The following is a 72,089-nucleotide window of genomic DNA, read 5'->3' as shown; positions in this document are numbered from 1 at the left end:
ATGTAAAAGTTATTTAGCACAACAGACAGGGCAGAATACAGAGAAAATGGCTTGAGTGGACCCATGAGCAAGGATTTATACCCTGGCAAAGCTTTTAACAGTCAGGGTTTATAATCCAGGCTTCTGGTGATCACTTTCCATGCCATGAATAAAACTTGAACTAAACCACTTTAAGGTGGAGTAGCTTCATAGTTCACTTTTTCTTCAAAGGTTCACCAAGCTCTACTTTTTGCTCATTTTCCCTGTACTCCAGAGTTTTTCTGGATCTGTTTGGTTCCCTATGAGGATGTCCTACTTCACCATTCTCCCTCTCCCACCTCTTTCTCTTTGGTTGTCTAAGGTCAAAAGAGCAGAAAAAATGAGACTTATCAAAGAATTTAAGCCAAATTTCTTGATTAAATCTTGGGCTTAAAGAGTCTTCTTTTAGAGAAAGTTAAAGAACTTTAATTCAGGTTTTGAAAATCAAACTCAAGAAAGTCATTCACTGCACTGAAAATAAATAAAAGTAATATATTCTCTGTTTGCCTTTCCTATTATATTGTGCAATATTACATAAGGATATGAGGAATATCTTATTTAATAATTATGTCCCCAACACCTCACCAAGGTCATGGTTAAATACTGGCTCAATTAACTAAAAAAAGGGCAGAAGGGAGGCAACGATTCTTTAATTCAGTGATAAATTAAGCAACTTGGACTTTAAATTTGCTTCAGTATGAATTCTAGGGCAAAAACCTTATATATTTCAATTCAAACTGTTTCATGACTTTTTTTTAAAGCCTATCACTCATCCTCTCACAAACCCTCTCAGATCTTGTTGAATCCCTCGTTGCTTTGACTTGACTCATATGTGAATTATTTTGTGCTCTTTAGGTACAAATCTTCAGACTGAATATTGACTGTCATTTTTGTATGCCATTGTCTCTAGAAATTCTCTCCTTAAATGCTGCCAGTCATTGCTTCCCCACATATGCCCTCCTCTTAGGAAATCCATGTTTATCCATAGACCTTCCCAGAGGAGTGGTCCTACTTATCCATGTTTATTCTAGGAAGTAGAAACCCCATTCAAATGGGTTAAATGATAGCAGAAATGTCTAAAACTAGAGTAGGCTTTAAAGTTAGTTAGAATTCTCAGTCGTGTCACTAGAGACCTGGTTTCCTGTTAACTTTCTGCTCTGATTTAATGTAGAATCAGTTTCACCTGTGATTTCAAGATGGTAGTCAACAACTCTAGGAGAAAGATACTTCCTCTTCTACAATGAGAAAGAGAGAGAGAAACCTAGATTTGAGTTGATTCAAAACTGAGAGAGGTTAGGAAGTGGAAACAGTGAGTATGGAAAAATGTTTTGTATTTTTTTGCCATAAAGGAAGCAGAGAAATGGAGTGATAATTGGAGGGAGATGTGGAGTCAAGGGAGAATACAAGAATGAGTTGGATATTATAATTATGATGATGACAATAACAATGTTTCCAGAGACTGGGCCAATAATAACTTGTTTGAGCATGTTTTCTTATGTTTATTCACCATTTGTATCTCTTTTTCTATGAACTATCTTTTCTTTGCCTATTTTATTGGGTTAATTGTCATCATATATTCTTGATATTGTCTTTTTCTTTTATACATTTTCCAAATATTTCCCCCAAATTGTCACTTATTTTTAAATTGGAATCATACTGTAGAAGAGGTTGAAGGATGAAATCAAATGGTAATTCTCTGAGAAGATTCCAACCTGGTCTAGAATCAATAATCATTTTGAAACATTATGATACTAAAACTTAGTGCAACATGTAATGCAGGACACCATTGTAATAATGTCTTATGTCTTTGCACACTAAAATAAGAGCTACTATTTGTTAAGGATGTAGCTAGAGCTAGGCATTGCACTTAAAAGCTGCATACGTTATCTTACTTAATCCTCACAATCCTATGAATTAAATATTATGACCTCAATTTCACAGAAGAAGAAAATGAGCCTCAGAGAGTTTAAGTACATTACCCAAGGTTGCATATTAGTAACAGGCAAGAATCCACATTTGAACTCTGTTCTCACTCCACACCACTATTCTCAACTCCTGAAGTGTAACTTCCAAAATCAATGATCATTAGAATTCAAACTGACTTTGAAGGTTTGTTATCACAATTACCTTAAGAGGTGGTAAAGGATGGTTGTTAAGTGTAGAGCTGAATTCTGATGATGCCATTTATTAACAATTTTCTGGGCTTCATTTTTCTTATCTGTATGATAGGAAGAATATCATCAATCTCATAGAATATTTGTTGGGATACATATGCTGATATATATAAAGCAGTGCCTGGCATGCAGTAAGTATTAAATAACTATCACCTGTTACTATCATTAATATTACTATTATTATTATTATTACTTTTTCTCCCCTCATACCCAGATCTCTTTGTCAATGGATCCAACAAGGGATTACCTAGTATTGAGATGAATATCTCCTGCTAAAGTGAACTCATTACCTCCTACAGAGGTCCATTCTATCTTTGCAAGTTCTAATTATTAGAATGTTCTTCCTTACAGTAAGCTGAAAGTTGCCCTTCTCAAAATTATTATTATTATTATTATTATTTTTTGTGAGGAAGACCAGCTCTGAGCTAACATCTGCCCATCCTCCTCTTTTTGCTGAGGAAGACTGGCCCTGGGCTAACATCCATGCCCATCTTCCTCTACTTTATATGGAACACTGCCACAGCATGGCCTGACAAGTGGTGCATCAGTGCGCGCCCAGGATCCGAACCGGCAAACGCAGGACCGCCGCAGCAGAGCACGCGCATTTAACCACTTGCGTCACCGGGCCGGCCCCTCAAAATTATTTTTAACAAGACTTTCTAGGATGGCATACAACAGACAACCAACATTTGGAAGATTATTACTATGTCACTGTAAGTTGTTTTCTAGCCAAGAAAAAACATCATGATAGTTATCTTCTCTGTGCTCAAGTTTATCAGCGTCCCTCTTAAATTTCTGAACAGAACTCTCATCTATAGGTGTGACTAGAATGAACCACAAGTACACAGGATTATACTCCTCCCTGCTCTAGGTCATCCCTTATGCAGCCACATCCACTTTGCTTATTTATGCAGCCATCGTATACAACTGACACATATGCTACTTATAAGTCAAATCAGGCTGCCCTTGTGCAACTGAGGTTTTGGACCCAAATGTAGAGTTTATATTTGACTGAAAAACTCAAGTACCTGGAGTAAGTGGCTATTTCCAAGATATTATGGTTTCCTGATTCTTACAGTATAATTAATTTCTCAAATATAATCAAAATCAAATGTTTAAATTGGCATTTAATAATAAAAACTATGGAACTATTTCTTAATAGTTTTTTTAAAGGGTTTTAATTAATTCCATTTAATTCTTTAGGATCATCAACTGTTCACATACTACGTGTGAAACGGCAACATCCTTTGCTTATGTCTGCACATGCCATGTTTCAGGAAACAGCTTGATTTCATTTCTTATTTCTTCCCATTAGCCCAATAAATAATCACCAACTGTCCTTCCTCCTCCAGCCCTTCCTTCTATGCCTTATGCTTGCCATTAATTCATTCCATTTGTTCTTGCTACATAAGGAGTTGCTCAATTTCTTCTTCTGATTTCCTTCCTTCTTTCCTTCCTACCTGTCTTCTTTCCTTCATTTTTCTACAAGTCTTGGTTTAAATACGAGGCCAGAAGCTTTTTTTGTTATATGAGGCAATAAGTATCTGAGAGAGGAAAATGCAGAGGAGGGTGTTGGAGCATGACACTGTAGATGATCCAACCCAAGCCATCATCCAGTGTATGAATAGTAAAAACTCACCTTCTTAGCATCAGTTAATAAATTGTATCTTCTATGTATTAACAAGTGAGTAGTCAGTAATGCATCTCTACATTTTATCATCATTATTTTTTAGTATTCACATCCCACTCCTCTCTTATCAAAAATACTTTCAGATGCTTACAATAAAAGAATAACGTAATCAGATTGAAACATTGTCATCGAATAAATATCAAATCAAGTAATGGAGAAGGAATTTATTCAAAGATACATGAACAATTGCATTAATAACATCAATGGCTGTGTTTCCTTCTTTTTCGTATACTTCCACTTATCCTACTGGAATTCCCACTCTGTGATAACACATTTCCCTCTGTCTTCTACTCTTTGGAAAATTTTCTTTTTTCCTTGACTTGACTCGTGGTTCTCACCTGAGAGTTCACATTATATTTACAGGAGACCTTGGAGAAAAGCTGCTGTCCTGTAGTCCACATCAATCCAATTAAATCAGAATTTTTAGAAAGGGAGTGGACCTGGAGGACACTGCTCCCTCTGCAGCCCCCAAAGTTAGAGGATGATTTTTACTAATCTCCAAATTCTTCAGGGTCAGAATTGTGGTCACTATTCTTGATCCCCAAAACCTCTTTGACCATAATTTCCCCATGGTCTTATAAAAACTCCTTCATTGACTCTCCACTCTCTCCTCTTTTATCCACAGATGTCCTCATCTTGCCCTCTAATTCACTAAAGATTTGGGAACCTGGCTCATATGTTCACTTTCCATTCCTACTCTTATTATCATTCTCAAAAATATGGTGTGGTGAATACAAGAACAGGTTCTGGAACCTGGGTTTGAGTCCAAACTCTACCATTTCTAACCTTGCTGCTATGGGAAGATTATTTAAACCCTCTTTGCCATAAAATGGAGATGGTAATAGGAGTGGTGGCTCTCAGTGTTAGCATTAAATGAGTCCCCATGTTTGCTTGTATCGGTTATTTGCCCCATATTTTGCTTTGCTTGGCCTATCGCCATAAACCTCTCATTGATATCCTATGTGAATTCTCACTCCTCCTTTAAGCAATTACCTTTCAGTTATCTTTCACAAATATAAATCTAATCATATGACTTCTCTGCTAAAAACCTCCCTTTCTTTCCTATTGCCTATAAGATACAATATAGTTTCGTATGAGCAGCCTATAAACCATTCACTGAGCTGGTTTCCAACAAATCTTCCAATTGTGTCTTCCTTCATTTAACACCTTCCTCCTTCCCTTCTTTCTCACGCTGGTCATGGCTATCATGGATCCCATAGATAATAGTTGCATGTTCTTATTCACTATACCATGATCAAACTTTATAAATACATGGGCATGTCTCATTGGATAAGTTGGCAAGCTCTCTAAGTTTTGATATCCTCAGTTATAAAATTGGAATAATAATAAGTCTTACCTTGAGGGATTCTGTGAGCATTAGACATATGTACAGATCCATACATATTTACATATCTACATATTTATAGATCCATACATATCCAGACATGTTTACAGAAGACACATGCTCATAATAGGGGCTTAAAAAAATAGCAGTGGCGGGGCCGGCCCTGTGGCTTAGTGGTTAAGTGTGCGCGCTCCGCTACTGGCGGCCCAGGTTCGGATCCCGGGTGCGCACCGACGCACCTCTTATCCGGCCATGCTGAGGCCACGTCCCATATGCAGCAACTAGATGGATGTGCAACTATGACATACAACTATCTACTGGGGCTTTGGGGGAAAAAAGGAAGGGGATTGGCAGTAGATGTTAGTTCAGAGCCGGTCTTCCTCAGCAAAAAGAGGAGGATTGGCATGGATGTTAGCTCAGGGCTGATCTTCCTCACACACACACAAAAAAAATAGCAGTGGCTGTTATTAATTTTGTCATTAAAATTGTTGCTTTTCTTATTATTATTACTGTCATCATTGCTGTATCCCTTCTGTGAAGCTTGTCCTGTGACCCCTTCTACTTACTCTCTGGGAGCCCCCAGCCCTTCATATCTATGGCTGTGATGACAGTTTTTCCTTTCATTGTGATTGCTGGTTGATAGAACTAGCTGTCCCACTAACATATGATTGTTTTGAGGGCACACCCAATCTAAGATCTGCTCCCCGGAAAGAAAATGTTCCCTTTATCAGATTCAGTGAGTGCTCACTTTAAAGAATTTTATATACCTCAGAGGCATCAGGAAGAGTGTGAATTACCTGACACTGGAGAACCTGAGACTGACGGGCTCTCTCCTGTAAAAACAGGAAAATGACGTTCTGAAAAGGTCCATGCCTCCTCTCCGTGCAGCCTTCCTTCTGCATGCACCCTCCCTCAGTTTTGCCATGTCCTGAGCTGTCTTTTTTCTGAGCTCCTCCAAGTTGTGTTTATTTCTCATTAAAAACTTCTCTCCCCCCTCCTCTTTCTCTCTCTCGCTTTTGTTTTTTTCTCTTTTCCTCCTATACTGTTCCCACCCTTCAGTCCTTCTGTGTCTTGACCTTCTCTGTAGTGTCATTTCAACACTCAGGTGGTCCCCCTCTCCTCTCGATCCCACACTGGTGGTCTGGCCATGTCCCCCTTCTCTCTCACAGTCAATTGGTAATAATGGTCCAGCAGTGAAGATCTGATTTAGAATCCATACGTTAGAAAAAGGAGTGATAAAAATGTATGGACTTTTTTCCCGGCACATCATAATTACAGCAAGTTATTTCTGTTAATGAGCGTGTAGAAGAAAGACAAGCGATGTTAGTTCAGGAAAGCCAGTGTCCCTTCAGCCTTGAGAGGTGAGGGTTCCCAAGGTGTCTAGTAAAGGCTTTATCATGTGGCTCCGTCGGACTCACGAAAGGGCAATTTTTCTTTCTTAGCATTAACCCTCAACTGGGAGTTAGTGCAGGGAAGGCCTCGCTCTTCACAAACACTCCAGGATAAGGTGATAAGAAGATTACAAGTAAAGCCTCTCTTTAGCTATTCCACATCTCCTGTCAGACAGAGTAAGTTAAATTACAGCACAGGCCACACATGCATTGATCATCCACTCAGCTTGTACTACCCAGGGTTTTAAAGATCCATGCCAAGGATAAGTGAAGTCATCTCAGCAAAGTTTATTTTAGCAAGGAGGGTTAACTAAGTTCAAAGAGGTGAGGTTCTGAGAGACAGCCCTAACTCTCCCATGCCGAGCCAGATTTATGCGCAATCTTCATCAGTGAATATTTCCTTACAGCCCCGAGAGGTGTTGAGAGAACATGCAGATGATGGCATAGCCCCTGCTCTTAAATGACTTACATGTCTCTATCAGCCCCTGGTCCCTCCCCATCTTGTAAAGCAGGCTCAAAACACAGAGAACATTGCTGAAATGGCATTTATCCTATTTAGAGTTATTACGTGAGTGTTCAAGATGAAGCATCAGTTAAGTCATATTACACTTTAGGTGCCCTATTCTGATTTCTGCATAAGATATAGAGGTTTTTGTTGTTGTTGTTTGGACAAGATGCTCTCTTGTAATAAGCTTCAGTTACCCTTGATCGGCCTATAAAACATACCATGCAGTTTGACAAAGATATACATTCTTTGAATGGTTTTGATAGTCCAGTCTTCACAAGCATAAGATAGGCCATTTTGAGGCTACAACAGAAAAAAAGATAAATCATTAGAAACACTTAAAAATTCTGTGCATGACACTCTTCTTTATTAAAAAGACCCATTGTAAATTGGAAAGTTCCGAAGTCTTTGTGGTGAGGGAGAATGAATTATAATGACATCACTGGGTCGTGAACTAGGCCCACTGGCTACTTTCCAGAATGAAATTGACTAGGAGAGATCAGATGAGCCCATTCGTAGCACAAGACATCTGGGAGGCAGCCAGGGAATCGAGGTTCAAGCCCCCTATTTAGGACACACTTCCTCTTCCTCTTCATCATCAAGCACAATCGCAATTTCCGAGGCAAGGCATCTAGCCTAACAATGCAGTTCAATTCTTATTCTAAAGAACACCCAAAAAGTTCTTTGTACTCATTCCTCAGTGAAAGACCTCGTGAAAAATATTAACATGTCAACATCTGGCTGACACCTTTGGTACATTTTCATCACGTTGCTGATGGGAAGCATTTTGCCTTCAAATAAGCATAATTTGCCAGTTTTTTCCATCTCCCTTTTTGTCTCTTTCCCAGCGTAATAAATGGTGTCTGAAGCCCAAGAGAAACTCATTTCTGTTAACAGATCATTTGTAAACCTTTAAGGGCAGCTGGTGAGAAAGGGGCATTTTTTTCTTCTGTCTTAACTTTCCTGGTTGTCTCGCTAAATGCAAAATGACACCTCATTCAAAGCTTTCTGGTGTCATCTTAATCTCCCTTATTTTACACTTTCTACCTTTTTGATATTGCTATAGCCTGCATGGAGGCTTTTTACCTAATACTGTAATACCTATTATCTGAGGCATTTAGGTATATAGGCTCTTACTGGCCAAGAATAATGTAGATCAATTGGATGTCAGCAGCCCGATAAAGTTAGATAGTATATAATTTTTTCAGGGTAGAAAAAAGATGTCTACCCATCTGACCTTAAAGCCAGCACATTTCAATATTAATATATTTTATGCATGCATGCGATAACGTTTTGCCTTTCTTATGGATCTGTAGGGAAGTCTCACTTTTCTCTCTGTGGAGGATTATTACCTGTTCTTAGGGGGCTATGATTATAGATTCTTACTAAGACAAGAATAATTGACCATAAAAAACCTTTTATATTCCCACAATTATTTTTGCATTGACTAAAAGTGTCAAGAAAATCTGATTTTATTAGCCAGCCCCTAATTTTGACTCCATTTAATTTTTTATCTGGCTTTTTCCCCCAATATGTTTTTAGTCTGAGATAGTTGGCAATTGTACAAAAGAACAATTTGTTACAGAACCTTTACAGAATGGAAGTTCTATAGTCCAAGCATAACATCAAGTATCAAATAAAATAAAAATGTATGAGATCAGCAAAGGGGACATACTCCAAGGTAAGGAACTGATCTAGGGCCTAGAAAAAAAGAAGTTTAAATCAAAATTTGACTGCTCAGCTATGAAGTAAGTCTGTAGAACAAAGGGTCACATGCAGCTTTGACCCCACATTCCCCTCCACCCACCAAGAGGTCAGATCCTGTCAGCACTGAGCCTCCTTCCAGTAAGGCACAAGGAGCAGAGTTGTGGGTATTAAGAAGCAGTGTGGACAACTCTAAAGGATGCTTGAGGAGAAGAAGGAGGAAATACAGTGGCTCGTCAGGAAGTAGGGGATGCAGTGGACAGGAGAAGCTGCAGTGATGTGGTACCATTTGACCCTTACAAACAAAGTCCACCCTGGTTACCACATGTACTTCTTTCCATGCCTTTGCTCCGCAAAATATTAGAAGCAAGGATGAATCAAGGTGAGGAGGAGGGTAAGTGTTCCGGTTTCACTGCTAATTGGTGCAGGATAGTTGGCAACTCCGTTCTAGTACTAGCATTCAGATTTTGGAGATTCTAAATGCATTGGCTTTTCAGGTAGTGGAGGATACAGTAGAAACGAGAAGTGGAACTCACATGGTACCCATTTGACCCTGGGAAATAAAACTCATCCCGGTTCTCTCATGTATATATATAGTAGGACTTTTTTATAATGGGACTAAAATAAAAATCAGGGCCTACAACTGCAAATGTGAATCATAGATACCTCACACTCTCAAGTCACAAATGATCCAACTACAGCTGAGGCCAGACACTTTCCCCAGGTAATGTGAATGGAGTCTGCTACCACTGACCATACATCGTTCAACTCAACCTCACACCTCATTCCCAGTCTACCTACAAGGGGCATCATGGAGAAGAAAATCTCTTAGCTCTTTGAGAGGTGCAGGTTCATGGGAAGAGGCTATTTCCTGTAGAGAGGATTCACGAGAGTAACTTGTAGACCCAGGAGGTAACTTTGAGAATGGGGACCTGACTTCTTACTCTCCAGCTGGGTGTTTGCAGGAACCAAGAAACTGTAGCATATGCCAGTGCTGCAATGAAAGAAAAGAGGAATGTGATGAGGGAAATTTTGTGTGGATTCGACACGTGTCTACTTGGGTTTTGGGGCAAAATTCTCGTAGAAACTGGGCCCAGTGTTAGTCAAGAGGTGCTCAGAGGTAGGAAGCCTACTAGAAAGTAGGTTAGAGTAGCCTATGAGAGTGGGGCCTGCTGGGACTATGATGTAACGTACCCGGGAAGAAGATGGAGCCACCCCTCCCACGAGTGTTGTCCCTGGCCCTCAGAGTGTGCAAAGAGGATTCAGGGGTTCTGTCTCCAAATGAGGAAGCACTGAGATTAAAGAGGGGTCAGGAGACTTGGGCTGCCCAGGAGGCTGCTAGGCCAATGGGGAGGGGAACAAGAACTTCTGGAGACCTCAAAGGGCACGCAGGATCTTCAGAAAGATGTCCAAGGGTTAAGCTACACTACCTCTGGAAGAAAGAGTTCATCATGAGTGATGGTTCCCTGCTGCAAAGAGAATCAATGAAGCCAAGGACCCTGCTCGAAACTGGCTTTTCTAGCAGTTTGGATAAATCCTTCCTCTTTTACCTTCTTCCCTCACATCCTCCTTCCAACACCAGAAGGACAGGGGAAGCCAAACGTGTCTTCAAGTCTTCCTAGTCAGAGCTACATCAGGAAGGCCAGAAGACCTTGACCCAGGAGAGGGAGAGCGATAGGAGTGTAAAGGAAAACTCTTGCCTCCAATCCACGCAGCCAGGATCGAGTCTGTTCTAGGGACAGGTGGGGGAAAGGAAGAGACAAAATTTGAATCCAATATGAGATTTTAGTTTTAAAATAGTCTAAACTGAGTTGTAATACCTGAGAAGGACTGGAAAATTATAGGACCTTGCCAAGCTATTTTTAAAGAATAGGAAAGGGGGATTTTGACATAGCATAGTTGAAGATAGGATCAGAAAACAGAGTAAAACAACATTAAAAAGAAACCATTTTGTTTCTAACCCAATTTGTTAAGGTTCCTTAATAGACCAGTTACACTGCTAAGTTAATTATACTATGTGCCAATCTGACCAAAATAATTGTCTTCTGATCTGTTTAATAGTTTAATATAAGCAACAGAAAGACCTAAATAGATTGTTGAGAGATTATTTGTCATATAACTAGTTGTTGATGGTTTACTGCTTTGTCAAATTTTGTTACGTGAGTGGGAAGAAAGTCCCTTGCTTCCATACGACCATATTTATTTTAGAGCACTCACTATCATTTCTTGTAGCCACTTAGAATTGTCAGATTTCATTTAAGAAGGACAATTGTAGGCACCATCCATAAGTAAACACACATCACTGATTTCACCCTCAAAATAGATAAGAAATCATACCTCGCACTATGTATTCTGCTAAATCTCTTTTGGTATCTTAGAGAATAAAATGACAACTTGGCAATTTTATCATATATTTGCTTGAATAAAAGAGACACATAAAATAGATACTTCAGAATTAGCAGAAGTTTGCTGTGGTGATCAAATTCATTAAATCATTTTCAAGACTCCATGGATTTGGTGGAGTATTAATACAACCACCATGATCTGAGAACAGGAAGTGTCCATGTAAGATTCCATAAACAATAAATTACACTGGTATCAATCAGTCAACCACTTTTATTTATCATATACTTTCTACTGTACTCAGCGCTGAGCTCAAAATCTGGAGCAGCTTTCGTCTCCAGTTCTCTGCCAAACCCACTCGAGGAGTCTACTTTGCTTGGCCTGTGGGCTCAGGCACCCAGGCCAGCCTTTATTCTGGGCATGAAGGCATATTTGGCTTCCCTAGTCTTTGGCTTGTATAATTCAGTATTTCAAAAGATGACCATGATCTTGATGTACTGTGCCCTCTATCTTTACCCCTTTGAAATATTTCCTTCTCACTCTGTGACATGGATTCTTGACTCCTTTTGTCCTAAACCTTAGCCTTAAGTCTGGACCATAAGAAAATGTAGTGAAATGACTACAGTTCTGACTGCAGAGCATAATGAGGTCAGTCATCCTCAACAGATCCTATAGGAAACATTCTTAATATCTCAAATATCCTGAAATTAATTCACTCATAGAGTCATCAAATCTTATTTCAGTTGACCTCAATGACTACTATACTAATATCAGGAAGCCATCTTATTCATTTCTCTCTCATCCTGGAAAATCATCACCTGCTAGAGCCCATAGATAAGGAGAAGATACCATGTAGTTATAAGCAGAAGTGTTATAAACCTTGACCAGGAGTGGGAAGCCTAGAGTCCCAGACTCAGGCTTTAGAATTGAACAGACTGGGCTCTAAATCCTGGCTCTACCATTTTCTAATGTGTGAACTTAGACTATTACTTAAAGTCTCTGCACCTTATTTGTAAAATGGGGACAATAATACTTCCTCAGTCATGTGGATTAATGAGATGGCGTAGAGGATAAAATCTCAGGCTCAGTTGCTCTTGGTTCAAATCCGGAGTCACCAGTTACCAGGTGAGATCTATAGGCAAGTTACAAACCCTTAAGTTCTCTGCACCTCAGTCTCGTCATCTATTAAATGAGGATGTTAATAGTAACCAAGTCATTCAATCACTTTAGGTATTAATTTAGTTAGTATTGACAAAGTGTTTAGAAAGTGCCTGGCCATGGTTAATGCTCAATAGATGTAAGCCATTATGAATGATATTATTCTAATATATTATTACTTCTATTAATGCCCATAATAATCAAGATAATGAGGTGAATGTTAACAGTCTTCTTGGCAGGTTTGACTTGGAGCCAATTGTAGCCCATTAGTTGATTGAAGGGGGTCTAAACCCAAAAGATTGAGAGACAAAATTTCTCTGAATTGGCCACACAACCACGAGGATTCCAGCCATTCTCCATCTCTGCTGGGAACTTACCAAATCATCATCTTTTGGGCGTCCCTTATCAGGCTCCAACCTCTGCCTGAGGAGCTCTAAGTTGAGTGGGTGATAGAGAAGAGATAGCTGTATTTGTCTATTCTAGAAGAATCAAGAGTTTTAGAAAAAATTCATTTATTTGATAACAGGAGCAAAACCTGCTCAGCCAGTTTTCATGGATGAAGGGGAAGGTATTGCATGTCTATCAAAGCTTAATATGCAACAAGCTGTATAACAAAAAGACAAGCTCTTTTCACCAATCTGAAGTCCATAAATAAAAGGACCAAGAACCCCATTATGATGAGGAGAGTGAATGTGAAATATATTGGCTCTCTTTCTTTAAAATATATATACGTATTTATTTATTTATTATTATTTTTTTAATTTTTTGTTTATATACGTATTTATATGTATGTATATACTTACACCTGTATATGTATGTATATACTCAATATGTATAACTTTAAGTTGAAGGCACTGTGGGGAATACAAGGATAAAACAGTCTCTGGTTTCTCCATTGTATAATGAAGGTAAAATAAGTACACAAATATCTCTAATGCAAAGCAGGAAGTAGTAAATGTCAAAGAAATCCACAGATGTGGCGCAATTAAAGTGCTAGGCGGTAGAGAGAGTTTCCTGTATAAGAGACCAGACAGGGCTCTGCTGAGGAAGTGGCATTTGAAGATCTTTTAGCTTCTGTTAAGGACTCTGGTGCCAACCTCCAACCCACTCCTCACCACCACAGGACCAAGCTATAACCCAAGCCAGGGATGCCCCCTTTCCTTCTCCCGCCTGGCAAGCATGTACACATCTTGTAAGACTCATGTCAAAAATTACTTCTCTGGGGCCAGCCTGGTGGCGTAGTGGTTAAGTTTGCGGGCTCCACCTTGGCAGCCTGGGGTTCGCAGGTTCGGATCCTGGGCACAGACCAACACACCGCTTGACAAGCCATGCTGTGGCGGCGTCCCATATAAAGTAGAGGAAGATGGGCACGGATGTTAGCCCAGGGCCAATCTTCCTCAGCAAAAATGAGGAGGATTGGCAATGGATGTTAGCTCAGGGCTAGTCTTCCTCACACACACACACAAAAATTATTTCTCTGATTGCCCCCTCTCCAAATAGATTTGTCCCTCCCTCATTTAGGAATATACATGACTTTGTGCCAACTTCTCTCCCTTTGGCCTTTTAGCTCATTACTATGTTACTCTCCCTGTCTTTTTCACTGGACTGTGATCTCCATAAGGACGTGGGTAATGCCTTTGAATCCTCGGTGCCCAGGGATTCAAAACTTTGTGGAATGAATGAACTCTGCTTGTTAAAATGAAGAAAGCTCCTGAAGAAGATGAAGTTTCCTGCCCCTTGTGAAAAGGAAAATTGTGGAACAAAGGGAAAAAGAAGCTAGTTATATGTGATTGCCTGATGATACGTTATCTAATTTAATCATCATGATCCAAACATTCCCAGTTATTATTTCTTTTTGCTCCTGTGGAAATTGAGGTTCAGAGAAAGTAAAAGACTTGTCTAAAGTCACAGATCTGTTAAACTAAGTAGCCAGGATTCAGACCCACATGTTTTCCTTCACTGTGTGATGTTCCAGAATGAAAAGATTTTGGGTCAGCAAAGTAATGTAGATGCGCCACCTCTGAATGTTGCTGGGCATTAAAAAGCCAATAACTACTTTGACCTAACCTAAACTGGTTAGGTTTTAGGTTAAAACCTAAACCTAAACCTAAACCACCCCCAAGACCACCAGGAAGTTTGCTCCTTAAAAAAATTGCTTACCTGGAGAAAATACATCTGTCTTCTGAAGAAGGGGAGTCAGCGTTCTTTTTCTTTCTCTTTCTTCCTATGTGCCCTTTTCCTCAATCTCTTCTTCAATCTTTCTCTCTCTCTTCCTGATACAGAGGATGATGACCTTCTTAGAGTAATGATGATGATGATGATGATGATGATGCTGCTGCTGCTGATGATGATGATGATTGGGTCAAGGTTCTGCTAGGATGTTGGTCTGTTCCCTCAAGGGTCTGCCCTGGGCTTCCATTTCTAGGATGATATAAGATTTAAACTTAGATTTCAATTTTCTATATCACAGGAAATAAGACAAGCTGAATTTTTTAAATTGTTTTTTAAGGAAAAATCGGAAATGAACGAAATGATTTAGATAAAAAATCGGACATCATTTATAATTTAAAAAGCATGAAAAACTAGAAATGACTTCAATGTCCAATGATAGAAGTTTAATAAAGTATGGTAATCTATACATATGGAATATTCTATATCTATTAAAAATATGTTTTCAAAGAGAACATGAGATTAAATATGGTTGCAATGTTATTAATTCAGACATCAGATTACAAAAAATATGAAAAGCAGAATTTTAGTTTTATAAAAAGTATATATATATACATAAATATGTTTATATTTGAAGAAAAGAGATAAAGAGATTGGAAGACAATATACTAAAACATTAACAGTAGCTAGCTCTGGTTGATTCTATAGCTGGTGATTCTTTCTATAGTTTCCTAATTTTCTACTACTAACATGGAATACTTTTGCAATCAAGAAATAAATTCAGGTTTGACAAATGCTTGTCAAGAAGGTGGAATCCCATTTTGTGACTCTTCCTGGAAAACATTTTTTTTTCTTATTTGTTGCTTCATCCCAACCACTGTTTCCAGGAAGGAAGCTCTGTCATCCCAAAGCTGGTGTTTATTCATACCTCCTCACTCTTGCTCCCATCAGTCAGGCTTCCAAAAAACATCCTTGATACAGTTCAGTGCATTGAAAAGAATATAAGCTTCAGAATGAGGCAGATCTGAGCTCGAATCCATTTTCCCGTATTTCTCATCTGTGCAATCTTCAGAAAAATCTACTTTCTCTGAGCTTCAGCTTTCTGATCTGATGAGGATTGAATGGGATAGCATACGTAGAGCAACCCACACAGGCCCTGGGACACAATACATTCGTCATTAACATAGTCATTACTTTCTCTTGCCTCTTCTCTCTGCACGCATCCAAACTTGCTGATCCTTCAAGGTCCACCTCCCATTCCAATTCCTCTACAAAGTCTTTCATAACTCTCTCTGGGCAGCCATGATGTCAATCTCTAAATATACTTTCTGTACAACTCAGTTAGCCCTTATATATAGCTTCATGCACTTAGTAAGTACACGGCAGGTCCCCAATAAGAATAGGAGCAGCATCCAGCACCCGTAACATCCATGACTCTCATTTATTCTAAGTTTTAAATGAGCAGTTTGTGATGGAAATGTCCATCTTTTGAAATGAGTCTTGAACATTAAAGTAAACTTATGAGTCATAATATAGAGCGGTAGAAAGTGAAGTCTATGCTCATGTATCCTCTAAGTTCAACTAGAACACGCTGCAAAGCTATTAGTGGCCCGTGGGTGGTACCTGGAGGCTGGATCTGAGTTGTCAAGATAGAAAGTCACCATCCCAAGAGACAGGAGGGCTCCAAAAGCCCCAGAATAGTCCTAATTCTTATCAGACTGTGGAAAAGTGCTAAGAACATAAATTGGTGAGTGCATTTGATAAGGTGAAGTAAAGCAGTTGGATCCTACAGCTCTAATTTCTTCTGCCTTACAAGTCCATCAGTCAAGTAGATGACTTGGGAACTAGGTCTCTATGGGATGGAAGCAGAAAAAGAGGGAGAAGAGCAGAGGCACTCCATAATGTCTCTCTCAGGTATATTTCTATTAGTATTTTCCGTCTAAAATTATTGACATACCAAATCCAATGATTAAATCCCAAGCTTTTAGGCCAAAATGTATCAAATGCCTGGAATGCTTTTATTTTACTTCTGAGAAGTCACTTGTTCGCTTAGTCTCCTGCACTTGCTTGTCTTCCAAACAGTGAACAACATAAATAAAACTATTTTGATACTTGATAATTTAAAGCAGTCACTTAATAATATATCTTTAATATAACATTCTTCTCAGACATCCTTTCAAGATCTCACTTTTTTTTCAATTAAGGAGAAAATAAGCTACATTTACCTCATCCCGGTGGTGTCTAGAATGCAGAGTAAATATATAGGTAGGAATCATATGTTGGGCTGTGGGTTGAGATCTGCTTTCTTTAAAAAGTTGAAATAATAAGGAACTAAACGATGCACGGCTGAATCCCTTTTACAACATTGTCCCCATGAATGAAAGTTTAATTGTTTGGCCTCAGCCAATATTTTAGGAAACTTACAAATGAAGAGGAAGGCAAGCTTTTAAGAAAACTTTGGTCATAAATATAAATAAGATTTCGTTGCCAGAGTGTAATTAGTGCTTTGTGTCTCTTTTGAATAGCAAATGAGGGAGGTTTGTTGGCTCTCTCTCGTTCAATTCTATTGACCTGCCAGACTTTTACAGAACTTCATAAGATCCATTATTTCTTTTTACATATAGTTATTGCCATCCCTTTTATGAGATCTTATTTGTGTTATCTCCTGTTTCTTCCTTCCTTTTCTTTATTTGCATGTCATAAAAATGCTGAATTTGTACAACTTTAAGGTAATTATTTTTATGAGCTCACTGGAGGTTATCATGAATGTTATCAAAAAGCCTTCCAATGGTCAATGAATCATGCAGAATATTTCATGATTCCTCATTCAGGATTGCTACAGAGGCATAGATCTGTCCACAGAAATACTTTTAATAGTTGGGAGCAAAGGGTATTCATATAACATCAGTTCTTTTTTTCTAATTACAAAAGCAGTACGCACATTGTGAAATATTTGGAAAGTAAAAAAAAAAAACACAAAGAAATAATTAACCCCATAGTCCCCAGAAATATGGTTGACATTTTAATTTATAACTTTCTGTTATATTAAATGCATACATATATATATATGAACAAATGTAGAGTTTTGCACTTGGATTTATTTCCACTTACATTTTCCTTTGTCACCAAAGAGTTTTCAAAATTATTTAATAATTATTTATATAGTCATTGCCTGATTGATATTGGCTTTTAGATTATTTTGGATTTTTACCTGAAAAAAAATCTATTTTTAATATAGAAAGACATGATTTTATGCAGTTTAATTTGGTCTGGTTGGGCATATTCCCCTCACCCAATGCCTGAGTCACACATCATTAAGATTGTCTCCTAAATTCAATGAATTTAAAAAGTTTAATGAGCCTTTTTTGAAATAAAAGATTCAAGTTAAAGAAAAATACCTTTATTCATATGAAATCATAGTTAAATATCACTAAACTGAGACAGCCAAGAAGGGCTTGTCATTCCATAAGACCTGATTCACAATCTTGGACTAGAACTTCTGAACTCCAGAGCAGAGGTAGGCAAACTATGACCCAAGGGCCAAATTCAGCCCAATGGCTGCTTTTGTATCACCCATGAGCCAAGAATGGTTATTACGTTTGTAAATGGTTGAAAAAAAATCTAAAGAAGAATGATATTTTGTGACACATGAAAATTTTATGAAATTCATATTTCAGTGTCCATAATAAAGTTTTATTGGAACATGGTCAATATTCATTTGTTTACATATTTCCATGGCTGTTTCACACTGCAACAGCAGAGTTGAGTAGCTGCTGAAGAGATGGCAGAGCGCACAAAGCATAAACTATTTACTATCTGGTCTTTTACAGAAAAAGTTTGCTGACTCCTATTCTAGATGATTAGGTTCTGAATAGGGTAACGTTAGAAAAAGTCTATGCTCATTTTCTTTCAGTCCTCAATCCGAATCCCCTCCCTGTTTTTAGCAGTATTATTTTTGCCCATCAGAAAAACGAAAAGGATTGTCAGTATTCATTTGCTATCAGAGCTGTCTTTGAACTTCAGGAAAGCCACCATCTTGTTTTTGTTCACTTCTTTAAAGTTTAGTGTCTCCAACATGAAACACTAGTAAATTCTTTAAACTTCTTGTTATCTTGAGACAGGGCAAGACCTTTACCCAATTTATTTAGTTATGGAGGAGGAGGATGAAAGATTGGGTCCTAAGTGTTATTCAATGGCATGACATGGTTTTCCCTGGAAGGCAGCCAGAACTGATGCTTATGAGGTGTTTGTCTGATGAACTGTACCCCTGTGACACTAAGCAGAGCCCGGAGGAGGTGGCAGTCCATCTTTCTAACTCAGGTTTGATTTACAAATCAGAAGAATGTGCAAAGCCCGTGGAGGCCAAACCCACCCCTAAGACAGTCTAACAAGGAAATGATGACCCCTACTTGTGAATAACCATTTGGAAGGTGGGTGATTTGGATTATTGTTGAAGTATATTATAGTATTTTCACGAAAGCAAAATAGACTCTAGGCAACTCCTGACTGTGATGTTTGCTTTAGTAACTGGAAGCCATGTATTTTTCGAATGTTTGGAAACTTCCAACACAGCTCACATAAAACAGAAAAAAATAACAAAAAGTTGGGGTAGGAGGAGGGGAATACTGTGCTAAAATGCTTCCAGGATTAAATCCTACATTCAGAAAAAATAAGATGAACTCAAATATTTGACAATGAAATTCTCTTATAACAGGATTTCATTATTTCAGAAATCTAGATTTTCCAGGAGCTACTTCCTGCTATCCCACTGCCCTCAATTTCAATCTTACAGTCAGATTAGAATTTTACATGTTCTGTACAATTTCATGAGGCTCTAAGAACTGATTTTAGTTCCAGCCATGAAACAAATTCTCTAAGAGTGTTTGACAGTATTTACAAAAAGTAAAATTCTGGTTATCTGAGGTCAGTATGAAATATAGTGACTTTGCAAAGACATGATTGCCTTGTTTGCGTGACTGCATTAAATTTAAGTAATATTTTAGTTTTTCCAATTAAAAAAGTAGTATGTTTATTACAGAAAAGTTTGAAAATACAGAAATGTCAAATGACACAAAAATAACCTCCATAATCCCTCCACCCAAAGACATTATTTAAAGATTGCTTCCTTTCAGTGTTTTGCTGTGATGTTTTTTTCACAGTGGTGATTATACTCCAAGTTCAGTGTAGTCTCTTGCTTTTTCACTTAACTGTATAACATAATTTCCAGATCAGATGTTCACAATTATCTTGAAAAAGCCTTGGAGATGGATAGGCAACCTGTTAGAATGTTTGGATATTAAGAATAAAATTAAGTTCAAAACCAAAAAACACGTTTTCTCAAGTTACAGAACAAGCAAAACTTTTGTAAATTTCTTTTCTATCTCATGACTTCTTTTTGGCCATGATCTTATGGTCTGGGTGAAGACTAAAATATAAAAGGGGGGCAGAGGGGAGAGAAGTCAAGAAAAAATGAGAAGGAAGAGCCAGAGAATTGAAAAGAAAATACCACATTCCCCAAATACATCTGGTCCTGCTGAGAGTAACAGCATTTGTGTAAACGTGTAGACAAGCCCCTGAGCTGAGTTTTTGAAAAAGCCTACCTCTTTGATACTTACTGCATTAATCCCAGAGTACACACATTTGAAACTCAGTAAAGAAAAATAGAACCAGAACGGAATTCATTTTTTAAAATACTGAAGTCTTTTAAGTTAATTTTGCATTTCACTTTTTCATTTCTTATTTGAATATAGGCAAACTAGGTGTGGAGACAAGGCAAATGCCAAGAGCAGTGTGGCCGATGTTGAGCTGGGAGGGAGCTGTCTCCACGAACGGGTCATACAGCATGGCTGTGGCCGGTCTCAGGAACAGTCTAGCCCAGCACAAAAGTTGTAGACTCTGATGCCAAAGGGGACATTTGCTCCTGATGTTTGACTCTCTCCAATTTGTTACACTTTCCATACCTGCAACAAGTTTTTCCTTGAGGTCTTCTTTTCTGAGAAATCTACGTACTAAGGCTGTGTTCGTCCATGATACAAAGACCCAGAAAGCCACTTGCTGTCTTCACGGGAACCAGGCGAGAATGTAATCTGAGCTCTTTTTGGTCTATCTCTACACTGCGACATCATAACACTGAAGCGTAGATTTATAGCATGCTTCATGTATATTTTCTTAGTCCCAAGGCCTCCCTTTTCACAGATACATACACAACATGTCATGTAGAAAATATAAATTGTTGATCGTCCAGGCACTTTCTTCCTTTTTAAACCTTTCCAAAGGTCTTTTTGTTAAATACACCCAGATGCCATTTGACAGATGAGGGGCTAATTGCTCTGTGAATTACCTCTATCGATTGCTGTTTCATGTTGAGCCAAACAAACAAAAGATATTAATGCTTTGAAAAAAATGAATGATGACCTTTCTCTGCAAACACAGCTTGCGGTCTCTGATTATTGGTGATTCGAGAGAGCAGCGGTCAATCGCAATAGCTGTAACGCTATGATCACTATAATAAGCTTGCCTGACCTTCTCTGCCATGTTAAGTGGTTTAAATTTATTTGCCCAACAACAGAAGAGCTTTCATTTAAAGTCACAGAACATTCAATTCAATTTAAAGATGTAGCGTCTTCTTTCCTCCTCTTCCTTTCTTGTCCGTTTCCCCACTTCATACACCCAGGGCTCAAGTTTAGTAACAGTTTTACCATTGTCAAATATTCAGCACACCTGTCAAACACGTGCCTTCAGTTCTGTTTAAAATCTTGGATACCATTTTCTCTTTTGACTTGTTCTTTGTTGTTTTAAGATACTAGAAACATTGTGTTTCTCTCTTTATAAGTTTTGTCTACCGATCAGGTTTACTGTTCTAGACAACAAGAGCAGTATAAAAAGTCAAGAATGCAATGGGGTGTGATGCTAAGCACCCTAGCCTGGGAACCGAGGGGTGCAGTTCCATTTTCGTCCTTAATTAATGAGAACTTGAACCAGTTGCTTTTTTTAGGTCCCTAAGTTTGGTTCCAACTTGGTAAATGGGGAGGACTGGGTCCTATGACCTCAGACCTCCAATCTTTCCAATTGGAACATACTAATGTTCCAGATCTCTCTACTTAAATGTCTGTTTCATATAAATGACAGAGTTAAAACTTGGAAGCTAAGAAAACATGGTTGTGGTGCCTTTAAGGACTTCCTGACTTCTTCTCAACAAGACTTCATGATAGTGAACATGTGCAAACCACAAATGGCTAAAGCCTTGAATGGTTAGGAAGGGGATGCAACCCCCCTTGGTTTAAGTGGAAATCTCTTAAAAAGGGTACCCCTGACACTTCCACCAGTTTCCTGGTAAGAAACATGCCAAAAATACCAAGGAAGTAGTTCCCCTTAGAATACTTTGGTCCCTGTGCTATAAGATTAAAGCAGGAAGTGAAGAGAAAAACACCACAAATAATCAAAAGGCTTCCTGCCTTAGTCTGACGTTCTCAAGAAGTCAGGTCTCAATTTAGATAGAGAGCTGGGCAATTTTAAGGTGACTTTCCTTAAACATTATGTCTAGTTTCCACTCAAGACAGTGACCAATACTATTGTGATGCCACTCTTGAGCCCATACCTGACTGCACTATGTTAAGTACCATGTGGAGTTTAAGAAAATACGATGCATGTTTCCTGCCTCTGGAAGATTCCTTGCTCTGCCTCAAAGTACCAGGCTCTTTCTCAGCACTGGGATATTTGCTAATGCTGTGTGCTTTTCCTACCTAGAACGCCTTCCCATACCTCTCCCCTTCAAAATCCAACCTGAGTGCCTTCCTAATCCCTACTTATTCTTTAATTTTTTTTTACATTATTCTCCTTTTTCTAGGATGTCTTTTGTAGCACCTTATTGAGGATTCACCATAGCAGCCAAGGCACAGCTTTATCTCAGTACTCTGCACATCTGTTTCATTTACTGCTCCATTCATCTCTTTCCCCTGGAAGTTTGCACTTTGTATCTCAGGTGTCTGCCACAGAAATTGGGGCTTAGGTGTCCAACTGATGTTTGAGGATGAATAAGTGAATGAACAAATGAATCTTACTGTACCAGGTTACTATTGCTGTGCAACAAACCACTACAAAATGCAATGGCTTTTGGACCGGCCCCGTGGCTTAGCGGTTAAGTGCGCGCACTCTGCTGCTGGCGGCCCGGGTTTGGATCCTGGGCGTGCACTGACGCACCGCTTCTCTGGCCATGCTGTGGTGGCATCCCACATAAAGTGGAGGAAGATGGCACAGATGTTAGCTCATGGCCAGTCTTCCTCGGCAAAAAGAGGAGGATTGGCATGGATGTTAGCTCAGGGCTGATCTTCCTCGCCAAAAAAAAATGCAATGGCTTTAGACAGCTATGGCTTATTATCCCTCGTGCATCTGTAGGTCAGCTGGGGCTTAGTTGATCAAAGCTGAGCTTAGCTGGGATGGCTCAGCTGGAGTGACTCTATTCTCCTCTTGGGACCAGCAGTGCTGTCTAGGCATGTGGTCCTCAAGGCCACGGCAGAAGCACAAGAAAGAAAACGGGAACTTGCAAAGCCTCTTGGGGCCTGCTATCATTTCCACCTAATTCTATTGGCCACAGCAAGTCTTGTGAGTAACCCTAAGTCCAAGACAAGTAAATATACTCTTCTCCTTTAGTCACATGACCAAGTCAGATATCAAAGGGTGTGGATACAAAGAGAGATAAAAATGAGTCACAGTAATAAAACCAAACCTATCAAGAAGAAAATGCTGATAAAAACATATTAAGAGAATAGAAAATTGGTTACTAACCATTAGAACCATTTGACCAAACTCTAATATTATTTTCTTTATCCTCATATCACCAACACATAGCCCAGTCACTTAAATGGCCTATGTGGTCCATAAATATTTACTAAATTAGATTGGATCATAGGCAGCAAATAAAGAAACCAAAGCTGGAAGCATCCTGATACTTTTATTTCTAATGCTTCTTTTTTTAAAGAAAATATGCATGGTGGGCAGATACGTTATGAACACAAAATGAAAAGCTTTAAACACAAAATGTTTGTCCCTTATGAATGAAGACACTCTTACTTGCGTTCACATATTCCCCTGTGGAAGTTGGTTTAAAATTTTCCAAGCCCTAATAGGAGCTCACAAAATAACCCCCTGTGCCCCTAGACGACTCCTCATTTCGCTTTTAAGCAAGCTTAGAGAAATGTCACGTAGGCATTGCTGGGGTTTCTTCTTGACAGAGTTTTGCTCAATCACTGAGTTGGTGTTAAACCTCCAATGTCCAGGCGTTGATTTACCAGGAAGAGCAAACTTAATTTCAAAGCAGAAAAAGCCCTGGCAGTAATCAAGCCTTGTGAATTCCTGGCCCACTTCCTTGGAGGCCCAGGGGGGCCCACTCAACTGAGCCAACCCCACACCATGCACACTGGATTGGTGGTCCTCTTATCATAGAAAATTCCACCAGTGCGGCCAAAACATACAGAAGGAAGCACACGAGAAAAATGTGAATGTAATATGCAGGCCTGTGGATTGAGTTTTATGAAAAGAAAAAAAAAATGGAGGGGAGTTTTTCTTAGCTCTTTTTCATACTTCATAGCAGAAGAAATAATGGCACACATGCTTATCAAATGTGAATAGTTTTACTATTTTTAATGGCAAATTAAGCACTACAAGGGCAGATTTAAAATCTCACTCTCAATTTTGCCCTATAATCAGATAATTTAAATTTGACTATATGATAAATGGAAACATACATATTCCCATGATTTGCCTTTCGTTACACATGCTTAAGAGTTTATATTTATTAAAGATATACAGATCCAAATATTCCCAAAACTTCTTTCTTGCTTGACTTTAGTTTGTAATATTGTATCAAATCCTTGCCGTGTAGCTAAAAAACACAAAGTTCCTTGATATAGAATGCTTGCTGCTGCTGTTGTTTTAATCTACCAGCATTTGAGAATCTAGTCCTTCCAGTTTCAGAACATTTAAGTAAAAGATGAGAATGTCCTTCCCTCTTTTGCCCAGTCCAGTCTCTCAATTTGTCTCTGGGTTTCAGCACATAGAGCCTTCTTTACGTGGGGCCGCCCCAGCATTTTCCTTTCTCCACATTTCTCTGTGTTTACAGTTCCTCTCCATTTTCTGCTAGGAGAGAACTTTTAAGTAATCAGCTGAAAGAGTGTGCAAATGTTAAATGCTTGTCCTGATACTATTTGAGCAACAAAACTGTGACAGTTCTCAGGACCATCAGTAAAATTCCTTCTAATATGAGCCTGGAACTAGGAAATGCAAAAATTCTTGATAAATGTCATGCAGTGGTCAACTTCTTATCTATTGCCTATAAAACATTAGAAAATAAATGAGTTTGTTACTAGGAATTGATAGGATCCAAAAGTCCTCCCTCACTCTTTCCTGTTCTATCATTTACTCTAAAACTCGGTAAGACACTACTTGGGGGTCGGGCGGGGGAGAGGGAATTGCCAGAGATGGGAAACCAAGCTGCCTTACAGATATCCACAGCTGCAGTTTTCTGTAACCGTGCTCCATTTTCCAGTGGACTCTAAAAAGGCAAATTCATAAGAGTTATTTTGCCATAAAAGGGAATCAGCTCTTGAGTCCGGCTTCCTGAAGGCCTCAGACCCTGAGTTACCACAGCACTCCCTAAGGTCCAGAGCACAGACTTCTGCTCCCCTCCCACCTCCCTATCCCCAACAAAAGAGTTTTCCCACCAGATAAAATAATTAAAAACATTCTCAGCATAGAAAACAAAATGTTTATGGCTTGCATATGAGTCTATTTTCAGGAATAATCAATTTACTGTATATTTACAGTTTAATACTCCAACAGCTGTGAAACTATCCTGTTTGAGATTTAATTGCTTATAAGAAAACATAAAGTGTGCCAGAGTAGTTGTGTGGTTTTTCGGTTCTACGTACCTCCTTGATTTGTTAACTAACTTCAGAGAGAATCCTTAAAAGGCACAATACACCAGCCCATATGAAGTCATTGGTTATCTCTGAACTGGAAGCTGGCTTCTTAAATCCTATCTAGGTAAATTACCTTTCCAGCGCGGGGTATTTCCTTTTAGGAGATTCCTTGGGAAGGGCCTCCAGGGAACTGACTAACTTTTTAATGGTTCACTCAGATTAAGAGGAAGGAAATGTGAACTCCTCCGGGGGGAGGCACCACTCGAGGCCGTCTGCATCCGGTAATTCTTCCCAAGTCCGTGAATCATACTTTTAAGACTTCTTTTCAAGGGCATTTTTCTTCCTTTAAGAGAAGGCCAAAGTAGAAAAGACTAGGTTTAAAATAGGTCTCAATCAAGCTTTAGCCATAAAAACAATTGCATGATTCTCTCCCTGTCTGCCCAGAGAAGGTCGCTCTGGGTCCTTTACCTACACGCCTCCCCTCACCTTGCTCAATATTTGACTGGATTACTTTCTTACTTTCTTTGCTTTCAGAATTAAGAGGATTTCTCATATCATCTAAGTATCTTTGAGCTACAATTCTGGACCACATTTCCCATTACAACCAGCCTCTGAGACTGCTTTTACTCATACCATAAGAATTTGAAGAACTGAGCTACCATAACAAGATTTTCCCAAATCTTTTTAGATAGAAATCTTGCTTTTAAAACCATGTCTTTATTTAATAAAATATCTTGTCCGTAGGCAATTATAGACTATGTTTGCACCTTTTCCAGTAAGGCACAAACACTTGTGAAAATAGTTTTGGCAGTGGGTAGAGTTAACAGGAGTTGGAGAACTAGATCATTCAGAACTTCTGTAGAAGATTGAAGTAACAAGAGCATATTTCTAAAGAGTCTATGATATTGCAATATCAATTACTCAATGAATAAGTATATTTTATTCAGCATCTACTAAATGGGGACTTCTATTTTTTTAAAGCTACTATCAAGAATGGAAAAGCTCCCTAAAAATATACAAAAGGACAAACGTATAATAACAAGGAACACTCATGTGAACCCTAACATAAACTATGGACTTTGGGTGATAATGATGTGTCAATGTAGTTTCATCGATTGTGACAAATGTAGCACTCTGGTGGGGATTTTAATAATAAGGGAGGCTGTGCATGTGTGAGGCCTAGAGGGCAGATGGAAAATCTCTGTACCTTCCACTCAATTTTGCTATGAACCTAAAACTGCTCTAAAGAAATAAAATCTTAAAAAAAATGTGCAAAAGTGAGTTAAGATTGTATTTAAATTAACAAAATGCTCAGAGACGCTTTGTATAGATCCACAATCCCTTGTTTGCAATTCTTTAATCTAAGAGTCACTAGGATCAACATTTATTTATTTTGGGGTGGGGGGTAAGATCTTTATGGCAGCCAACCTGAACTGACTTGAACTCGTATGTAACAAAACGTGACCCAAACTGATGTAGGGTATGTATAGTCTTTATTCATCCCACTTAGCTTTAGTGTTCATATGTGTTGTTGCAAGACATATTAATGTATGTCACTCCAGATCCCACTGGTGATGGTGGATAATAAATGGGTATATGTGTCACGTCACCTTCCAAAATACTAACAGTTCTGAATTATAAAATGCATCTTACCCCAAGAGTTTTGGACACAGGACTGTGGACCGAATACGTTGCAAGACAGAAAGCAAGAAAGGAAGAAAAAACTAGAAAAATAAACAGTTGAGTTCTATTTTATCCCTTCCTTAATTTCTTAGGAGAGTCTAGTCCTAGATATCCATGCAGATCCTCAGTATTATAATGGTAACTTTTTATTGAAATTTACTGTCCTCAGTAAAGTGCAAAAGCTTAGTAACATAATTGTGCTTTCTACTCAGATATATCTTAAAGGTTTTTATATAAATGCCTATAGCCCATGTTTTGTTTCGTCTAAGTCTATTCCAAGAGAGTATCCAGAAACAGGCCTCTTTCCTCTAAACCACTGAGGACTATGGTAGTATGATTCAGTGCTTTAGACAATAGGACAACAAATATGTTTGAAAACCAAGTGTACGTTCAATTTTAGCAAAGTTAAGTCCAAGAAAATAGTCTGACTAATTATATCTTCTGGGTTCAAATTTTAAACATTACATTTATGCTCTATGCATTTACCTCAACATGTTAAGATCTCATGAAAATAAAGAAGCAAGGCATTTTGTTTCTGTTGAAGGTTTCTGAGCAATACTGCCAGCCAGCAGATGGAGGTCCAAGTAACTTATTTACACCTTTAACTCGGAAATAATGTCCTACATATATAGTCATTCAAACATAAAGTGCAATGAGTTATATTCATTTAATTTTTAGGAATATTTTCTTTTCTTTCCTTTTGGTTCCTTAGTCCAAATCTTCAATTTAAATATCTCCTGCACTCTATTTGCTGAACTATTGGATTCTTCTACATATATAAACACTTCATAGACAGTGAATAAAGCTTGAGAGGTGAGGCAGATGTCTTAATTATCCAATGCTTGTCCAATGCAAGTCGAAGGGTATTTACATTTAAAAACATACTGGAAAAGCACATAATATATTTTAAGGTATTATATTATTTACTAGATAATCTAGATTTTTAAAGAAACTCTTTTTTTGTTTACTTAATCATACTGAATATCATGGTTAATAATTTCTTTTTTGAATGTAAAAATCAGACCAATATGAGCAAACATATTGAAAGATGCAGTGGTAGGTTTTATTTCTATGGAGAAACATTTGTTCGAGGTGGCAAAACAGAGCTAGCCCTGTTCTTCAGTGATTACTTCTGTGTGTCATGGTTTTGATATAAACCCAAAGTGTGTGTGGTGGGAACATCAAGCGGAAATGGAGTTTAGGCAAGTTCTGGACCATCCTAAACTTCAGTTTCCTTCTCTGTAAGGTGGCAGTCGCAATAGCTACCTCACAGCGCTGATGAGAAAACTGTAGGAACTTAGGCAAAGTTCCTGGAGATCTCCATCTATGTTAGCCTCTGCACAATAGAAATTGCAAGATTATCAGAGGCCAACATTTTCAACAACCAGTTAATCTCATCAAACGTTGCTGTGTTCATTTCCTTTACAAATATCATGACCTACATGTCAATTCTTTCAGAAGGCCTAAACCAGGTGTGAGTGAGACAGTTTTGAATAAAGTATTGCTGGAGGCTTTGAGACATTTTGGTGTAAGAAAACTGCTTTCATTATAAAATGTCTAACTGTTAAATTCTGTGTAAAAAAGTAAGAAATATGAGGTGAAGGATAAATTAGGAGTTTGTTGATGAAAAGAAAGGAGAGAAACAAGGAAGAAGGGAAGGAAGGAAGACCAGGGAAAGACATTTCAGTCTGTAGGATCCCCATCAAAATGTTTAATGCTTGAGAATTGAAAGAAAAGACATCAGAGGCAGATTCTAAGGTTCTAAAATCACAATCACATTGCATAAAAGCATAAATTTAAATCTAAATCATTTGGGAGAAAATATTTAAACATCCTATATTTTTATTTAGAGCTTATATCTATAAAAATCTGTTGTTACATAGATCCATATTATAGAGATTATATATACAAATATTTTATTACTTATGCATAAAACATGATTTGTTGGGGAATATAAACTATGGCTTTCTCAGGTATCACTGCTACTTGATTGTTCTGAGTATTGGCTTTCTGACAGGGTTTGGAATGAAGCCATTTTTATTAATTTAGTTATTTTTGCTGATATAAAAGGCCGTCTATCATGTTAATGATGTATCGGTCTGCGGTCCCACCGAACAATAATTACAGAATGTTCCTAATAGTAAATCATTTGTCACAATCACAGCTCAGTACAACAACCTTTTGTTGAGCAGTGGAAGACATTATCTGAATAGCAATACACCTTTATGGGAACCGATTAGAGGGGTTTACACGGAGCAAAAACTGGCAAGTTTCAAGTCTAAAATATCCTTCCCCAAATCTCACTCGGGGATGTTCTCTGTGCCTTGCTGAATTTTCTGTGTTGTTAGCCTATCAGATTAGATGGAACCAAAACATTCTGCAGAGAGAATAGACTAGGTTTCACAAGAACCTGAAAACAAAAACCTCCTCAGAAAAGGTAGCAAAACAAAATGATCAGAAAAAGAAAAATGTTAAAGGTTTTACTAAATCCTCTTTACTTTTAGTAAGAACTAGACAAGAAAGCATACAATACCCAAAAAGAAAAACTGGTATTAACAAAAAGGCATCAATATCTAAATTAAGTGAAAATCTCATCATCAGAGCAATGATCAGGCTCTCCTTTGTAAAGATTCACACTTGATTCAGTTTTCTTGAGCAATATTTGTAAGTAATAAAGGCAAACATTCTTAAATGTTTCTATGTGCAGGACATCTTGTTTTTTGTTGTTGTTCTTTCTTTCTCTCTTTTAAGAGACTTTATTTTTTTAGAGCTGTTTTAGGTTCACAGCAAAATTGAGGGGAAGGTACAGAGATGTCCCATATACCTCCTGCTCCCACACATGCGCAATCTTGCCCATTATCAACATCCCCCACCAGAGTGGCACATTTTTTACAATTGATGAACCTACACTGACACATCATTATCACCCAAAGTGCACAGTTTACCTCAGGAACTCTTTTAAGCACTTAATATGTATTAATTCCTTTCATAGTTTCAAAAACTTTGATATTAGCTCCATTTTAGAAATGAGGAAACTGAGGCACAAAAGAGTTAAGTCAGACAGCTGTAAACTGTGGAGAAAAAAGGATGAATTCTGGAATTGGGCCAATTTCAAACCCTAACCCGATTGATTAACCACTATTCATTATTGAGGTTCCTCAGTGAAATAAATCACATCATTTGCTGAGCACCCCTACATTTATTGATTTTTGCCAAGGTGCTGTCAACCGTGCTTGTTGGGCAATAGTATACCCACTTCAGAGACAAAGTGACCAAACCTCAGAGGAGGGAAAGCCAAGATTTCAATAACGGTCCTTTGACAAGGAGCCTGCACTATGTCATTCTGCTTCTGTCCCCATATTCTGAAGGAAAAGCTGGAGCTGTTGATGAGTAATTGAGTCCTATGTAGCTTTGCTGGAGTGACTGTGCTTTATATAACATTGATACCCAAACTCGAGACCCGCCGACTTTGTAAAAAAAAAAAACGCTTCACTTGAACGGAAGATTTCTATTTTCCCCTTTTCTAAATATGTGGATTCTTAGAAATTTTATTGAGAATGGAATGGAATGAGTGTATATACAGCAGGAAATTTTTGAAAATACTTGCTCACTAAGCCCAGTAATTTGAAAATAGCCTCAAGATCAATGAACATGAGGAGGGTGGAGGGAGCCATAAGCTGTGAAATGCTTCTAGAAGACCAGGAAGCAGATTAAAGAGGTTTTCTTAAGCATCAACAATGGAAATTGTTCTAGAGGTTTATGCAGAGGAAAATGGTGAGAGGTGCAAAGCCCATGCTTTCCAATTTTCTTTGGGTTTTAAAAAGCCATAAATGAAGCTGTATGACAGCCCAAAAGTGAATTTGTAAGCCTCAAATTAGCATTAAATGGAATAACGTGTGTGTGCCCTCTCCCCTCAGATGTTTACCACTTCTTGTAATATCTAGAATTCTATTACAGGTGTATGAAGACTCCACCAGGCATGTCATGCTTGCGTTTCTAGTTTCAAATCCAAAATAGTGATTAAATAGTATAGTAAAGTGCATATTCCTGTAGGTTTTTGACAGCCACTGCTAACAATGAGGAAGTTCTTAGCCAAACTTGAAATCAGGTATCAGGACACGGGAGGACCAGAAAGTTGGGTTTTGCCAAGACTTTGCATCCTCCTTTCCTCACGTTCACCAGGTAGCCTGCATGTAGCACTTACAGCTGCTTCTCGAAGGAACCCGGTTCAAACACACAGGCATCCTTGACATGACACTGCGTTTCCAAAGGGGAGAAAGTCCCGTGGAAATAAAAAAAAAAAAAATCAAATGGCTTCCTCTTGCCCCAACCCCACTGTTCCCTACCCCTATGTTCTGTCCAGAAGAAAAATCCCTTAGCCGCAATGGTTGTTTTTATTAAATTCTCCTCAATAAAAAGCTCAGGCAGGATTTATTAGGTACTCAGGGCGGACGTTTAGTATTTCGCCAGTTATTAAGTGAAAATCAATAGAAAGCAAAGAAAATGGAAGTCACTGCACTGTTAGCGCACCGTTGTCGCCCAGATATTATGTCGGCTGTCTCGTAGATTCATGACAGACGAAAGGGGCCGGGAGAGAACTTTCTGCTTACATTGCACGAGCCAAAGTGGGGTTATTCATTAGAGCAGGCAGCCGGCCAGATGGATTTCCAGTTCAGTTTTACCATTTATCTTTAAAACGCCTGTATCGAGTGAGAAAGAACACTGATATTATGTGATATCAATGGCAGGTTTATGTATCTAAATCAGGATTTATTGTTATTTTGTTCCAAAGACCTTTTTTTCTCAAGAAATACCATTTCACTGGAAGAAAATAATAGCTAAAACCTTGTCAAAGATAACCTTTCAGGCTGTCCGTGCACCACTAGCTGTAAAACAAATAGAACCCGGTATATAAATAGTTTTAACCACATCCTTACAAATCATTTCTTCTGAATCTGTTTCCCCCATTTCAATATGTTGTTTTTTCTTTTTAACGTCACAAACATGACTTTTGGTCATTTAGTATTTTCTTTGCCAGCAGTTTAACTCTAAATAACGTCAGCAATGGTTTTAATTGCGTTTAAAATGTGTAGCTGTTTTATGTCCTTCGGGGAATGCTACTTTTTTCAAAAAGCATTCTTTCGAAAAGCAAAGTGGTCGGCTGTTGTTCCTTTCTTCCCCCAGCTTAGAATGAGCTTTAAGGTCAAAAACACCCATCACCATTTTTTCAACAACCCCAGGGTCTTCAAAAGCAGGGACCTATTTTCCTTTCACTTGAATTGACTTTTTCCACAGCTTCGGGTTTTTCGATACCTTCTCGTCTAAGGACAGATTACAGCAGACCTGATCATATCAGATCTTCAGTCAGTCCTGCTAAGTAACTAAGATGGCCAAACGCCAGGGTGAACCACTGTACGCTCCTTATAAATCACTCTTGAGAAAGAACACAACCCATATATTTGTAAAACGTCATTAGCGACATTTTATGATTGGGAGAAAAAATTATGTCTGAGTTCGGATAGAAGCTATTGCTAATAGGAGATTGTGAACATATTTTTAAGCTGCCTTATTTTTACCCTTTTGTTTTCCTTTTTGTTTAGGAAAAGAGGCTGTAAATTCAGCTTTATGTGGACCAATATTAGCCAGATACACATGGTTATTTAAAGATCAAAATTCACTAAGTGACACCAACTTAGAAAAATTCTCTAAACAGCAACTGAGGCTTTTTGGTCCAATTAAACAAAGTGATATATTGCAGAGTAAGAAAATAGAAGTATAAAATGGATTACAGAATATTTGTTCCCTGATATCCTTCTTTATTGAACCAGGTAAATTTGTCAAATTGAAGATCTCAATTTCACTAGAAATCTCTTCTTGTATCTTCCTGTTTAGACGTGGACACCAGTTTTTCTATTTATAAATGTGTTGACAATCCAAATTGCATTTGGCATGTAGATCCTATCCTCAAAAACATGGGAGGATATTTCTGCTTTGCTTGTTTCTTTAGAAAAGTGATTCTAAACTCTTCCCCTATGTACAAACTTCTGTATGTACGTATTTGTGTGTGTGCCCGGGCCTGTTGATGGGGAAGTGATAAATGGTAGCAGTTAAGAAACGGGCTCCGAAACTAGATTGCATAAGTTCAAATCCCAGCTCGGTCATTCACTGGCTATATGATTTGGACAAGTAATTACAGTCCTGTGTCTCAATTTTCTTACCTGCATAATAAGGATAATAATCTTAGAGATTTCTTGCGAGGAATAAATGAGTCAAAATATGTAAAGTTCATAGAATATTGCTTGCCTGATGTTAAATCCTCTTAATGTACAAAATCCAGAACATAAAGTTTCCCATTTTGATATGTTAGATTTTTAAAAAAATGGAATCTCATTGGGGATTCAATTAATCCTCTATTTTTGTATTTGCCCATGTATTTGGACACTGTAGAAAGACATCGTCTTTAAGTTTCAATTATAATGAGAATCTCACAACCAAAATGCTGTATTAAATACATTTACTTTAAAAAAAAATCTCTTTTTTGTGATATCAACATTCAATCTGAAATATAGTTATAATTATTATAACTATAATAATAGTCCATGAGGATAACCACAGTATTGATTTATTAACAGCTGTAGTGATACAGTAGTCGTGAGACTTAATATCTGAGTGGGGACCTATTTATAGACACCATATTAATTTGTTGAAAACAATGTCTAGTTCTTTCATTATCTAACAATTAACATCAGTAACACATGTAGCTATGAGAAAGAAACAATACCGCTAATTAATATGACTTGGGCGTTCAGAAAACTTAAACATTAAAGCCAAGAAAAATCAAAGTCGATGACTCAGATTCCTTGCCCGTATGCCTCATATCACTTGAAAACTTGCCAAGACTGCTGTACTCAGACTACAGTGTGAGCCCGCTAGCCTTTCATCTTGCTTCCCCTCTCTGAACTTCAGGTGTCTTAATCATAGAGCACGTATATTATGCCTTCTTTATTCCTACTCCACTTGAGAGCTGAAGGGAGAGAGCAGAAAGCACTTAGAAAACAACACTATATAGTCAGGCTGGTGGGAAAATTGTTACAACTTGAAAACACAGTGACGTTATGAAAGAGTAACTATTGTCTACTTTAACGCCTGATCCTCCACATTCTTTCAACAAAATTGTGTGAGTGCTAACGAGAAGGAGGTTCGGGGCCTGAGCACTGGAGTCAGGATGCCTGGCCTTGCACACACTCTTCCTCTTTCCTCCACAAGACCTGAGCTAGTGATTTACCTCTCTGTGCCTCAGGCTCCTCATTTGTAGTACTGAGATAACAGATAGTACCCACTTGTGTACTAAGTGAGATAAACTGTACTTACTTATGTATTAAGTGAGATCATACATATAAAGTGCATAGAATGGGGCCCAGGAAATGCTCAGTGAATGTTTTTGCTATGATCTGCTCCTTCTGGGCCCAGTATGACCCCAATGGACACTGAAGATGAATTTCTGACCTCACGGAGCTCATGGTTGATCAAGAAATTCAGATAAGCACAAAGGCAACTTCCATATGATGAGATATTGAAGAGGATGATCTAGCTCTTCTTTAAAGCATGTGGTGGGGGTAGGAAAGACTTCCTGTGGAAGTAATATCTATGTAAAAGTGATATCTCTGAAAAGTTAATGAAGTTGGAAGGTGATGATCTCCTGATCACTGTACACCTATGGTGTCCAAGAGCACTTTCTTGCAATGATGGAACTGTCTATGGCTGCACCGTCCAATGTGGTGGCCACTAACCACATACAACAATTAAGTGCTTGAAATGTGGCTAGTGCACAGAAGAAACTAAATTTTTAGTGTTATTTAATTTTATTTTTTATTTAAATTTAAATAGCCACGTGAGCCCAGTGGCTAATGTATTGGGTAGCACAGCTCTAGATAGAGAGAAAAACATGTGTGAGGATCCAGAGGTGAGGGAGTTCTTATATATTGAAGACCTGATAATTTGAAGAGCAGATTTGTGAAAGATGAGACTTTTGGAAATTAGCAGCAGCAATGCATGGCTTACTAAAAAGTCCTGGCTTTTACTGAGCGCCATGGAAAGCTATTGATGATAGTAAGAAACAAAGTGAAATGATCAGATTTGCATGTTACTAAAATCACTCAGCTGTAGTTATAATAGTAACTAAAATTATCAGCACTTCGTTATTTACAAACTTTTCTGATAACCTGACCTCATTTAATCTTCCAAACAACTATGAGATATATCTTTATTTCCTTTTATATATCTTTATTTACTTGATCTTCACCTTAGCAACCTATGTTCCTGCCAGTACACCCTCACAGAAGACAAACCTGCTAAAAGGAAAACATTCATGTGATATTTGTGCACAGATTCACACATAAGAATCTTTCATAAATCATTTTGGAAAACGGAAGCAGGTTACTTCCAAAGAAATGTTTAAGAATCTTTTTTCCCAAATGTGACCTGCCTTTGGAGGTCCAAATCCATCCGGCCGTGGTCCCACGGGCCGCCCACCACTCCCGGCACATTAGTTATCTCCTCTTGCCATGGGTGGTGATGGCTCGGAGCTGCTTTGTGCACACAGGGGAAGCGATGAGGGATGAGCCTGCTCAGACTGCTTCACGAGTACTTCCTTTCACTCACACGTCCGTGTCCATCCTCTTCTTCTAGACAAACTGAAACGAGAAGCCGGGCTAGACAACCAAGGATATCCACAGCAATATGCTGACAGTCCGCGCTTGCTGACCTGACTCTCCAGGTCAGGTCTGAGAAGATAAAAGATGGCATCTTTCCAAGTGGAAATGAGAAGGAGCACAGCCACTCCACGCTGGAACCAGCCCTTCTTTCCGTGACACACACACAACTTTCACTCAGCAATTCTTTCAGTAAGAACATTTCAAAAAACACTAACATCTAATTTGATTAGATCAAGTGATTTTCTCTTTCTTTTTTAAAGAAGGATTATTAATAAAATCACACTTCCTTAAAAAAAAAAGACAGGGAATGTAAATGCTGCACTAATTTAATTACACACTGGCTCTGTAAGACACTAATGTAAATATTCTGGTGAGTAGGCCTAAGACACTTGAAGTAATTACTTAAGGACTCCCTTTCAAAGAATCTCTCCCTTTTTTATTAAATGCCTTTTAACATTAGCACTTTCTTCCTGACAAATTAAATGAAATTTCATTACTCTCCCTGACTTAATGGCATGAGGCTCCCGCTGAGGTGTGAGTTAACCCTCCCCGGACAGCTGACAAGGGCTCCTACAGTCAGTCAAAATGCTACCGTCCTGACACACAAGAGAAAGGAGGCCTCAAAGAATCCTTTGTGTGTTTACCGGCGCGTCCAGATTCCTTAATTTCTTTGATGTTGTTTCAGGTGTGATCCTTACAGCAATCGGAGAAACCAATAATATTGTTGTTTGCCAGTGTTCTCAAGTTCATAGCAAAAAAAAAAAAAAAAGAAGTATCATCCACTGAGACCCTAATAATGGCCAAAACAAGGGTAATAACAAAATAACAATAGCAAAATGGTTATCTAGTACTTATTATCGTCTAGGCAATTTACCTCTTTTAACTCATTTAAACCCTCACAAAAGTGCTATATGGTAAATACTATTAATATTCCCACTTGGAGATAAGAAAATTAAAGTACAGAGTAGTTAAGTAATTTACCCAGGGTCACACAGCTAATAAGCAACAGAGCCGGGATTCGACTCACTCTGCCAGTCATTATGACACACTTTTATATGTACAGTTACTGAATCCTCAAGCCTGAATAGACACAGAATTATTTCCATATCGCTTTTTACTTTTGTGCAAACTGAGACTCAGATGTTATGCACAAGTCCAAGGTCATGCAGCTCATCTAGACCCAGGACTCTTCTCAGCCAGGTCTTTGAAAGAATTGAGCTTCAAAACTAAGTTCCCAAAAGATGGTCTTTGAAAAATTGTATCTCCAAATCTCCCTTATTAAACCTATTAAGAAAAACAATAGTGAGGTAATTTAATTTTGAAAGACAAAAAAGGAAACAAATTACTTACAAGATTGAATTTATTTTTAATATCTTAGGAATCAAGTCATAAAATTACAAGAAAATTACGGAATAAATACTCAGGAACTGTGGAGCTGAGGTCTTTGTCCTAAAAGTCTCAATGTGAACTAAGAATAAATTTATGTTCATTTTTGTTAAAACAGTCAAGGAAGCCTTTACAAACCAGAACTTGTAGTTGAGACTGTGCCAGAGAGAGAATACTGAGATGAGCCTAATGCTGATAAGAATGGCTTGGGGATGGGCTCCTTAACCAGTGTCCCTGGCGTTTTTTATTTTGCTCTCTTTTTCAGAAGAAATGGTCATATTTTCTGCCCATCAAGTTTTACCGCTAATCTTTTTGAAGACTACTTGTTTTTTCTTGTTTAGACCTAACTTTTCCTTCTCACCCTTATTTTGGGTTTCAGTGTATTCTATCTTCCATAGTTTCAATACATTCTGAGGTCTGGACTGCACAGATTCATGATGAGAGAACATTCTATTTGGTCAACTTCGAGTTTTAAGAGACAGAGCCAACTTTTAATGAGAATGCGTTATGGGTTTGTTTCCCTTCTCTATTTGACCCACTGATATTTCTCTTTGGCCGAAACTGTTTTCTCTAAGCACAATCTTTTTCCTGTCCGTGTCACCAGTAGCTCGAACTTCCCAATGTCATGTTCCATCTTACCAAAAGGGTGTCCTTTCTAAGACCTCAGGCCATGTGGAAGAAAAATAATCAGCTCAGAGTTCAGAAGACAAATGTTGCAAGGGGGATTTTTTTCCTCTTCTTGGTGGTTCTTAAACATATGTCGTTTTAGGGATCAGTATGTCAGTGTTTTGAAAGAAGCACAGACTTGAATTTATTTTGGTGCAGCTATCAGATTCTGAGGAGCTGGATCATTTGTTTTCCTCTTGTGAGGTCCAGGTAAAAGTTCATTCCCTCCATGGCCGGGTGCTTCTGACAAACAAAAATCAAGGACCCAAAATAAGTATTTTATCTAAAAAATGTGAACTATCCCAAAACAAACATGAAAAGGCACAGCTGCCAAATTCCACAAGTAAAAAGAGTTGGAGGTTGAGACAGCTTAGAAACTCACTGGGGAGTAATGGGTAAAGTTTGGCCAGCTGCCCTTACGGCCTTCAGGGACACTCAATCCAATTGCTGTGTCTTAGCGGATGTGAATTTCAAGGTTACACCTGGGTGTTCAAGGGCAGGGCCAAGTGTAATCGGCACTTAGATCATAGATTAATCTTATTTGCCATCTATTAGGTTTGATTCCTCTTCCCTCTCTCCCTCCCTAAAGCCAGGATTATTGTGATAGTTTAAGATAATGGATTCTAACGGAAGAAAGGTCACGCAGGCATGGAGATTTGGAACCTTAAGATAATATGATTAATCTAAAAGCTTCTTTCTCAAAGGGGAGGGCCGCACTTTTCATATGTCTAATTGAGAGAGGAGAGCTGAAAGACTGAGAAAGAGCTACAGAAAAGGGAGTGCAAAGGAACCGAGTCCTTGTCAACAACTGCAATTAATTATCATTGTCAGGATGATCTTTCATTAGTTTTCACACTAATAAGATAGATTTGCCTCATGCTTGAAGCTGATAAAACCTTATTGGCAATGTTGATAAGACGATGTCAGTACGGAGAGCCATTCACGGACATCTTCATTTTATTTTATTTTTCTAATTTTCCAGAACTAAATGACTTGATGGGTATTGCTAAAAGTAACTACATGTCAGGGTTGGGACCATGATATGCAGGAAAAGTCCTTAGTTCAGTGGTCAGCTAATCTAAGCAATAAGTAAATGTTAACCATTGTTATAAATGCTACAAACACATGAGTACATGTTATTTTAAGGTATTTAATTCTATCCCTTTCAGATATTTCAGGATAACCCTAACCAATCAACATGGAGACATCCACAGAAAGAAGTTAAGAATGATGTTTATTTATTAATCATAATGGATCAAGATTCTAGGCTTCTTGAAAAGAAACTATTAGTCTTGGGCCATCTGCAAGAAGATTGGAACTCAAATATGGGTTCTCTACTACCTTATTTTTTCCCATTCTTCTAGGACAGAAATTGTTTTGTTTTACTCTTTATTTATTGTAACTGCTAAATAATTTTCATCATTGTGGCTCGCTGTTATTTTGGGGTTATTTAAAATGTATAGAAACATTTACATATTCATTTGTTTTATATACATAATTTGCTTGATATTCACATATATATAATTTTTGATATATACATATATATCATAAAACCATTTCCATTAAATTCAACTTACCCTGCTTTCCACACTTCTTTTAACTAAATAAAAAATGTGCTGTTAGATTGTTTAAGGCAAAGAACAGAGGAGAGGGATAGCCCTCTGGTGGGGCTGACTCCCTCCCAAAGGCTCAGATTTGTAGCCTTAGGGAAAGCAATATGAGATTTTAATTTGTAATTTGTAATTTCGTACACATGTTCTTCCTTTTAACAAATAGAGCTTCCTTGATTCATTCACAAGGAAAAAAAGCAGGCAACGTGGTTTTTCCTTAACCAAGATGACAGACAGAATAGGAAAGGCGACCATTCATGGATATAAAGGACCCAATGCAAGGAATAAATGTGCAGTGGCTCTGCAATTAGAATGTGAGACATGGCTGCTTAATATAATCTGTGAGATAATAATATATGTCCATCATCGTTCATTGGGATTCTCAAGACTCTGAACAGTATTAAAGCTGTATGAAGTAATTCGTTCTCAATGCATATCATGTAGCCTAGCATGAAAACCAGATGCAACATGAGTGGAAATGCTTGTGTTCAAATCAGACTAACAGACAATCACTTCAAGATGAAGTAGAGAGAAGCTAGAACAAATTGATGTTGAACATATGGAAAAATAAAACATATCCCTCTGGGTGAAACTTCCTTTTTCTGATATTTTGAAACTTCTCACTAAATAACGCTGTAATTCATTGACTTCCCAACTTAAAAATATGGTAGTCACTAATTCATGCTGTAGCTCGGAGGGAGAAAAAGATATTTGATTTTTTAAAAAAATCTACTTTTAAAATTGTGTAAAACAGAGCATTTGAGAGTATAAAAAGGCAGACTATGTGGATTCAAATGCTGAATCAGAGAACTTAGTCAATTCCTGACCATTTGTTAAAAGTGGATGAGTTTGAAATGTTCTGGATTAATTTGTGATATCAGTTCTTAAACGTTTGTTTAATTTCAAGTTTAATAATTGGAAAGAGAAACAAATAATGTGTGCCCTATCTTATCCCTCTTTTCAGAGTGACCACCACAAAACACATCAAAGCGAAAATGGAAAAAATACCGGCTTTGGGCACTCAGTTTATTCTGAGCTGGAGTGTTCCAGGAAAACTAGCTGGACCCCTGTCCGTAATACTCCTTCCTACCCGAATCTCATTCCCACTTTCGGATCTTCCGTATCTTCAGAAAGAGGTGTTGGCGTTTGGCAACCCCCATACATCAAAGCTTTACCTAATATATGATGTGTTTATTCTTCCCAGGCCACAGGCCAGATCACTCTCAAATGACTGACAACAAGTCTAAAATGAAGTGGTCCCGAGGTGGGCTCTAATAGTTATGGGAAGCCTCTCTAGTCAAACATAAAGCAAATTAATGTGAGCCCCTCCTGCACTTCAGTCTGGAAATGTCATAAAGTAATAAGCAGGGAGACCCTCACAATGTGGGGGGCTGGATTTCAATAGGTTTACATATTAAAGGTACAGGACACATTTCACATGCTCTAATATCAAATGTAAAAGTTTCTAAATTCTAAGTTCTGTATTTTAAAAATTAGTCCTTATTGTAGGCTGAACGCATAGATGAGTAATGACACAAATGCAATTATGCATCCATCTCATTCACTATAATTTAGTTTTAAAGAATGAAATAAAGAGAAGACTTAGGAATAATTTGTATGGTTATGTGTTACCAGTATTTATACAGTGTCAGAAGGTGTGTGTGTGTATGTATGTATGTATTAAGAAAGTGGTATAGAAAAAAAGACTAAAGAAGAGAATATAGAAAGGTACAGTATGAATTGACAATAAATTTTAAAATTTTTATATAATTCCGATTTTACCGCACTCCACCAGTGCTGGGGAAAGTGCTCCCCCCACCAAATGTGATAGACTTAGTGATTGACATGGTTTAGGAGGCTTACAAAAACAAACTGGTAATTTTTATCAATCTTGGAACCTCTAATATCCTAAAATATATGGTCTAAAAATGTATCACAAAGCCCTCTATTGTGTGGTTAGATGGCTGCAGAATGGATAAGACTTCTTAGCAGGATTCTCAGCCTGCTTGGTAAATTACTTTGTTCTCCGGTTATGTTTGATATGACTTTCCTACCATGTCAGTAATCAGACCAACCAAGTAAGTTACCAGTATGCAAAGTGAACCCAAGACACATAGATACGTTCTTTCTCTCTCTTTCATACACACACACATACACACACACACACACATACACACGATTTTGTGTTATTTCTTCTGGAAGCAATAAAAAAATACCCGAGCACTATGCTTAAAATTGGTAATACAAATGAGCACACAACCAAAATTTTTTGTTCTTTTATTTTTTGGTTGCTGCTAAGATGTCCTAGAAGAATTATTTATGTCAAATGTTTCGAGTCAGTTTAAAAATAAAGTGCAATGTAAGCTTTCTTCTGAGTGAAAATAAGGCAATTTCTCTCTCATTGCAGAAACTGAGTAGGGTTTTCAAACCCTTATCATTTTAAGGAAGAAAAAAAAGAGCTATGAAATATATTCTTTTAAAAATTTTTAAACACTTAGTACCCTATTCCCAGAAGGTTTCATTATTTGGGATTTTTTTTTTCCTTTTTCTTTCTTTATTTCTACTTTTTTTTTTTCCCAGTTCACTCAGAGCCAAAGGCCAAATACTAAGCAAATGGAAGTCAAATGCAGTTTCTAAGAAAACATTTCAAAACCCAGAGCCAAACAGTTGCATCGAAATATGAAAACAAAACAAAGCTACACCTGACATAGAATATATTTTATTAAAGGATTAATCCTATTTTGTTAATTTTTCTTCTTTTTTTAGATTATGAGCTTTATAGGTAAACTTAAAAGCTTATGAGATTATTGTTTGTGAAATTCAAAGCAAACCTCTCTCTCCTTTCTGACATTTTTAGAAACTAAAAGATTTTACTATTATTTGTGTGTGTTCATTGTGTGTGTGTGTGCGTGTGTGTGTTTGGTCAAGCGATCATTTCGATCCCTGGAACCCAGTACATTCTTTCTTGTGTAGGAAGATACTTCAACATCCTGCTAATTATAGAGCCTAGACCGAAAATACACATTTAAAATAGTGTATTCTATAAAACAACTTCTCATTTTCTTTATAAAAAATAAAATAAAAATAGAAAATAGTTACTTCCATATGCCATAATAAGTAAACTCTGCTGTTGTGACTTGGGTTACAATTTTTGTGTTTTCATTAACTTTATTAATTTTGTATTTCTTTCAGAGAGCATTTCTGCTTTTGTATTTGATAAGAACTTTCCCTATGAAGAGAGCTTTTATTTAAGATCTTAATAAAAACTTGGCCTGACAAAGAGAACATGTGTTAAATATTTACGCCTTTAAAACAAAAATCATCTTGCCTTGTTTGTGAGTAATCTTAAAAATTTAGAACACCAAGAGGGTTAAACAAAACAAAATCTTTTCAATACACCAAATTGTTTAATACAGCATTACTGAAGCTTCACTACAATGATATTTTATGATACAAATGGTCGTTCTGAGATGTTGTGTTATATACATCATGCTTCAAAATGTTCTAATGAGGTGAAATCCTAGAATTGATATTTGAAAAGAAACTGGTAAGACTTTGACTACTAACAGAAATAAAAGCTTGGAGCTGGACACTAAAGAAACTTAAAAGTCAAAAGATCTCTCTACCTTCAAGCCCCACGAGGAGAAAAATGATCAGAATCCAGGATAAAATTTTGAAAAGGAGAAAAGACACACATATGTTACAGAACATCTTATTTTTAATGCATTTTAAACCGAAGTATATCCAAAAAATGTAATCAGAAAGTGTAGATGAGTTGGTGTGTGTTATGTGGGGGATAGTCATGAGTTTTTTTGAGGGAGAAATTATATCTATCATTATTTCTGTGGACAAATAGAAACAAATAGAAAATTAGTTTTTAATAAAGAAATACAAGATTTTAAGTGTATATCTTTTTTTAATCAGTCACTCTTTGCAAGTTAAATCTTTATTACTTCTGAGTTCTTGACAGGCACTTGAAGAAAGGTCACATAATAAACTGGCTTATTTCTCATTGCAGAAAAACAATAAGTCATCTCTGCATCCATTATTTACCAAATTGTCTTCATTTTTCTTCACCTGCTGTGGTTTCAGCAATAAAGATAAATAATGTTATAAAACTAGCCTACATATTTTCACAATTATCCAGAATTTGACAGTGAGCTAGTCTTCTGGAGTTGAGGAGAGTAAAGGAATTAGGAAGAATTTGCTATCTGAGTCATTTACTAGAAATATATTAAGGGCTATTTTTCACAGAAAGATACATCTGGAACCACAAATATATGTATTGGAAAAAAACACTTTTAAATAGAAAGTGATGTGAAAAATTTTCATTATACTATTTTCTTTCAAAGAGATTCTATTCTTATAGGTAAAGTACCTTCTTTTCCAACTTTTTTTCTCCCTCACTGCTCTATCATTAACTTACTCACATGACTAAAGTCCTTGTTCGATAGCAAAGAAATAGTTTTAAATATCTTGGGAAAGAAAATAAAGTATTTAATTGTGTTTCCTTACAATTAGAATAACTTAGTGCTTAAGAGCTTGTGCTCAAGGGCTGGACTTCAAATGTATGCTCTTATCCATGCGTGCACCGAATTGGTTACTTGATTTCTCTGTGCCCCAGTGGTCCTATCCAAGTAAAATGGTGGTAATGTGGTTTATATTATCTGGTGTCAGGTAAATTGCCCAAGGTCACGTAACAAGCAAGTTGAAGCTGGAATTCGAATGTAGACAATTTGGATTCAGCATCTGTGATTTTAACCAAGATCTAGCATGCCCCATGTCCCTTCGACTATAGTAAAGGAGCCTCGAAAAACAACCTTGTTCCATGCCCTGCCACCCTAATATTATTCCATTTGGCTAGTCCAACCTAGCTCAGTCAGAGTGTCTCATCACAAGTTAGACTGCACAGAACTCATAAGAGGACATGCAAACTCAGGAACGTGGAGCACCCATCACCTGCCCTGGTCAAAGAGACAGTCTGTGGAGAAAGATAGCAAAGTAGATGGCAGATCTGCAAACATTGAGACCCACAGGCCCTAAGAGAGAATGGAACAAGAGTTTCCTGCGTTCCTGAGGGCCTTCTAGGCTTCTTTCTTCCATGATGTTTGTGAGTTTTCCTGAGTGTATGTCATGCCCTTGGTCACTAGGAAAAACTTGTGTCCCTGGGGGGGGTGTGTGCGTGCGTGTGTGTGTGTGTGTGTGTGTGTGTGTGTGTGTATTGGAGAAGATCATGAGAGTTAAGTCAGTTTGAGTGACTTTCTATTCTTTATACAAATAAAATATCTTAAATATTGGTAATACTTTGCTATTCTAATTGAATTTCATCATTTACTCCTTTTTTTTTTTTTTTGTGGGGAAGATTAGCCCTGAGCTAACATCTGTTGCCAATCCTCCTCTTTTTGCTGAGGAAGATTGGGCCTGGGCTAACATCCATGCCCATCTTCCTCTACTTTATATGGGACGCCACCATAGCATGGCTTGACAAACAGTGTGTCGGTCCATGCCTGGGATCTGAACCTGTGAACCCCGGGCCACCACAGTGGAGTGCACAAACTTAACCGCTACGCCACCAGCCTGGCCCCTACTCTTTTTTTTTTTTGATACTTTCGCAATGCATGTGGCATAAACTTTTAACATTTTCTAGCTTCCCCTTTCAAGTTCATTATTACCTGCCCCCCACCCCCAATTCCTCTCTCACTCTCCTACCCTCCTTTGTGGGTTCCAGCATCTCTGCCTTTGCTCATCTGCTTCTTTCACTGGCATTTCCTGCTCTCAGGTTTTTTAGGCAGTCTCCTACTCAACTCAAAACTCAACAAAATATTCCCTCCTCTCAATGTCTTCCTGAGTAATTCAAGACAACTTAATAATTTTGTTGTTTGTATTCACACAGTATTTTATATTTGCTTTTTACTATATTATGTTATCATTAGTGGTTAAAGTGTTTCCCTCCCAAGGGCAGAGACTGGGAAGTCTGTGTATTATTTATCTTTCTAATTCCATCACTTAGGATGGTGCCCGGGACATAAGTACTCAGAAAAACCAAAATGTATTTCTGTATGACTGAATTCAGCAAATGTTACTGGAAATTTATTTATGTATATGTGAGATTATGTGAACTCTGGAAACAAAGCGTGTCTTCCTGAAGTAGTGTAAATATATGTTGTAAGAACTCTATACAGCATATGGTATTAGGATAATCAGCAAATATATTGATTAATGAAAATGGAAGACTACATTAAAATGAAGTTTTTTAAAAACCAAAAGGCAGACTAGTTTTCGCTCCTTTTTTAAATAAAACTAAATATTAATTAAAAATAGCTTAAAAAGTTAACTTTTTGAACTAGACTTACTCAAATGAGAAGATGGATTCATTCTTCACACTATTAAGGAATACGCATATTTGTATGTGCACATGTGTATTAAGGTTTTCAAATATGAAGTATACGTTATTTTCCTTAGTTCAGGTAAAAAATGTTCTTAAAGACTTACTTTCTCTTATTTTATTATTATGAGCACATTGCATTTGGCAATATATTAATTTGTTTAGCATTGGATACACATCCTAGTAAGAAACTCTTTTTCCATTAGTGCTTTGTCTATCTGCCTATTCCCAACAAGCAGGAACATCACAAAACATTCTAGACTAGCAGCCAGGAGATCTAGGCCTGGCCCATCAAGTCACTCTGTGAAAAGTCATTTAATATCTCAGTTCTTCAGTCTGCAGCACAGGCCTCCTCTTAGCTCTTCTCTACTTAAGTCTGAAGGTTGTTTTGAAGATAAAATAGGATAAGTTGCATGCTAGTGCTTCAAAAAGTATAAACCACTATATAAATGTAAGATGTTATTGTAAAAAGGGGTTTAAAACTATAGCGTAAAAAGACTTGTTATAAAAATAAAATAAAAGTGACTCTAGTCACTTATTTTTATGAGGTACTTTTCTCTCTTTGGAAAAATATAATTTACTAATTCAAGAGAGAGCTATTAATTTCTCAGTCCTTCACAGCCATTAAAGCAAGGATGATGACTTCAATTCAGTTTACAAATGGAGTGGGCATACTGCAGGGGAATGCTACTCTCAGGTTACATATAAATGGAATTAAATTAAATTAATGAAAAGAAAAGAAAAGCATGTGTAGATAAACAACTAAGGCATCCCCTATGAGGCTCTATCAATGTCTGAAATAAGCCACCAGTTAAAATATATTAACTTGTGCACATCTCCTTCTCATGCTTCTTCAGATGTCATTTGGAAATTATTTGTAGAATACTAAATATTAACAAAAATAATACGTGTATGGTACCTGTAACACTAATGAGTCAAATTATCATCAGGTTTTAAATTCAGTGGGGCCTAGTGAGCCTCTCATGCACCTACAATGATACATCTATGAGGGGACTTAACGATTTTGTACAACGTTTCTAGAATCTATAGCACAGATCACCCTAAGTCAGAAAGTCATCTTGGTAAATGGTGGAAAACTGAACTCACAGCAACAGATACTTCTAATTAGTTGAGGATATTCTCTATACTTGGATTTTAGACAATTATATCAAACTGCTTTGAATTTTTTTATAATTTCCAAAATATGATGACAGATCAAAATTGTGGAATGTAAGAATAGGAAAGTAATTCTCTAAAGGACTCGCAGCTTCATTTGTTTGTTTTGTAAATTATCATTTGATGCAGCCTTCCCACCGATTAGCAATAATTTGCTGCTAGCAACAAATCCTGATGGGTTAGAGAAGAGGGAGATCTCTGAGCGATGTGGGAAAATTTGTGAATCTCTCTATGACTCAATTTCCTTACTCACAAAATAAGGACATTGATAATTTTCAAGCTCTTTGTAATGCTTGAAAGAGTTAATTGTTATAAACCAAATTACACACTGCCTCGAAAAGAGTAAGCTCTAATAAATGTAACTTTTATTATTATGCCATGATGTGTAAATATATGTTAAGTGACACGTTCAAGGGGGTACTTGTGGCATGTCATAGGACTCTCTATACATAGCTATATTTGTTGTGCTTTTATCAATAACTTGTAGGAAGAGAAAAGACCTATTAATAGAATCTGCTGATGGCATAAAAATAGGAGTATCAAAAATTAGAAGCTGAACTGATACTCAAAATGAACGCAAACTAACAAGATGACACTTACAAAAATGTAAGGCTTTATACTTGGGTTTCAAAATCCAAATTCTGAAAAATAGTTTGGAGAAAATGTGGCTTAGCAGTAGTAAGGTTATCTATATTTGTCTGTCTATTTTTCTATCTATAAGCCAAAAGAGAAAAATACTTAAGGGCTTAAATTAAGAGTAAGTATTATTTACGTCATCAGAAAGATGTGGTTACAAAAGTACTATGATTTTGGGGAGATATAATAAAGTATCTATGTCTAGGATAGTCCCACCGTATTCAAAACCAATCAGACAAAACTGGGAATATTTCGTATAGTTCTAGGTACCAGGTTTTTGGAGGAAAAGAGACAACGAGAACATTTAGAAAGAGTAAGAAAGGGCCAGCCCAGTGGCTCAGAGGTTAGGTGTGCATACTGTGCTTTGGCAGCTCGGGATTCTCAGGTTCGGATCCCGGGCGTGCACCAACACTCCACTTGTCAAGCCATGCTGTGGCGGCAGCCCATATAAAATAGAGGAAGATGGGCATGGATGTTAGCCCAGGGCCAATCCTCCTCAGCAAAAAAGAGGAGGGTTGGCATTGGATGTTAGCTCAGGGCTACAAAAAAAAAAAAAAAAAGATTAAGAAGAACATTAGTAATAACTGCCATTAATTACATATCAAATATGTGCTAAACCTTTATACAGATTATTTCATTCATCCCTCACACCAGCCCACTGTGGATGGTATCACTTTTACCCTCAGGTTTGGAGAGGTAAATAACATTCTCATAGCCGTATTGTTAGCAAGTGCTGGTGTTGTTAAGGTCAATGGGATGAAGCTGCAGATGGATTTCTGTTAAATATAAAGTGGCCAGTCATAAGTGAGAGAGAGAGAAAGAGAGATTGATTCCATGGGGTAGATTCAGCATCAGATCTGTGGCATAACTTAAAGACCCTCAGCTTGGGTTTTAGCATCAATAGACGCAAGATAAATTCCAACATTATCATTTACTAGCCTCGAGATCTTAGTCAAGAGATTTTAAGTCTTTAAGCTCGATTTTTTCGTCTCTAAAATGAAAATAAAATATTATATGTCTGAGATAATGCCCCCCAAAATGCCCAAAAAATGGTGACATGTTCAATAAGTGTTAATCCAGCAATAGCATTTGGATTCAAGAGTTCATAAGTGGGAGATTTTCTCATTTTTCAGAAACAATGGCAGAGTGTCTTCTTTAATTAAAATTAATTCAGATACACTTGACGAATGTAAAATTTTGATTCTCCTCAGCTGTATGGACAAGGTCAGCAATGTTGTGCTGGTGTGGCTGATGGACTGAAGAGAATGAATGGGGGTTAAGTGCACGTGCTCTGCTGCTCGCGGCCCAGGTTCGTATCCCAGGTGCGCACCGAGGCACCGCTTGTCAGGCCATGCTGTGGCGGTGTCCCATATAAAGTAGAGGAAGATGGGCGCAGATGTTAGCCCAGGGCCAGTCTTCCTCAGCAAAAAGAGGAGGATTGGCAGATGTTAGCTCAGGGCTCATCTTCCTCACAAAAAAAAAAAAAAAGAGAGAGAGAGAGAGAATGGACGCCTCTCAGTGCTTCTGAATGAGTCATTTATTTATTGTGGTGTATTTAGATGTATTAGGAAGGTTCTCTTGATGGCATAACATGTTCATGACCAGCACAGTTTTCAGGTACTGATATTATCTGTAGCTTCTGCTGAGGAATCAATTAAGTCCTCCTTGTCTTTTCTGAAGATAAACCTGATTTCTTGAAATGGACCATCTTCGCTTACCTTTCGTACAATCTACCTCTAGTGTCTAGTCAAAATAGTCTCTAAGCAAATGTAGCTGTGTAGAGTCTTAGAAATAATTGAAAAAAATCATGACTGAGTAAATCTTTACCTTTCAACAAGCTTCATATACTCTTAGTTGCCTGTGTCTCTTTTTAGTCCTGACATTCTTAATTATAGAAATTTAAACAACTCCCTGTATAAAAATATGCAGGCCATGACAGTGGGAAAGCCTGTCAGTCTCTACATTGTTTAGTTTTAGCCTGAGTAAAATCTATCGGTTTAGTGATTTTATGTTAAAATCTGATAACACTTTCAAGCTGTTGTAACTTGCTTTTTGTTTCATTTAATTTAGTGTTCTGGCTTATCCACCCAACTATCTAAGGCTTTCAGCAATGTGGCAGTTTAAAAATACACGTAGAGAACAAAATGGTAGACTAGGAATCTCCAAGCTTTTTCCCTCCCTAAAGAAACATTGAAAAAAAAACCAAACAGAAACTGTCCTAATTAACTTTGTCAGAGCTCTAGAAAACAGCCAGAGGTTTACAGCAACCAAGTGAACAGTCAGTCAAGAAAAAGATATCTTTAAATGGTAGGAAAATTGTGTGGCATTCTAACTCACCCTTGCTCCACTCTCTCCCCAGCACAACAGTGGTCTTGGTTTTGAGGTGGCAACAGCCTTGTTCCCAGATCCCTCCTCAAACTAGAAGGAGCAAAGACCTTATCTGCAAATTATTGTGGACATCTGTTCTAATTTGTTTGGGGGATACTCAAAGGACTAATGCAATATGTTCCTCTCTATTTTGCCTAATCTAGAATTCAGGCAGAAAAGCAGCAGGGACTGTTTGTAAAAGCTACAAAGTGACTATAGACCCACAGAAAACTGGAGTAAGAGATTATGAGTGCACTATACAATAGACCATCTAAGGCCTGGAGGAGAAGATGCAGTAAAATTAGGGAAATTGGGACATTCAAAAGCAGCTGTGTTTAAAGGGGAATTTAGAAGGCCAAGCACGTGCCAAGGCAAGATACCTGCTCAGAAAAGTCCAGTGAAGACCTTAAGCTTTAACCTTGGGCTGATCTCTAGATTCAGGGCAGGCCTAAGTAAGTGTTGATGGAGTGCCACAGAACAGAGTCAATCTGCAAAGTCTGGAAGAGCTCCTGGCATTTAAGGAAATCTCTGTCAAAACATTAGCTGAACACAAGCCAAAGGAACAGAGACTTTAGTGATCATACATGACAAGGAATAGTTTTTGAAAAAATAATTTGGAAAAGTCTCAAACAAATAGACTACTCCAGCCTTCAACAATCAAAAACACACACACACAAAACAAAAACAGAAAACTCTAGGGAAGAGGGAGAATCTGATTTCCAGAATCAACACAATATAATAGTCAAATGCCCAATTTTCAACAACAACAACAAAATCACAAAGCATATGAAGAAACAGGAAAACATAGCCCATTCAAAGGAACAAAATTAATTGACACAAATCATCCCCAAAGCAGGTCAGACATTGGAATTACTAGACAAATATTTTACAATAACTGTCTGAAATATGCTCAAATAGCTAAAGAAAAACACAGACAGGGAACTAAAGGAAATGAGGAAAACAATATATGAACAAAATGAGAATATCAATAAAAAATTAGAAATTCGAAAAAAGAATCAAACAGAAATCCTGGAGCTGAAAAGTACAATAACTAAAATAAAAAATTCACTAAAGAGTTTCAACATCCGATTTGAGAAATCAGAAGAAAAAATCAGTGAACTTGAAGATACAACAATTGAAATTGTTGAGTCTGAGGATCAGAAAAAAAAGGAATGAAGAAATGTGAGTGAAGTCTAAGGGACTTGTGAGACACCATCAAGCAGACCAATATATGCACTGTGGGATTCCCAGAAAGAAAAGAGAGAGAGACAGGGGCAGAAAGATTATTTGAAGAAATAATGGCTGAAAACTTACCAAACTTGATGAAATGCATGAATCTACAAATCCAAGAAGCTCAATGAACTCCAAGTAACATGAACTGAATAGACATACACAGAGACACATTATAATCAAATTGTCAAAAGACGAACAAACAATCTTCAAAGCAGCAAGAGAGAAGTGACTCATTGCCTACTATATCCAGCAAAGCAGTCCTGCAAAAATGAGGGGGAAATTAAGACATTTAGTGATAAACAGAAGCTGAAGGAGTTTACTACCACTAGACTTGCCCTATAAGAAATTCTAAAGGGCGTCCTTCAGGTTGAAATGAAATGATGCTAGACAGTAACTCAAAGCTGCATAAAGATGTAAAGATTTCTGATAAAGCTAAATATGTGAGAAAATATTAAGGCCTGTCTTATTATAACTTTTTTTTGTAACTCTACTTTTTATTTACTACAGGATTAAAAGACAAATACTTAAAAAATATAAATCTATGTTATTGGCCACATAATGTATAAAAATGTAACGTTTGTGACATCAGTAACATTAAGAGAGGGGCATGGAGCTGAATAAGAGTAGAATTTTTGTTTGCAATTGAAGTTAATTTGTCATCAATTAAAATTAGAATGTTATAACTTTAAAGTGTTATATGTAACCCCCATGCTAACCACAAAGAAAATATGGATAGAATTTACACAAAAGGAAATGAGAATGGAATCAAAACATGTCATTACAAAAAAATCAACTAAACACAAAAGAAGGCAGTAATGGAAGAAATGAGGGACAAAAAAGTGATAAAATATATAGGTAACAAAGAACAAAAAGGCAAAAGTAAGTCCTTCCTTATCAGTAGTTACTTTAAACATAAATGGATAACTCTCCAATCAAAAGGCAGAGATTGTCAGAATGAATAAAAAAACAAGACCCAGGGCTTGCCCCAGGGTTTGGCAATTAAGTGTGTGCGCTCTGCCACTGGCGGCCCAGGGTTGGATCCTGGGCGCGCACTGACACACCGCTTCTCCGGCTATGCTGAGGCTGTGTCCCACATACAGCAACTAGAAGGATGTGCAACTATAACATACAACTATCTACTGGGGTTTTGGGGAAAAAAAAAAAAAGGAGGAGGATTGGCAATAGATGTTAGCTCAGAGCAGGTCTTCCTCAGCAAAAAGAGGAGGATTAAGATGGATACTAGCTCAGGGCTAATCTTCCTCACACACACAAAAAAAAACAAGACCCAACTATATGTAGTCTACAATAGACTCACTTTAGATCTAAAGACCCAAAGAGATTGAAAGGGAAAGAATGGAAAAAGATATTCCATGCAATTAGTAACGAAAAGAGGGCTGGGGTGGCTATAATAATATCAGACAAAATAGACTTTACACCAAAACTATTCTAGGATATCAAAAAGAAAATTATATATTGATAAAAGACTCAAGTTATCATGAAGACATATCAATTATAAGCATATATGCACCAAATAACAGAAGTAAACAAAGGCAGAATTGAAGTGAGAAATAGACAGTTCTACAATAATAGTTTGAGACTTCTATACCCTACTTTCAATAAATGTCCTGTTTTCCTAACTGCCAAATTATGTAAACCCATCTACATTTTTCATTCCTATCCCTCACTCTTTCCTCTTGTTATTGAGAAATGCTCCTATCACATATTTCTGAATTGTCCAGTTTTCCTTCTGCTATTGATTTCTGATTTCATTACATTGTGATTGGAAAAGATATTTCGTATGATGTCAATCTTTTAAAATTTACTAAGACTTCTTTTATGGCCTAACATATGGTCTATACTGTAGACTGTTCCACGTGCACTTGAGAAAAATGTATACTCTGCTCTCATTGAGTGGAGTATTTTATATGCCTATTAAGTCTAGTTCGTCTAAAACATTGTTCAAGGCCTTTATTTCCTTATAGATCTCAACTGAAAAATACAATAATATACAAATCCAATCTAAATTCCACATCCTCCTCCAGATTCCCTTCTCTTCAAACACAATTTTTGAAAGGATAGAGATGGAAAATATGACTTTACCTAATCAGTAGTGAGCAAAAGAAGACTTTTCTTTGTAATGTTTATTTTTATGAGGAAGACGTAAAGTCATCTGCTGTAGATGAGAAAGCAGCTGGGGTGGTACAGATGCTAGAGGAGAGAGAAAAAAGTCTCAAGACTTGTAGAGTGTAAGATTTGACCAGTGTTGATAGTAATTGGGGATTAGGATGTGTTTCCTTAATTCTAATAAGACAAAACTCAATATAATGTGCTGTAGGCCTTTAATACATCACTTAGAGGCCACTCTCTTAGATTAATTATGGCACTCGGTCAAATTTACAGCTTATTATTTATTATATGCTTTCATATACTTCTACAAAATTTTACACAGCTTAAAATATCAAGCATCATTTTTTAAAATTTTAATTACCCTATTTCTCTAAAAGCCCAAAATTAAATTTTAAAAATAAAACATATTTAAACATTACAAATAACATAAAGATATATATTCATATATCTGGAATTAGTTAGTTAATTAATAAATTTATCTAGGGGCTTCCTGGCAGACAAGCCAAAATGGATACATATTGAAATTTAGATTTCTTATCATCAAATAAAGAAATCACTTGGGGAAAAAAAATTTTCTGGTGCCAAATGTCTAGCACGAAAAGTATCATATAAATTTAATCTAAGGGACATTAGGTAATATAGTGGACAATATCTTCAACTCTGATCTTCCGGAAGCACAGAACACTCTTCAAAAACACATTTCCTAGGGGCTGGCCCAGTGGTGTAGTGGTTGAGTTCGCATGCTCCACCTTGGTGGCCCAGAGTTCGAAGACTCAGATCCTGGGTGTGGACCTACCCACCTCTTATCAAGACACACAGTGGCAGGCGTTGCACATATAAAGTAGAGGAAGGTGGGCACAGATCTTAGCCCAGGGCAAATCTTCCTCAGCAAAAAGAGGAGGATTGGCAATAGATGTTAGCTCAGGGCTAATCTTCCTCACCAAAAAAACAAAAAACAAAACTGTTTCCTTTGATATCCTTCAATGAAAGCTCAGATATTAATGTTAAATCTCAACTCAGAGAAGGCATTCCTCTGGAAAATTAAGATGTTTTTGCCCTGGTAATTGTGGTCTGATGATTTACTTTAATCTGAGAATAGAACTTGGGGATTCTAGAGGAGGAGAGGGATGGCTTATTTGTGCCCTCAATCACTACTCTGATACATCACATGTTTCAAGATTGTTCTTGGCAAGAGTTGGTATAGGATTAATTTCTAGTTGAATATTCTGACAGGAGCCTATACAGTCATACATGATTTAATGAAAGAGATACACTCTGAGAAATGTGTTATTAGACAATTTCCACATTGTGGGAACATCATAGAGTGTACAAAAGGGGAACAAAATTTATCACCCCAAAATGTCCCTCTTTAACATGAGGATTATTTTAGGCTGATTATTTTTTTATTTTATTTTATTGAGGTCATAATAGTTTATAACACTGTGAAATTTCAGTTGTACATTATTATTCGTCAGTCACCATATATATGTGCCCCTTCACCCCTTGTGTCCACCCCCAATCCCCTTCCCCTCTGGTAACGACTAATCTGTTCTCTTTGTCCATGTGTTTGTTTATCTTCCACATATGAGTGAAATCATGTGGTGTGAATCTTTCTCTGTCTGGCTTATTTTGCTTAACATGTTGCAAGGTCCATCCATGTTGTCGCAAATGGGATGATTTCGTCTTTTTTATGGCTGAGTAGTATTCTATTGTATGTGTGTGTGTGTATATATATATATACACCACATCTTCTTTATTTAGGCTGATTATTTTTAAGAAACAAAAGACTCAGAAAATTTTTCTTGTTACTTCCCCCTTAACTGCCTAAAAGAATTCAGATTGAAAAATCTGTCTCAGGAGTTGAGCTTTCATTTCAGCATGGCATGAACAATGTGGTAGACAGGGAGGAACATTAAACAGCCTGTTTGTTGGGCTCCTCTGTATATTCTTCTGTTTCTGAGTGGCCAAAAAACCACATGTCTTCCAAACATTTGCTTCTTTTCACCTACCTGTGAACTTCCTTCCTACCCTTTGAAGTCCCTGACTCTCTCCACTTTCCAGATGTTCTTTTGTCTTTAGCTGAGGGTGGTATTTAAGGAGAGGCCTTTGGCCATTTTGGCAAGTTAGTTAGTTTTCTTGGGTTTCTCCCATGTATACATGTTATTAAACTTTTGTTTGTTTTTCTCCTGTTAATCTGTCTCGTGTAAATTTAATTCTTAGACCAGCCAGAAGAAGCTAAAAGGGTAGAGGAAAATTTCTTCCTCTCCTACAGTACTTGGTATACAAACCTAGATGGTACAGCCTACTACACAGTGATGTGGTACTAATCTCATGGGACCACCATTGTATATGAAGTCCATTGTTGACTGCAAAGTCGTTTTGTGGAGCATAACTATATAAATATTAGACAGTCTTTCAGATCACTAAACGTGTTCTTCAGTTGTGCTTAGTCTGCTATTTGCTCATTGGATCAAAATTGTATTACTTTATTAGTAGTAGTAATAATAATAATAATATTTTCTTATCAGAATTCTCATTTCCAAAATCCCTAATTGTTTTTTAGTGGATTACATAGCTTCTTACGTCTCTTTTAGGATTTTAACAGTGTTTATTTTAACATGTTGATCTGTTTGCTCTATTAACTCTTTTTGTTTCCCAAAGTGTACTTTGTGGAGGTAGGTGTCCTTCTTGTCTTTGCACAACTATGTGTGTTTCTTGGACATGTGCACAAGTTTAAGTATCTAATTACAGAGGTCTTCCTCCAGTGATGGTGTGGACACACAACCTGAGTTCCCTGGTGAGAAGGAAACACCAATACTTAGTCTTCTGAGTGTGGAGATGTCTCTCTCAGCCTAGGTGTCACCATACACTGTTTCTTGATGCCTTCAGAAAGGTTGAGAGTTGGAGTGGGCTGGGTTCCCTGAATCCTTCTGATGTGGTAACCAAAGTGTCACTCCATGGGTGACACTTTGCCATGTCTCTTTGCAGCACCACAGGAGATAATGCTACCTTCTACAGTAATACTTTCATCATAGATTTCTGGTATTGTCTCCTTCGGCCCAATTTAACATGCCTTTCATCTTTGAGATTTCTTTTTAATTTCTGATGCAATATGAGTTTCCCTTCTTATGGAGATAATATTTTTTAAAAATATTTATTTTCTGTAATTACTAGGTATTTGGGGCAGGACAAGATGAGGACATTGAGTCATGCGTTATCCGCCATCTTGTTCAAATCCTTCAGGATTCCTGTGGGGTTTAGAATATTAAACAAATAAACACTTAATTAAATGGCTCCCTGAAAAGATATTTCTGATGAGTAGAAGTACCAGAATCTGATTTTAAACATGACCAGATTTTACTTACAGAGTAATATAAAGGATTTACTCTATTGATTCATGAAGCTGAAAATGAACAAACCTAACATTTAAATTATGATTTTCTGTAGCTGAGATGTCTCTTTCATAGCTCATTGAGTATTTTGTAGAGTATAACTGCCTGCACAGAAAAATCCTCATTCAGTGATTTTTATATGGATCTTTCCATTTAGAAAAACAGTAGTCAACTGTTTCTATATTCAAACCTTCTGACAATTAAGTTTTATTTTTCAGATAATCTAAATTCTTTTTCTCTCTTACAGTACTTCTCATAACAATGATGCTTACAGTAATTTAACAGGAATTTTACATTTGTAGACTGTAAAATGCTGTTAAGAGATGACACGCGATTTTAGTTTCATGGCCTGCAATTGCAAAATTTGATAAATTTGTTGTTGGATAAATTCCAAAGCTTAAGAAAAAATAGAGAAATTCTTTCCTTTCACAAATAATATGGAAATACCTGTTTAAGACGCCAGCAATTTTCAAGCATTTCCAATAGCCTCTGGGTCACCATACCCACAGCATAGAACGAGGCCAAATAGGGTTACTCTCTTCCCGTCCACTATCCCAGGGGTGGGTAACTTGGTTTCATTATTTTTTTTCCTCTAATCTTTCTCTACTAAGTTTATTTGGAACACAAACTTTCACACACACATTAGGGAAAATGATGTCAATCACTTTAATGCCTTCTTCTTTCCTCTCTTTCTTATTTTTTCCTGGTATAAAGGATCAGAAGCCCGAGTGAAGATTATTCACAAGACAGATATAACGTTGAACAGGGATGTGTGCTTTCAATATGAATAATGGTTTCTAAAGCTGAAAAAAAGTGCCTGCTTTCAAACACAGCTGACCTAGTCAGCACTTTATAAATGACTAGGGGAACTCAGTTTCTTCTTCTGGAAAATGGAATTGATAATATTAAATATTTGGTGAAGGGCTATTTGGATGTGGAACTGCATAAATTATATCCATGGTATTGGTATCTGATAATTACATTTCCAATAGGAATTACAATTAAGACCCTTGCAATATGACATACTTTTGATCATTTTAATTTCCTTTGTGATTGCAGAGAATGATAATTCTTTGGGGGACTTGACTCCAATTTTCACATTACAAAAGAAAAGTATGGATAATGGAATAACGCAGAGATGAAGGAAGTCTTGATCTCCAATCTCTTATTTCTCCCAGTCCCATTTCTGCAGTGGAGATGCCACCTGTGTTCTGCTCATTATAAAACTTTTAGCAAGAGGCTAATGAAATGCAAAGCTTTCTATAAGACCAGCACTAGCCTCCCTATCAAATCATCTGAAATATTTATTTGCCCTCTTGAATAATTGATAGGGGCATCAGCTCTCCCGGTCAATTGATTTATTAAGGGACTGTTTGGAATTAAACAGCTTAAAGATATTAGATTTAGCAGTGATCTTGCTTGTTAGCATATTCATTTACCTACGGGAGCCCCCATTAGATATTGTTAATACATGACGTTTCCAGTCACGGCCTGGATCTCCTCAAATTGCATTAACGCCAGGCTGTTTAGCCACAGAATAACAGGTTTGATTGAGTGCTTGGGTTTGGTGTAATTAGATTTTCCTAGAAAAGGGGGGACTACTTTAATGCCATGTGCATTAAACTAGATATGTCATCAGCATTACTGTAATTGGCGAACAGGAACACGGAGACCTGGCTGCGTCTGACTGTTTGTGTTTATGGCTCACCCGTCCATTCTCATAGATGGTACATAATAGCCGTGCTTACTTACATATGCATGATCCTGAAAAAAAAAAAGGAACTGACCTCTTTAATAAGCATCTCTTTTGAAAAAGGTGGAAAATTCTATCCTGAGTAATGGGATCAATTTTTCGTTTGTTAAAACTGCCAATTATTTCTCTTACTGAAAAGGTCATGTGGCTGGTTAATCAATGATGAAAATAGTATGTGAATGTATGTGGGTATATTCATGCATTCGATTTGCATTTCACTCTAAGACTATCTGCTTCAGTTTCAAACCGCTATTCTGATTAAGGGCCACAACCACGCTAGTGTAATTCTCTGTCACCAATGCTTTCTCCTAGGAATTACATCTTCTTATTAACAAAGGTGCATATAGGAAATAAAATCATTTTGGATCACTTTTTCCTAATGGAATGAATTCATTTTGCATTTGCAAACAGCGCTAACTTTGCCTGCTAAAGGACAATGAGCCACAATACGACCATCTGTATAGTGGGATAATTTAGGAGTGTGGATGAAGTTGGTGCTAGACAAATTGGGAAGTAAGCCAATTTTTCTTTTCCATTTCTATTTCTATTTACTTTTTCTTTTTTCCAAGATTAAGGTGCCCTGGGATTACACCTTCGTTGTCCACCACTTAAACTGGGGTGTACCACTTGGCTCTGCCTTCCTCTTTTTCTGAATCACAACTTAAATTTATAAAAATATTCTGGCTTTCTTCTCCGTTTCCTTAGGTTTTTGATCATAGAGAAAATATAACGCTATTTCATTTTGTGTTACATATATATTAAGTAATAATCAAACATGTATGTTGCTTTGTAATTCACAAGGCACGGACACATAGGTTATGTCATTTATTGCTATCACTTCTATATATTTGGTTAAAGAATCTGAGGATCAGGGACATCAAGCGGCTTCTCTAAATTCACACGGCAAATGGGACTAGAATCAGCACTGGAATCACTTCAGTGTCCACGCCCTTTCCACTATAACATGCTGTCTCCTTTAATGGCATTGACAGTCATCAGATATTTTTTGAAGATGGCTCTTTAATGCAAAGGAGGAACTCAGATGGGTTAATTTTGTGGAAAAGATAGGCTGATATAAAATGGCCCTCCCCTTGGCCAGTGCAAAAGATTGACTTCTAAGGTAAAGAGGAGTTTTGGGCCGGCCCGTGGCTTAGCAGTTAAGTGCGTGCGCTCCGCTGCTGGTGGCCCGGCTTCGGATCCCGGGCGTGCACTGACGCACCGCTTCTCCGGCCATGCTGAGGCCGCGTCCCACATACAGCAACTAGAAGGATGTGCAGCTATGACGTACAACTATCTACTGGGGCTTTGCTGGAAAAAAATAAATTAAAAAAAAATTATAAGGTAAAAAGGAGTTTAGAGAAGGGATCATCACAGTTGGTTCCTTTGATTAATGATGTCTGACATTTTGGGGCGGGGGTTTACTTTGAAGGCTTAGTAAGTGGCCTAGTGTCCTTTCAATTCTGTATTAACAACTTTGACTCTCTTAACATCAGAAGTTGTCGATGGGGTTGAAGAACAGGAGCAACTCCAAATGTCTATGTGGGAGAGAATTAGGGTAGCAATCACTGGAAGGAGGTTTGTTTTGAAACTGCATTTACATAGCAAGCATCCTGCTTTTGCTTGGATTGGGGATTACACAGCAGAGTTGAAAGACTACCTGCCACCCTACCGCTGATCATGTCTACACGATGAGAGAGGAGGAAGGTTGGCAAGAAGGCAAGAGTTGCCTCAATTCACTTCCGTTGACCACTTGGAGAACTGATATTATCCTGCCTGGCTGTAAACAGTATTAACATAAACATATTCGCAAAAGGAGTCTTCACTACATTCGTGGTGGCATTCTAGATCTCCAAATGAACTTCTCAAGAAAAAAATGATTCCTAAATTTTTTTAAAAAAGCTTATAAACTATGAGTTACATCAGTGATTATCCAAAAGTAAGGGAGAAGTCAAAGGGGAGTAAAGAGGTGTTTGAGGCCGTTTTATACCATTATGTTATCACTTTATGATGGTTTCAATCTTATTTACCATTTCTCAAAAATATACATTTAATGGGACACATTCTCCCTAATAATTGCTCTGTAGTGGCTTTGTCTATTAATATAAAGACTAATGAAGATGCCACTCCCTAGAAAGGTAGTTTTTTTGGAATTAGAACTCAGAATTGATATAATCTACTTCTTTTACTAAAATATATGTATTTATATATTTTACTATTAATAATTAATAATGCTATTATTGTATGTAAAGGAAAGCAATGACTTTCCGTAATGAGACTGTAAACTGGCTCCCAAATGTTGACATAAGGCAGCATTGAACTATTTTGAGTCTTGTTGGAAATAGTTCATAGCCTTGTAAGGGGGCTAATAGTCAAGGCAGTACGTACTTGGGACAATTCTGCAATGTTTATTTTGTGTAAATATAAGAATATTTTTTTAATTCTCTAGAAAATTTATTGTACCATATCTCACACACACAGACACACACACACACAGCCGGCTTCATGGACATAGCAGGTCCCTGTCCCACCATAGTCCTCGGCCTCCCGAGCACCTGGGCACAGGTTTGGGGAGCGTCGGGATAGGTGCATGAGGCAGCATTAGGGTGAATTCAGCCGGCAAATCGACATGGGCCACTCCAGATACCAAGCGCATCCCAGCACAGAGGTTGCAATCCATTGGGGGTGGGGGTGGGAGTGAGAGTAGGGGGCTGTCCTCTGTGTGTTAGGTGGCCTGCATGCCCTTGGGTAGAGGACTTCCAGGTCCTCGTCAAGCCTTTTATTTTCATTTTTCACTCGACCCTACAAATTAAGTAGCGAATCTCGCAAGTATGCACTTGCACAAAGGCTCAAGACGATGGCTGCCATCAAACATTAACTAGCCTCACCACCTCAAAGGGCTTCGATAATTATGGATGCTCTAACCACTGCTCCCAACATAGACACAAACAAAATTTAGACTGAGAAATAATAAACCTTGTAATTGTTTAGTGATTTTCCTACATTCATAGAATTTTCTTAATACGTTTGTTGTTAACAAGGAAGTGAATGAATGCTAGTCACAAGTCCCTAGAGATACTGGCTTAGTAAGTTAGTTAAATACTCTTCTAGGGCTCCCTTTTCTCATGACCAAAGTGGATATCAATGACTGTCAATGACCAACAAAGTTTTTAACATTTCTGTGAATATTATTTTTATTATTACTATCATTACTATTATTATTACATCACGTTGACAATTCTAGATCAAAGAAAAGAAATCAAGATTCCTGCATTCATTATAGCACCACCACCCCCATTGCCTCCTGAGTGTCCTGTCATTGTCGTGTGTGTGTTGTCCATAAGTGCACTTAAACTCTTCCTTTTCTCTTTCTTCTTCCTGGGCTCTCTTTCCCACCTCTTTATTCCTCCTCCCCCTACTCTGTCTGGTTTCCAGCACTCAGTGCCGTCTATGAACAGTGTTAGCATTGCTGTAGGGACCACAAATGAAGATGCTGGGCACCCCTGATTTTGACAGTTCCTCCAACAAGATGCAGAGTTGCATTTCATAAACTGCTGTTTTTAGAGACATTCAGGAAAGAATCTGTGCAAATACCTGATAATTTCCTTTAAGGACTATCAACTACATATGTGAAGACATTAAGTCTTTGATATTTTCTTTTTTCCCCCTTTTGATTAAAAAGTCCTTCTTCCTTAACTCTTCATAAGTAACTTTGAATCATCCCACTCTGAATCAGGATCAGGGTTACACCCCAAGCTGGGTAGTCTAGGGCTAGATCCAGGCCCCTCCAAGGGTCTGGCAGGGTGCAGTAACTTCACAATTAGCCTACACAGGTTCACATTTCTGAATCACTGTCAACTTGTCAATGACTATGCACCCTAGATCCCAGATTTGTGGATTTCATCATTTTTTTGTTTTGTTTTCTGATGTGTGACCCTGCACCCAGAAGACCTCACTCTGCTTGTTTCTGATCATTTCTCCAAGTTGTCAGAGTCTTTTTGAATTATATTCCTGTTTCCTAGAGTTCCAGTCAGCCTTCTCTGTTTGGTTCAAAGCACAGGTACAATGAGTATGTTCCATGGAGAAACATTTTTATGATGAAAACCAAACATATTTTCAATTATTCTGGTTATAGTGTTATAAAAAAAGATTAAAAAGTAGGATATATGTGTGTGTATATATATATAAAATCTATCTATATCTGTAAATAGATAGATGGTGTGATATGAATGCATACTTGTGGATATGGAATTTATTCTTCTGACCTAAGAAAGCAATTCAGTGAAGTGACATGTTTCTACTAAACAGCACACATCAAGGCTTGCTATGCTGCTTCTGATTTCTCCCACCTATTCAAGGGATTGAGATTATGTTATGCATATTACTAAACCAGACAAATAAAGAGTGGGTGTTGAATTGAACAGACTACTGCTTACATTCAGGGCTTGATGTTCTATTTAGAAAGCCAATTCTCATCACAAGTCCGAAAATAAAGAAGTGAGGGAAATGAATATCCTGAAATATTTATTTTATTTTTCAGGAAAACATAGCATCTCACCTCCAAGAAACATGAATGCTTCTCTCTCCCTAACTTCTCACCCCACTCCTTCTAGCTCTCAGCTTTGGCTATACTGAGTTTTTTCCTTTGATTTCTTTGTGTGTGTGTGTGTGTGTGTGTGTGTGTGTGTGTGTGGAGGAGGAGAAGCCATGTGTCTGAGGTGGTGACAACAGTCAGCGGAGCCAGAGCCTTAATCACTGTTTACTGATTTAGTCCATTTTACTAGCAGGCAGTGCTTTTCCAGAGAGCTGTTTTCCTGGCAGGGTGCAAAGACTGCTTTCAGGGGCAAAAGTGCGTGTCTCGATGCTGTCTCGCTCTCCATCCCTGGCACCGTCTTGCCACCACTGGCAGGGCCACTGCACCGAGGCAATGGGCCGGCATGTCAGCCTCTGCTTCTGACGGTGCTCATCTGGTGGCGGTGTTAATGAGAGCTAGATAAAAGCGGGAGCGAGGGCGCAAAGGACCCAACGGGGCATCAAAACAATACCTATGGCAGGCAGAGCCAACACATTTCACACTGCGCCTCTGCTCATGGGGTGAAAAGAATTGAAAATGACAGATTGAGGATTTTACCTTCCCCTCTGATAGGCTTTTTTGTTTGGTTTGTTTACACTGTTCTGGGGTTGCGTGGCTGTTATTGTTGTTGCTGTCTCTCCTCTCCACGTTTGCATACAATTGTGTACATGTTACACTTAAAATAATGGATTCGACACAAAAAAGAAAGAGGGCCAGTTAGGAATTGCTGGTCCTTCTCAAATAGTTTTTCATCACCTTCAATATTCCCCTTTTCTATTTCCCTTTTTGTTGTGCTCAACTCCTGAGCTCTTCTGTCTATTGGCAAATCCAGTTAATTGTAGAGGTGGGCCGGCTGACCTGTGAAATTAGGGCTGCAAGTAAAAAGGGAATTGGTGGCAGGAGTTTTGGAAACACTCTGATGGTATTTAGTAGCCGAGTGAACATCAAGCGTCCCTGAGCTCTTCTAGGTAACTACTCTGAGTACCAACCACGTGGCTGCACTTCATCCCCACTCACGCATGGCATCTTAGAATCTGTTCAGGATGAGAGGACTAATCAATGGTCAGATGTGGGGCTTTCATTGGTCTTGGACATGAGAAAATTCAAGAGCATGCATTTAAGCCAGAGATGGGACGCAGGGCTTTGTCTAAAGGGAGGCATACCAGACCCATGAGGTTCACTGTCACAATAATCCCCAAAATGAAAATGTCCCCTCCCTCTCAGGCCCCTCAGTCCTCTGCTGTGGAGTCGAGATGTTTCGAAGGTGGTTTCCAGTCCTGCCCACTCTGCGTTTATTTACTTGAAGGAGCTATTTACTCATTCCAAATAAAATGGTCAGCATTCAGTTGAAAAACCATCAGTGGGGATCAGCAATAGTGACTGACGTAAGATGCTGAGTGCTTTGAAACTTCCTAACATGGCGTCTTCATTCTCTAGCCATCTAGGCGACCTTCCCACACAAGCACTGGACCTCCTTCGTCACACCCACTCCCCAGTCACTGTCCTCCTTTTCCCACCAGCAGGACCTAACACATACACAGTGCAGTAGGCTCATCATTCCTTTCCCATAGACAGCCTCCTTGGCCACCTAAGAATTATCTCTACAATCTCCCCGTCTCCCATTAACTCCCAGGACTCAACGAGATTTGGGAATGACGTGAATGCCTATGGAGCATCTTGAAAACATTCATTGCAAATTGCATTTGCTATCTTAAAACATTCTTTACATTCTTAAAGCATCAGTTTAAGAAAGCTTGCTGCTTTTAATTCATTAGCATTTATCATGGCCTATGCTAGTGAAGTACTCCTTTCCAACTTCAATAAAAGGTCCTCTGATTTCTATATAGTATCATCATTATTAATATTTATATAAATAAAATATTCCTAGTGCCTCTGTATATAATCATCAAGTGGTGTCATTTCTAAGCATTAAGTTTTGGAAAATCAGAGAAACATCTGGTAAAGTGAAGTTTCTAGTCTTGCTTTAACCAGACTAATCAGTACACTCACCTGTGTGAAAGGCACTGATTTCATACGTGTTAATACGAAGCGCAGTTGAACATCTACCAGATGTATATGGTTAGAGACTTTGGAGGCCCAGAGGCAGACACTAGAACCCCATTTCTGCTCTCTGCGATCGTGCAGGTAAATGACACAGACAACCACATAAAGGGCTCTGACTCACCAGGGACGTTGTTACAGATGTTAACTGCTTTGCTTGAAAATTCAGAGCAATAGCTGATCTAAAACAAACTAGAAACACCTCTCAAAAGTATCCACCTTCTCTAAATGAAGCACAACAGTGACATGACACCTCTCTGGAATTTTGCAGGACCAAATTATCACAAGGATGCCCTTGTCTTCACAAGTATGCACAAAAATGTCTCAAGTTCAAAGTTTTTATTTTCTCATTTTCCTAACCAAAGTAGATAATAGTATTTGAGGTGGAGGACAGAGAGAAAGAGAGAGAGAGGAGGAAAAAAATGAAGTGAGAAAAAGAAAGGAAGAGAGAGATCACCTTTAAGTCTTTTCTTTTCTCTTTCTTTCGAATGACACAATAGAATTTTTTTTCCTAAAGTTGTATTAGGGATTCACTTAAGCAGAAATGAACTGTAATATGCAAATAGTTCTAATTGGACTGCTAATAGAGCGTGTCTCTGTTGTTTTTTTGTAGGGAGTTTTATGCCTATGTAATCAGTGCAGACAGCCGTTAAGTAAATGAAGAGGCAACTAACAATGTCAGAAAAGAGACCGGGCGGTTCCGGCTGACACTACCCTAATCTTCCAGGACCCATTAAATGGCAGTTTCAAGGCATTACCTACCATAACATCCTTGAATATCACTGATTTTATTTGCAGTATCAAACATTCCATTTCATGCCCCATTAACAGTGGGAGCCGGAGCTTTTTGACGCAGCTAAACATTTTACTAACTACCTGGACTAAGTAACCAATTAACTTTTGGAGACAATACGGCCAATTAAGCGCGAAAAGGTAAGGCTGTCATCCCCCACGAAAATTGAATTTCCTTTTCCTGATGGCACTTATCGTCGCTGCTCAATTGTTAATGGGGATTTGGTCCCTATTAAAGTATGAAGGCAGAGCGGAATAGAAAAGTTCAGAGGACTTAGTTCCTAAAGAGTAGGTCACCAAGTGTCCCAATTGGCCGCTAATTCAGTTAACTTTTCTTCATGCCAGATTACTTATCGGATGCGACTGTAGCAGGGCTCTAATATGACATTCTGTGATAGTACATTGCACAGTCTGGTAGCTTCCGAGGAACCCACAGGCCCAGGGCTGTAGTTTGGGACCTTATATGGGCGGTTTAGGGGGGAAAAAAAAAACCAACTGTGGTTTTTTGTTTTGTTTTTTCGACAGCAGAAACATCAGTGTCGGACAAGATATTGCCCTGGTATCACCGGCTCGCATTCTTCAGAGATAAAAACAAACCCTCCTATGGAGAGGTGTGCTCCAAATTAACCCTCTGTGGTTTGGGAAATCATTTTCTAAATGGCAGACAAGGTCTCGGGTGGTGATTCTGCTGGGCGGATTTGACTCCAGTTGACTGGAATGGCACACAAGTAATGAATGTGGATATCACATTTTGAAAGCTTGAGGCAAATTTTATCCCTTTGGTAGGAGTCTTTCATCTTTGGAGGTACAGAAGAAAATCTGTGCTGGAGGGCATCTTCCATAGGCCCTGTACGAGTGAAAACATGAAGCTTATATAAGAGTCATAGCCCAAACCGTGGACTCCGATTCACCTGTTTTTTAAAAAAAGAACCAGATCACATCAGCTTTGTGAAAATGCAACTATTCTAAATGTGAAGAAAATCAAGAATTTTGAAAAATGGGGAAAGAATAGAATTCAATGATGATTATCAGAATCTGACCGTGTTATGAAAAATTTAAGGCTTGCACATTCAATGTTGTCAAATGATTCGTGGAGCAATACAATTTTTTGACATTTGTTTAAAGCCTATTCACGTACATTTAAAATCTGATTTGAGCCTGAAAACTCATAAGCAAAGCAGTGATCTAAATTGTGCTCAGAATTATTAACTTCCTGTATTGTTTCAACGGTAAAAGTGTTTGGTCCCCATAGAACAGCTGTTGAATTGCCATGGGAAAAAATACATGGATTCTATTGTTATATTAGTATTCTAAGTTCATAATTTTTTAATGTTTTTCTGCCAGATTCTATGGTGATAGAAAGCAGGAACAAAAAGGATTACTGTTACATCCTTTCAAGTTTAAGTGCCTTTTGAAGAATTTGAAAAGAATTGTTACTTCCAAAGAAGATTTGAATAAGAGATGGTTCTCCTATATGAGTATGGATCAATTAACAACATTGATCAAAATTTCCTTTTGAACTTTTCCTTGGATTTTCCTATCTTTTCTCAAGAGACACAATTTTCTTTGCAGAAGTGATCACTGTGGGCTATTTATTTTAGCCATTTTCCCATGGCAGTGGATGATTTAAAAATGATTACAATAGTTTGAGCTTCCTGTTATTTAAGATAGAGGAGTAAAACCAGATCTCAAATGCTTCCCACTCCCACCCTCCAACATCGCTCTATGAGAATAATGAAAACAAACAAGCAACGACAGAATTACGTCAGCAGCAGTCAAGCTGTAGAAAGGGCTGGTGGCTGGTGGCTGGAAGCTTCCAGTAAGCCGCATCACTCAGTAAAGGTGGCAGGAGACACTGGAGGAAGCTCCAAAGCTTCCCAGGATGCCCCGCAGCCACTGGAGCCAGGAGGCACTGCTGGAGCGTTCTGGTGGGATGAGGCGAGGAGGTGGCAGAGAGGCATTCTGGGAGACCCAGGTGCCACTCCTTCGAGGCCTCTTCACTATTAACGGGAGAAGCCAAAAGTCTTTTGCCTTTTGGGTTTATGAGAAGTGAAAAATGAAGAGGAAAGTGAACAATTCATGCTATGTCTGACTCAAATAAGTCTCCGGGGCTCCACACTGTGTGTCTCCTAGTAGAGTAAGATACCTCCTTGAGACACCAACCTCAACAATGGACATTTAACAAGAGGAGAGGGCAGATACTAAGTCTATCAACTGAGGTTACGTAGAGATCCCATCCCCAACCCTCAGGCTACAGAAAATCCAGCCCTCAAACTGTATCTCCTCGGAGAGGACGTATGGAGTGTTGAGGGTAGGGGCTGAGGATGGGGGGAGTGAGAGAGGCGACAAGGGAGTAGGGAGACAGAAGGTTGGCTAATTATATGGAAAAACAAAACCAGGACCCCTGACCTTAACTTCTATACACCAAAATTATGTATATAAATAAAATTATTTTAAATCTGGATGCACCAATGAATAAATAAACCATTTAGAAAAAAGCATGGGTAAATTTGTTTATCATTTTGGAGTAGGTAGGTCTTTCTAATAAACATAAAGTTCAGATACTATAGATATACTTGACTAAAAATATTCCAGATAACAACAACAAAAACAGATACCACAATTTTTAAAGGTTTAAAGATCAAAGCCAACCTGGGAAAAAAATATGTTCATCATTTCACAAAGGTCTATTTTTTTAATTAATAAAAGCTTAAACAAATCAATGAAAATATAGAAAACTGGCAGTTTACAGAGAAATAAATACAAATGGCCAATAAATATATTTAATTTCTCAGGTTTACTTACAATTTAAAAAATTGAAAATCAAAATAACAACAGGTTACCATTTCTCATGTCTCTGACAAAACAAATGCCAAGGTTGGTTTCTCCCGAGAGGTGGAGAGAGTGAAGACAGACTACCACTGCCTCGAAACTTTCCAGAGATCAATTTACTGATCCATTTCCGAATTCAAAATCTAACTCTGCTAGGAGTTATATAAGTTATACACACATACATGTACATACACACATATATACAAATACATATATACCTTCCATATATAATTTATATGTGTATGTTATAAATATATGTTTTTTGCAAAAGTGTCCTCAAAAAATAATTCTGACAACAACTAGAGTATCTATCAATAGAAGAGTGTTAAATTATGATAAATTCCATTGGATAGAAAGATCCTTAGATATATTAATTTAAAAAATCAAGTTCACCATGGTGTATAAGATTTCTTATGTGTACATATTTTTCATTAGGTATGCATATAAACATAGACATATATATTTCTTATATATTTTTTCTCCTATTATGTATAAATGTAAACACACAAATATGTATATATGTGAGTATATTGCATAAAATAATACATTATGCATGTTTATATCTTCTGGAAGAAATCATAAGAAATTACGTACACTAGTTGGAATTAGAATTTGGTGGGGTTTGTTGAGAGGAAGGCTTTCACTTTTTACTTTGGTGGTCTTGAGTTTTTAAATCATGCATATATATTCTTTTATATTATAAATTAATATCAATGTTGCTAATGAAAGTAATAAGCTTATGGGGACATGTGGCTTATTTGACCATTTTCTTCTTTAGTATATTTCTTACTAGAAACAATCAAAATTGGGTTTTTTAAAGTTAATAGCTTTTTTCTTGCTACCTATGAGATTATATATTCATTGTGGAAAATTTAGAAAACACAGCCATTTCCTACCCTCAGAGCCCAAGGTACTTTGTCCTTACGTATGTTCCTTGAAGGCCTAGTGTGCTCAGCACTGCATTAAAATACAAACACGGCTCCTCCCTCGAGAAACTTACATTTGAGTAAGGGATATATATTCTAGTGAATTGTACAGTGATGATAACAGGTGTGATTAATGATCCTTTAAGGGCACTTGCAAGATTGCAGTGATAAGATATAAATGAGATGCGTAATCATGTTTGGACTTGAGTTAATACTTAGCTTTTTGAAATAATAATTTCCTGATTAATAAACTACACAGTGCTCCTTTACAAAATTTAGAAAAATGCACGAGTCAAAAAATATCCAGTTGTATATTTTGCTTTTTCAGTGAACATTTGAAAAGGAATGTAGGTAAAGGGAGAGCATTCAGAGAAAGCCCAGTACTCGTATGACTATTACAATTAATATCACATTCAAAATATTGTATCATGAACATTTCCTCATAGCAGTAAATTATCTTCAGAAGCATAGTACACATGATTCAGTGACGTAATATAACTTATTTGAACAGCTCATGGTTGCTAGACAACATTTTGAACTTTATTTTTTCATATACTGAGACTTTAACTGTAGTTTGTACAAGGTCTTTATTTTATAGAAACTTTACTTACTTAGTGCCTCCTTAATGAGGTTGTACCACTTCTGAGAAGGGAAATAACAAGATGGAAGTGGCCATACGGTGGACTAGGAAGAGGCTGTACTGGCAGGCCACAAGTTGTGGTCCATACAGTCCTCTGTGACTTCCCGAACAAGCCTGCCCCACCTGCACTCAGAGTGTCTATGTACATTGCAGGTGGGAAAATCTGCATTATAAAAATAATGTGAGAAAGTGCTGTTAAACCTGAATGCTTTAAAACCTTAGTTTTGTTTGTTTTTTTGAGGAAGTTTGGACCGGCAACAGCATGCAAGTAGGTGAAGAGAGATGAGTCTGCAAGGCCATTCCAGAAATGACTATAGTTGCATAGACGTAAAGTGGAGCAGGTTTGAAGTGATGTGAACACAGTAGCAAGGAAAAGGCAGCGATGAATGTGAAGGAGCACTATGTGGGGCTCAGTGATTGGCTGGATAGGTCATAAAGGATGGGCAGGAGGAAGAGTTCACAGGGGACTCCTGGATTTCAGGTCTGGGTAACTTTATAACATGATCTTGACAGATATGGATAAATGGGAAGCAGGAGAAGGGTTAACAAAGCATGTAATGACAAACACAAAGTTTAACTGCTTATTCAGGGAAGTTGATGAGTTACAATTTGATGTAAGAGGGAATTGAGTCTCTAAGATTTTTAAGCCCCAAAGGAAAAGAAATGTGACCATTGTGATTGAAGAATCTAGAGAGCCTAGGGTCTGAAATCTTAGATGCTGAACAGAAGGCTTCTAGTCTCCATCAAGAGTAAGATGACCAGGCTTGAAGCAGATCCATAACTGTGGAAATGGACAGAAAAGCATCCATATGAAAGGAGCTATGTGAACACTGAGAACTGGGCTAGCCCAGGCCTTTACAGGGAAGAGTGGAATACAAGATAATTTGAAGTTTTGAGGATGGGCGTAGGCTTTTAGGACCATAGACAAAATGGGAGAAATGGAAGAAAAGACTTAGATATTTTTTGCTATGATATTGAATTCATTCAAAGTCACTTAGGTTGTAATAATGAGTTTCATTTAAGACCTGGGACTTGCTTAAATAATATGGTTAAAGCCATGAAACATTAAGATTGTACTTGCCATAACAGAACCCGTTTGGGCTATTATTAATCTAATCTCATAAGTGCACATAATACCCAAGCAAGCAAACCAAAGATTTGAATTTGGTTTACACTAATAGTAAGACTATCTTGTGGGCTTTTCACCGGGATTCTCTGTACCATTAAGCAATTACTAGTGGCTAGAACACTAGCCCACATGTCGCTATTTCTGGTTAGGGGATTTTCTTGACTGCCTGACTAAATCTTCCAATTAAATGCAATGGTACTACATTCATTTCAGGTCTTCATTTACAATGCACAGTGGAAAGTATTGTTACTTTAAGTAAGTAGTTTTAGGAGCTGTTGAACCACACACATAGCATTGCTGAGTTTCAACATCCATCTGAGATAGGATATCATTGTGTAACAAGTGAAAGGTAAGACCTAGAGACAAAGAGAAGTCTTTTTTATGGAAATAATAGCAACATCCTTATCAACCAAAGACACCTTCCAACAATTTCTTTGCATTCATCTCTGTTAATTTCATCAACAGAGTTATATTTAATTTAAATTGTTCTATTAAATTAAATTTAACTTTTTCTATTTAAAATTCTATTTAAATTTGAAGCCTAACACAGGACAAAGGAGCATAGCTAAAGTTCCTTCTACAATGTTCATGATAAATG

This window comes from Ceratotherium simum, chromosome 3 (genome assembly GCF_057802395.1).
Source record: "Ceratotherium simum simum isolate JZ-2026a chromosome 3, ASM5780239v1, whole genome shotgun sequence".
Lineage (NCBI taxonomy): Eukaryota > Metazoa > Chordata > Mammalia > Perissodactyla > Rhinocerotidae > Ceratotherium > Ceratotherium simum.
Note: the sequence above shows the minus strand (reverse complement) of the source record.